The sequence below is a fragment of the Watersipora subatra genome, chromosome 5 (genome assembly GCF_963576615.1).
Source record: "Watersipora subatra chromosome 5, tzWatSuba1.1, whole genome shotgun sequence".
Classification (NCBI taxonomy): Eukaryota; Metazoa; Bryozoa; class Gymnolaemata; order Cheilostomatida; family Watersiporidae; genus Watersipora; species Watersipora subatra.
The window spans coordinates 38509701-38581789 of NC_088712.1; the positions used below are offsets into that span (position 1 = coordinate 38509701).

General features: G+C 35.3%; 1 protein-coding gene and 1 pseudogene across 1 annotated transcript; both read left to right on the forward strand.

Moving 5' to 3' along the window:
* Nucleotides 1-8147: 8147 nt before the first annotated feature.
* Nucleotides 8148-8748, forward strand: LOC137397346 (uncharacterized; annotated as a pseudogene).
* A 327-nt stretch (nt 8749-9075) lies between these two features.
* On the forward strand, nt 9076-39979 carry LOC137397347 (TNF receptor-associated factor 3-like). Its single transcript, XM_068083635.1, has 10 exons — nt 9076-9326; nt 15780-15963; nt 17138-17242; nt 18718-18873; nt 23128-23178; nt 24442-24622; nt 28457-28539; nt 28702-28851; nt 34561-34728; nt 39812-39979. The coding sequence occupies exons 1-10, from the start codon at nt 9076-9078 to the stop codon at nt 39977-39979; spliced, it is 1497 nt and encodes a 498-aa protein (XP_067939736.1).
* Nucleotides 39980-72089: the final 32110 nt, after the last annotated feature.

Sequence of the window (72089 nt, forward strand, 5' to 3'; positions counted from 1 at the left end):
TGAAAATATTTTTGCTTGTAAAAATTATATAATAAAATAATATTGTTGAAGATAATGCAAAACATGATTTGCAGAATATTGTAGTGAATCGGATATGGTATATGGGTGTCCGCAGAACTGGAGAATGTGAGTTCAAATCCAGTTTGCAGCAGACTTCTCATCCTTAAAACTCTATCCCTGTCTATATTCTTTTCAAAGAGGTGGCTTGCTAGTAGTAAGAAACTAGTAAGAAACTAGTACGTAGGCAATAGGTAATAGGCGACATAATGTGGGCGGGGCTTATGGGAGGCTGTATATCGTTTATATGGGTAGCTGCAGAACTGTGCTGATACAAAGACCGCGTTCTACATAAAGTGACTAGACAGAATTACCGTAGACCGGTAGAATTGGTAGTCGGTACCTAAATGTTTACACAACATTTGGAGAAAGTGAGTAGAACAAACTTTCAATTTTCGTTATTTGAGGCCTTTTAAACATTCATAATAATGCATCTGTAGCAGGATTTAAAATTTAATTCTAGCCAACACGAGCAAATACAAAATAAGATATATGCCAATAGAGCCGCGTAAGACTAGACTTTTATCGCAAATAGCCGATGTGAATACGAGAGATAGAGAGAGGTTGCCAAACGCGTGACATCATTTTTGGCGAGGCTGGGCACGTTTTTGTGGCCTGAGCGTTTTTACGGTGATCAGATTTTTTCGGTTTTAATCTTCAAATATCTTGGCAATGCGATCGCGTAACACAACAAACAACATATCAACTGATAGAGAAAAAAAAATGCTTTCTTTTAAGATCAACTTAAATTTTGACGCAACTACATCTTTAATAATCACTGTCAGTCACAGACTTGGAAACGGATTAGCTGTCAGTGTCGTGGCATTTCATTGCTGTTTACTTTAATTACCTGACAGTCTATAAATGCTAGGCCAAATGCTTCAAACCAAAACTAGTGAAGTTTCGTTTGATTCGTGTTGATTTATGGACAAATAATAAGTTAGTAAAGGTACGGCCACACGTAACACATTTTTTTCTTTGGTTCTGACCGAAATCACGAAATGAACGAAACACAGAATTATTCTGTGCTGCTAGAATCGTGCTAGCGAGCACGATTCTGGCAGCTTTTGCAATTATTATAGTCCAAGAGACGTAAAATGACACACAATAAAAGTATGAGTGCAATTTAACATAGTACACACGATGCAACTGCTTAGATTGAGCTATTGTATGTGTTTATTTTTTGGACACTATGGCTACAAATTGTATATTTTTTAATAATAAAAATTTCCTTTTTAGCTGCAAAAGTTTTGTGGTAGAAAATGTTGCCATCTTTGGCGCAATCAAGTCGATTGCATCGTATTTGCTATGGTGAATTGCTGTGATATTTGTCTTGCGTGTCGCATTATGTTCTCAGACTACATAAATTTTAAAATTTGCTAGATTCGTGCTCGCTAACCAACAATAGCCCAACATAAACAGTTACATCGTGTGTACCATGTTGAATTGCCTTCGTATGTTTATTGTGTGTCGCATTACGTGCCTTGGACTATACTAATTGCTAAAGCTGCTAGAGTCGTGCTCGCTAAGAATTTGTTTAGTTTAGAAAGCGTTTCGTCGACGAATTCGGTGAGCATGCACAGCTCAAATAATTCTGTGATTTTCGACCGAATAATTCTGTGCTTTCGGCTAGAACTCAGAACCAACGAAAAATTTGTTACGTGTAGCCGCACCTCTAGTAATCCTACTACTAGTAATCATCGTCACCTACATTGATAAATGGTCGTCTCGTCTGTCACTTTTCAAATATCCCTGTCGTCGGGTCGTCAGAATCGTCACAAAACATGGGAGGGCCCCCAGTTATTAATTATTTTAATGGGGTTACTTTCAAAGTTTTAAAGGTTGACTTGCAACAAGATTCACATTACAGTTATTTGGTATTAAAAGATTCACCATGTCTTACTCTGCTGTGTTGTAGGTGCAAAATATGGGGAAATATGATTACAAGCTCTTAAAAGCTCAAAAACGAACAATTAATCGCAGCCATCACGAAACCGCCGTATATCGGAATCAGTTTATTTTTCTGACGTAGTCATTAAATTTGGTTATTGTTTTGTCGCGTGATGTTCTCACGTAAATTGAAAGGCCAATGAAAGGCTCAATATAAAACTTCTCGTAGCACTAGTTTATGACAAACACTTCGAGTTTTACCGCAGACCCCGTATCAAATATAGATGCTCGCTACTTTACAGTTTTGTTTTAGCTTGGTCTAATTGTCTAGTCGTAATCTGATCATGTGACCCATACTTGACGAATAATTTTTTGCAGCACTTTTCGATTATCACAGATGACCAACAGGCTTGTCATGTTTATCAGACAATGCTATGTACTCCTTCGAGCTAAGGTTAGAAAGTTTAACGAATTTTTACGGTACGTTATAAGATATCAGTGCTAAAAGTGACAGCATTACAATGACGATAAAATAGATGCGTAAGAGCAATAGACATGGTTTTATTGAATGCGTGAAGTATATTTGTGAAAATACTTCGACGAATGAGGTTGCGTGAAAGTGTAAACAGAAGCCATCTTGTACAACTATGTCCCATTTGAGCCGTTTTAGAAAGAGTTTTCAATCTACGGCGGTTTTTTATGGCTGCGATTAACTGTTCGTTTTTGAGCTTTTAAGAGCTTGTAATCACATTTCCACATATTTTGCACATACAACACAACAGAGTAAGACATGGTGAATTTTTTGATACCAAATAACTGTAATGTGAATTTTGTTGCAAGCCAACCTTTAAGGAAAAAACGAAAGCTTTGGAGTTAGAAAACGGACACAAAGATTTTTAGTTTTCAAGCCATTTTGAACATTTTAAAGTTACAGTAAATTATAGCAATGGCTGCTATTATATTGTATGGGGTTCCTAAAGAGTATTCTCATCATTCATCCAAACACTAAAGTCTTCAGGCCAGACTGCAAACTACATTAATGGACATTTCTGAAGGCAATTGATGGGATTTAAACCTTAGTGACTTCAAATCAGAGTGTAGTTTTGATGATCGTGATGATCGATCTTATCAAGGACACAAGTCACTAAAAGCAACTATAACTAGTTGCTATAGTGGTTGCGACTAAAACTATGGTGATTGCTACAGAAACAACAAAAGAATTAATTGTTATAGATGTTACCAAGTCAATATCAGTATTATTTGCTGGACACCTTTCTACTGATCGTTTGCTATTATTGGTTCGTAAAGATTAAAGAAAGAGAAGTGGTGTTCAATGAATGGGTGGCGCCCTATTTTCAACCCTTTCTTTTAGTGGCGCTGTATTAGAGGTGAGCTTCAAATAAAGAGTGGTGCTGTATTATTCAACTCATCTCTTTTAGTGGCGTTCTATTAGATGGTTTCAAATGAAGGTTCTACGGTATATGCAAATATTTTTGAAACTCCAATCTGTAATTTTATCTGTTACTATTAACATAATACTATTTTGAGCTGTCAGTTAACATTTAAAATTACAATTTGATTCTCACAGCTGACTTGCTATTGTAAATTATATTTTAGAAAATTTGTTATGTTGCTGGCTTATAACTGTTGCCATATATAGACTATACACTTATACTTTTGACTATATTGCAATATATCTACTATATATACTATATATATCTACTATATTTACTATATATATACTATATATATCTACTATATTTACTATATATACTATATATATCTACTATATTTACTATATATATACTATATATATCTACTATATTTACTATATATATACTATATATATATACTATATATATATACTATAAATATATACTATATATAAAGACAAAACTATATATATCCTATATATAAAGCCTATATATATATCTTATATATAGCCTTTATATAGCCTTTATCTAGCCCATACAGAGATACAATACAAGCTAATTAATTTGTGATATTATTTCATTTTCATCATCAAAATAATAGGTATGATTTGTTGAGCACTAGATATTTCTGTTTGTTTCGTCTTTCATAAATCTAGAAATAACAAAATTTAATTCTAGAACAAACCTCAATTTTCCTTACAAAATTTGCTATTATTTTTTATCATTTTCATATTTGCAAATTTCTCTCATAATGTGCTGTCTATTGAAGGCCTAAAAATTGATGGAAGGGCTGGTGCAAGCAGAAGCAGCACCTGCTCTACTCATGGAGACAGAGACAAATGGCAGGTATGGTGCATTGACTTGGCTTACAGGGGAACTCCATGCCTAAGCTCTCTAGCAATCAAATAGTCATAAAATTTTTGTGTTCCAAAAATTGCTCATATAGCATCCTTTGATGCATTGAAGTATTTCAAACTACGGAGATTTGATCATCCAAAGGAATCCATCTTTGCAATATTTTATCTTTCGAATAATAGCGGCGATCAAAGATCTTTCAAGAATGAAAATTTTGATCTAGCTTAATCCAAAAAATGAGTAACAACAATTTGCTACTATTATTAATTTCAATCTGAAACCTGAACTGTTTTACTGCTAAGCTTTTGATTTAAATAACCATAAAAAAGTCAGTGAAGCTATGTCATAAATGGTCACTAATTATGTTTATAGATATGTAACACATTTGCTATCTCCACAGCAAAACATTAAAGATAAAATTACACAAAGTTGTTGTAGATTTCATCAGAAAGTATCGGTATTTTTCTATCATTTATTATTGTTTTTGATATTGGAGGTAATCTGAATGCCAGGATGTTCCTAGATTAAAATCAATAAAACTTCATTGCGACTATAATGCTCGGAAAAAAAATACTTGCAAAATGATGTCACTAGTTGTTATCGTTGCTATAGTGGATATCAGCTATTGCGTTCAAATTACAGCGTTACACGTCTCTATTCTGTCACTCTCTTTGTAACTATAGACATCATAATCACACTTTCACATGATCTGAGTGTTTAATCGCAATGAAGTTTTGTTGATTTTAATATTGAAACATCCTGGTGGTCAGATTATCTCAAACATCAATACAGTCCAAAATGCAGGAAAAATACGGATAATTTGTGATGAAATCTACTAAGATTTTCTGTAAGTTCAGTTTTAATAGGAGAGAGTCGGGTTCATTGCAACGCTTGGCATGTTGAAACACTATTCAATTTTCTAGCTTATTTACCTCATTTTGAATTCTTACCTCACTAACTAAAGAGCTTTCTAGGTCATCTTATGAGATATCTTGAGATATATAAAAAATAGCCTTTCAGGTGAGACATGATTTTGTAAAATTTATGGGTAATTTTTTGCCCTTTTCCCACGACCAAACGAGCAGAGCGAAGTTTGAGAGTTTTTATGATGAATGCATGTGCACTCAACTTACAAAAGTTATTTATCAACAATGAGACGAACCCTTGTTTTGAAATATCATCAACAAATTTAACCATCGTTTTGTAGAGTCGTTAAAGTATAATAACGATACAAAACACATTTAAGCCTATTTAAATATGTTATCAAGTCTTTGTAAACCGTCGGCATTATCTTAAAACTTACCCATCTGATCGGATTATATACAAATAGACAGATTAATTTGGACGAAAATCGCCACAAAACGCTTGAAAAGCTTGGTTTAATAAAAGTTAAGACCGGCCTCCGATACGCCAATGAAGCCGTGCGACAGATAGTAGAACTATTTAGCAGTGCGCATTTCACGAGAAAACCGTGCTCATTTCAACAGTCTATGGCATTGTTTACTTGTAGTCGAATTTATTCGAAGGTTTCTGTAATAAATGTAGACCGTTTGAGGCGTAGACCGAATTACAAGCACGAAATTGTAGTACACAGTTTTTCAGCCTATGTTTTTTTTGTCCAATCACCGAAGGTTTCATTATTTAAAACGTTAGCCGAGTTTCTTTACAACTCATGTACAAGCTAGGGCGGAACTACAACGCCCCTTTATGACGAGAACATTTTGTATTTTGCTGCAGTTTCAGACGCGTGAATGCTCGTACTTGCTTTCTGTTAAAGATCGTTATAAAAACCATTCTACATTCAATGCAGCCAACTTTCAAACTGTGTATAGTACACAGTAGCTTGCCATTTTACTTCTAATTTTGAATTTCAGAGTTATAATAAACATATTTCCTTATTGTTGTTGAATTACATGTACATCCATTACAGTAGATTAGGCCTACAGTTTTATAACACTTTTATAACAGCTTTTATTTTGCTGAAGTTTGCAGAAATCTTCCAGACGCGTGAACCCTCGTACTTGCTTTCTGTTAAAGATCGCTATCAATACCATTCTACATTCAACACAACCAACTTTCAAACTGTATATTACACATTAGCTTGCCATTTTACATCTACTTTTGCATTTCAGAGTATAATAAACATATTTCCTTATTGTTGTTAAAATACATACATTACAGTAGGTTAGGCCTACAGCTTAAATTAATTTTTTTATCGTTGTAAAACAGGTTTGAGATAGTAGTAGATTAGGTGTGATTTTGTGTGTGATTAGGTGTGATTTATTATTGTATTAAACCAAGCTTTTCAAGCTATTTCTAGAACATTTATATATCAATTTCTATTTCAAACAAGTCTCATTTAAACTATACTCTGTCAATTCCTGCTGAGAACTACTTTTTCAACAATCAACAGTACCCTTTCTTTTTTCCATTATCACTTTGGTCGTGGGCTGTATGACAGTGGAATTTCTAGTCTTTTAATATCCAAATTTAGAGAATTGCATATCTTCTTTGTACATCATTCCATGTTAACAAGAGTCAGTGGAAACGGTTATAGACATGTTCATTTCATAATGTACCTATACTAACCTAAGGATGTTACATCACTATGAGTTACAACATCATGAACACATTAGTTACTCAGAGTAATTTAGGGCATGTTGAAACGCAAAGGGTATGGGGCAACATGCTTTAATGTTAAAAATAGAGGGTCAAGTTGCAACATGTCTCAACTTGCCCCTCTATTCTTATCTCAGAAATTGCATTATAGGCGGAGTCCCAGATTTTTTTTCAATTATCACATGATAAAACACTGAATGGTAAAGCGTAAAGTTTTGTGTGCTAATTTATTGTTTGCTTGGACAACAATGGTTCGAAACTATAAAAGAAAGACCGAAAAAGGCCTTACTCAAATAATCTAAAATCAGCGCTAGAGTTGGTGAAGCAGGGACAGACAATATGAGGTGCTCCGAAATCTTGTAATGTCAACTTCAGCACTCTCTCGTGCTATTAAGAGAGATTCGTTTTCTCTCTCAGGATACTCAACTCATGTTAAGGTAGGCCAAAATCTATAATATTTGATACGATCTATTGAAAGACATAATATCAGAGTGCTCCTGATTTTAGCTTGTTTATCAGTTTTGTGTCTGTCTGTAGACATGGATCTCACCTTATTTCAGTACAGAGTTTTTATACAAAATTATAGTGCTAAAAAATTAATCTTTCTATTTCATGACTTACCTACTAAGCTTCTAAACGCTTTGGAAACTGCGTTTGTCTCCCCATCCCATTACAAATCTGTTTTGATATATAAGTGATTTACTTGCATCCATAATGTTTCCAATATTTGTGGTAAAAAAACATACATGTTTTATTTTACATTCAGGTGATCACTGATGCCTTTGAAAAAGAACTTTTGGAGTACTTGCTGACTTGCTCAAGAATGAATCGTGGATTGACGACTATGCAACTCAGGAAGTTAGCCTACGAGTTTTCTGTTTCAACTCAGTTGAAAATACCGACTAACTGGATTAAAATGTGCCAAGCTGTTAAGGACTGGATGTTAACATTCTTGAAGCGCCACCTGAGGCTTTCAGTTAAGAAGCCTGAGGCTACCAGTTTGGCAAGAGCTACAAGTTTCAACAAACAGACCGTGTCCGAATTCTTCAGCAGCTACAATAAAGTACTAATCAAGCATAAATTCTCAGCATCTAAAATTTATAACATGGATGAGACGGCAGTGCTTGTTCTACCAAAGGCTATCTCGGCAAAGAATGTTAAACAAGTCGCTCAGGTTACTTCTGCTGAAAAAGATATAATTGTGACGGGAATATGTTGTGTTAGTGCATCTGGTAATAGCATCCCCCTACTTATGTCTGGCCAAGGAAAACGAACAGACAGACATCCGCTTACATGAGAGGAACTCTTCATGTTCATGATTCCTTGGGGCTGAATCAATATTCTGGCTAGATGACCAATGATAATTTCAGTGCTTGGATGGAACATTTCATAGCACATACAAAACCAACGCCTGCTGATCCCGTGCTCCTTTTTGACAACCACTAAAGCCAGCTAGCTGTTAAAGCTATCAATAGAGCCAAGGAATGGGGGGATACTGCCCACATTTCCCCCACATACTACTAATAAGCTACAGCCCCTGGATGTCTCAATATAGGGGCCTCTCAAAATGTACTATAATACAGCTAGTAATTATTGGCAGGTCACCAACCCAGGGAGGACCATTTTCGGCCTCTATATCATGGGTGAGCTCTCTACCAAGGCTAAGATTAGAGCTGTAACATCAGAAAACATATCTGGTTATCGAAAAACAGGTATCTACCCTATGGATGCCGGTATATTCAAAATTGCTGACTTTCTACCTGCTTATGTGACTGATAGACCAGCAGTTGACAACGATGGGCAACCATCTACATTTGCAGCCGGTGATTACTCTCCCTTCCAACAACTCTCATCAGAAGGGATTAATATGATGAAGTTACGATTCCAACTATGAGCTCTGTTGAAATTGCTAAAAAAGTGTCTCTCGCTGTGACATCAGGCCTAACCCTGAAGCTCCTTTTCGCCAGCAAACATCAAAGAGAAGAAAACACTCTGTCAAGTGTGAGAAGTCACCAGTCTCAACAGCAACACCAGTCAAACAGTAAATTGAGAGCGAGGCCGCAGCACGGAAATCCAAGCAAAAAAGAACAAATGCAAACTTATTGAAGTCGAATCAAAAACAGAAGACGAGGAAGAACCTGAACTTCTTTCAGACTCTGAATACCCTGATGAAGCTGATCTGGAAGGTGAAAATAGATTAAGGTGAAATTGGAAGGTGAAAATGGAAAAAGTTGAAGCAGGTACCTTCGTTATGGTCAGATTTGCAAAAAAGAACCGTCATCTCTTCTATGTTGCGCATGTAGAGAATGTCGGTGACGATATTATTGATGTAAGCTTCTACAAAAGAAGTGGAGATGGGTTCATACTCCCAGATAATGTGGACAGCGACAGTGTTGACAGATTCAATATTGATCGGGTACTACCTCAACCAAGAAGTAAAAGAGAAACCGCTCGAGTAGCGTTGAAGCTGCGGTTTGATACAAACCTCGATGACATAGCTAAAGGTTAATCATCACGATGAACCCCTACATTTCTGGACAATGTTGATATCATGCATGCAAATGCTAACATGGAAAGAGAAACTTGATCCTTAGATCAGCATGTATATATGTTTTGTTGTACTGTGGAAGTTTGTTTGTGGTGATTGTTGTGCACAGTGTTTTGGAGTTCATAGCGAAGTTCTTTTTGCTCAAATAATTTGTGGGAATTTGAATTGTTTGGCTGAAAATAAATTCAAGAAAAAAATTACAAAACCAAAATTTACTATGAAAACCAAAGGCGTTTCAATGCGCCACATATGGTGTTTCGACGTAACCCCTATCGGAACACGTTGACACACCAATTAAGCACTTAGTACTTTTGTGCTATGTTCCAAAGTATACAACCAACAGAATTGGCATTTAGCAGACATATGTAAAATATTTTTCTTCATTCATCCTTTATGATTGTCTACATTATATTTCAATATTTTTGGAAAAAATTATAGCCAAAAATACATTTTTGTTGCAACGTGCCCCACCCTCTCCATGATATTTCCTTCTCTACTTTTATAGGTTGACTTGCAATAAAATTCACTTAACAGTTATTTGGTATCAAAAGATTCACCATGTCTTACTCTGTTGTAGGTGCCAAATATGTGAAAATGTGATTACAAGCTCTTAAAAGCTCAAAAACGAAAAGCCGCTGTAGATTGGAATCTCTTTATTTCGATGATCTAGCCATGAAATTTGGTTATTGTTTTGTCGCTTGATGTTCTCACTTGAATTGAAAGGCCAATAAAAAGCTCAATATAAAACTTATCATAGCACTAGTTTAAGGCAAACACTTCGGGTTTTACCGAAGACCCCGTATCAAATATAGATGCTCGCTACTTTACATTTTTGTTTCGGTTTGGTCTAATCGGCAAGTCGTAATCTGATAATGAGACCCAATACTTCGCAAATAGTTTCTGCAGCACTTTTCAATTATCACAAGTGACCAACAGGCTCGTCATGATTATCAGACAATGATATGTACTCCTTCAAGCCAAGGCTAAAAAATTAAATGAATTTTTACGGTAAGTTATAAGATATCACTGCTAAAAGTGACAGCATTACGATGACGATAAAACAGACGCGTAAGAACAATAGACATGGTTTTATTGAATGCGTGAAGTATATTTGTGAAAATATTTCGACGAATAAGGTTGCATGAAAGTGTAAACAGAAACCATCTCTCACATCTACGTCACATTTGAGCCATTTTGCAAAGAGAATCCAAACTACGGTGGTCTCGTGTGGCTGCGATTTTCTGTTCGTTTTCGAGCTTTTAAGAGCTTGTAATCACCTTTCCACATATTTTGCACCTACAACACAACAGAGTAAGACATGGTGAATTTTTTCATATCAAATAACTGTAATGTGAATTTTGTTGCAAGTCAACCTTTAAGTTATCTCATTCAATAGTTACCAATCGTAAACTGGTTGTCAAATTGGAAAAAAATGAATATAACTGGTTCAGATAAACAATGCAAAGCCCAATTAGTAGTGAGCCTACATGTATTTCCATGTGGTATTAGACAAATTTATGTATTTAGCTTTTATATGCGTTATACATATAGTTCTTAGACCTACACCTAATATTATCACAGTATATAATGACCAATAAAAATATATCATAGAACTGCAAAAGCAGGAATCTTATTTGTTCAGAACAAAAACTTGTCATTTGAGCCGATTCCCTGACACTTTGATACCTTGTTGCTTTGGTTAAAATTTGATAAACCAAAGATGCTATAAGAAGTGCAAATGCATCTTAATGCTTCAGTTATGGGTGAGACTGTTCAGATGATGTTAACAGCTTTAAGATAGAAACCACAAACTCAGAATACATGCCTTGACCATGTTTGAAATGTATTTCAAGGTCGTTGCTGACAATTGCCGATACTCATCACAATACTGTCTTTAGTGTACTTCTCATTGGTTGACATAAGACACAGATCAAATGAAAGCCTCTTCCAAAAGTCACGTATGATAAACTCGTTTCATCTCCTCTTCAATGTGCTGTTTGCAGGGTGACATCATCAGTAGACGATTTTTCTGTTCGTCCCCAGTTTACTAGAAGAGAATGTCTACTCAATCTCTACCCGTGCTGCCTCTGTCATGATATACTAGTTCAACCTCAACAGACTGCATGCGGCAGCAGGTAATGTTCACAACTTGGTAGAACATTAATCAGTGGCTTAGCGTAGTAACATCTAATCAGTGAAATTATGAAACAAAAATATAATTTTTTAGTTTACTAGTTTCCTGTTTATATAATTCATTTATAATTTATAATAATGTATAATTCACCATGGTGATTAGAAACCAATAATGACTAAGAGGGAACAAATTGTGCAATAAAATCTCCTCTTTAATTTTTTACTGGAGATGACATGCCGTTTGTGAATTATGTACCAGTTTGTGTGAAAAATATGGCCACCAATTGAAATATTTGGTTCATCATGTTGCTTACCCAATGTAGTAGTCTAAAAGACTTGCTATTTTATCTCTTTGAAGCCGGGTAAAATGCTGCTATAAAATGCTTTTGAAACCATACTTTTACAGTTGTACCATTTGAAAAACGAAAGCTATTTCGTCAGTGTTTGTTTCCAGAAGTTAGGTTTTAATTCAAAAAGCTCGTAGAGTCATAGCTTGCCTCTTTAATTGTTCAGACCATTGTCGGATTTACATTGACCCCTTTATCACCTTTCATGTCACGTATGATAGGTGATAGAAGTGGTAGTAGTTGAAGTGGTAGAAGGTGAGGAATGTAGTAACGAGAGAACCCTGTATAGGCTAAACATATCGATTACCGTAAATCCTTGTGTATAGGCCACACCATAAACTTTTATGGTTGTTTTTTGAGTTACCAGCGTTACTCAAAAAGACATTACTAGTTCATTCTGGTGTTGAAATTTTAAGAAGAGGTATGGAGGGGTATAGACACGCCATAGTAGTTATCTAGTACAAATGCCTCCTGGTCAAAGCATCAAATATTTAAATACGTACTGTACATATTAAAAATTAGTAACAAAATAGTATAGTAACTATAGTTACCAATGCAGTTGTTATGATCTGCAATAAAATGTTACATTACTATGTATGGAGTTCCTATCTTCAAGACAGATGTAGGATAGGGATTTGACAGTAACTTGTTCAGTGCACTAACTTTTGTGACGCTACATAACATAGCATAAAATTTAAATTTACTTTAAACGAATTTAAACACGCATATTAAGCTAAGTTTTGATAGTTCAATAAACTTAATTTTAGTTTTATCATTGTCATAATCTTTTATCACTTATTTTTCTCCGGCTTGGCGCCTTTTGCTTCGTTTTCACTATAACTTTAGTCGGCCTCATTTAAACCTTTTTAAAACTAATTTGACAAGAACGACAAAGTCATGCTGATCAAATTTGAATTTCAGTGATACATCTTTGTTGATGTCGTATGATGGGGAAAAATGCTGTACCGAGGAAAGGTGAAAACTTTGTGTTCCACTCATGAGGCGAAAAAACCGTAAGGCATTGGCGCCGTAACCCGGGGGTCCACTGTAATCAACAAAAAAAGGTTTTTGTTGATAATTTACTTTAGTGAAATATGAACAGGAGTGGAGGCTCGGCAATGCTTAGATTTTGTGTTAGATCAAATGGTAGAACTACATTTCGTACTTTATGATAACTTAACTATATGTGTCATGATCACAGAAACCATGGTTAAGTCGGGATTATAAGATTTAAAGTTATCTGCACGAGCAGAAGGAGAAATTTCTCACAGCTATTTTGCAAATTTTTTTTTGATTCTAGCTTAATTATAGCAGATTCTATGGTCAAATAACTGATTGCACGTTTACCGTTAGTGCGAAAACATAGTTCCGAGAAAACTGGCGTTAAAGTTTGAGAAATGAAAACCAATGCACAATTTTGTTTACATTTCAAAACGTCATAGCAACAAATATCAAGAAGTTGTGATATTTATCTAGATTTCTGTATTTATATTCAAAAAATTATGCTGAATTTAAAAATCTAAACAGATTTTATCTGGTTGTCATAGAAATAGCTTTATATTTATAAAAAATACGTATTACCGACTTTTGCAGATATTAAAAACGGCTTGGCAGTATCGCGATATTGGGCACAGCCAAATCATCAACAAAATCTTTAGAAAAATAACAACAGTAAAATAATGCACACCATCGATCACTATATACTTCGATCTTGTAAACTCGAATGATTGTTCTTAAAATTAAATCTGAAAACAATCTTATAAAATCGAATAATTATTCTTACAATTAACTATTGTAATAAGCTTGTAAGAATTGTTAGGAAGATATCATCGTATTTCCCTTTACTTTCACTGCTTTTGACATCAGTTGGAACACCAAAGTACTCACTATAAGTGTCCAAAATGTCAAAGTTATCTTTAAAATCGGCAAAAAAGAAATGATTATATTTATCGGACGCCATTTTTCAGTACTTCCTGTTTAGTATGGCAACGGTTTTTAAAGGTTTTTTTTTCTCCAAGGTTTAAAGACTTCTATTGGCTAAACTGACTTCAGATTCAGAAAGATCATTCTTTGATTGGTCCAGATGCATGTGTTACAAAAATCGTTACCAATATTATAAATTCAGTTAGTGCAACTTCAGAGTCGGATAACTCAACTTCGTGATTTGCGACTTAACCATGGTTTCTTTGACCGCGACCCATTATTGCACATTATTTTAATTTTTTCTAGCTACTCATAAAAACTAGTGTTTCGAGAATTTTTGAATGTCGTATGTTAGAAAATGCTTTATATATATATATTGACAAAAATATTTGCTCAAATTTTCTGTGGGAGGTCAAAAAATTAGCATGAGTATGTAATCGTCAAGGTTTGACTGTAAACTACCCCCTTGGCATGAAATTCTTTTAAAGAAATAGCAGATTTTTTCATAAGGAATTTACCTCTGGTTAAAAATGAAGTTGTCCATTCTTTATGTTTCGTAACTACTATTTTCAGTCTTAATTTTTATATGACACATTTTTGTATGTTTTGATACCACCTCTTCCATGCATTGTTGGATTGGGTGATTACTTTTGATAAGGGCAAATTTGGAAGCAAATCATAAAACTTTTATGAAAATTGTATCAAAATTTGCTTAATGTCCAAATCCTGTCAAATCAGTATTGTGATGTTTGCAGCTAGGCTTACGGTATGTGCACTCAACCATTGCAGCATTGACCTAGCTGCATGATTATATATGCCTCTCCAATTTTGCTCATGCTGTATTCAAATCTTATGATTATAATCATTATACACTAATCATGGTTTAATCTCTTAGACATAGTAATTTTCTCAGAGCTGTGTATTATTTTGAATTTGCATGCAGAGCTGATACATATAAGTATACAACATTGCAGTAGCTATAGTTGTATATTAGCTATAAACACAATTAACTGAATACAGGACATTGCACTGGTATTAAAAACAGCTTAAAGACAGTGGCGGGTAATGCAGTCGCCACTGGCTAAGTTTCTTTATCCAATGAATTTGAGTAACTTAAGCTAGTAACTTAAGGTTTTTTAGCTTTCAAAAGCCTGTAATCACATTTCCATATATTTTGCACCTACAACACAGCAGAGTAAGACATAGTGAATCTTTTGATACCAAATTACTGTAATGTGAATTTTGTTGCAAGTCAACCTTTAAGCTAGTCTAAAATATATAATTCTCAAAGTTTGTCTGTTGTATGTCAAGTTTATAGCGATTGCTTCAAGTACGCATGCTTGCTGCGCTTGAACTACTAAAAGCAAACTACTGGAAGCATGATCGAACTATTAGAAGAAAAATAAGTGCCCTGACTTCTCCAAAAACCATGCTTCTGAAAGGATGTGCTACTTGCCCATACCTTCATTGCATTTTTTGTGAAAAGCACGGACATACAACTCTTGCTAAATATTATGTGCTCTTGTATTAACAGTCGGTGTATTCCAACACTTCATACTAAGATATACCATAGGGTGCTAAGATGTTACCAATAAGCAGGTTATGAGTGAGAGCAATGAATAAGCATGGTTATCTTATCTCCTACTAACATCCAGGAACCAAAAACTCGGTTTATTTAGGACGGGCTTGAAGCTGCACCTAATGCCTAGGCTGGAGTAGTCTGTCCATCGTCGCGCTGTCTTTTTTCTTTGAGTTGCCGTGATTTTTTATCCATGTGAGTCACATCCTGCTAACTGCCTGCCAATTGGGCTCTGCACCTCCATTAGCCAAGCTATTGTGCACGTGGAGCCTTCACCAATGATTTTTATGGTGCATTTTTTAGCAATCATCTGACTGCATGGAAAAATAAAATTCAAATTCAAATCACTACCTTACAAGCAAAACAGTGATGCTGTTTGCTATTGGTAATTGTAGGGTCTGTAAAGTCTGCATAGACATGAAGTTTGGTTCTCGTGATGTCATCCCGTGTCCCATGCCCCATGAGGATGAGCTACCCGATGAACCATGTCAAGAAACAGGTCTTCGTAGAGATCAGGTCATACCGGACACGGGGGTTCAGCGAGATCTGCTCAGGGAGAGATGCTACTGCCCTCATCAAGTACATGGATGTTCTGACACGCCCACATGGAGGAAGTTACATGTTTGTATTGTTGGGTTTCTATTAGATTGGCTAAACACAAGTTGACCATGTGGACATACAGTAGCCAAATATCAAATAAGATATTAAGTGCAGTGGTTGACAACGATTTCTAGCTGATGCTGTTTCAGTCATTGAAAGCATGACCAAGTTTCCAACGCTCAAAAGGCGTTACAAACTTTAAAAAGTTGAGAAACTAATAGTAATCAATAAATAGATTGTTTTTATTATTGCTTTGAGATGGAAAACAACAGTGAAAAGTTTGACTTTTCACCCCGGGCTAGGAGTTAAAGAATTTTGGTCTGACTCATTTCAACTCATTCGAAATATAAATTAATTTAATTTATACTTGTTTGTTATTCTCATATTTTTTACGCTTCATTTTATCTTGTCATCTTTTTCATTTTTCCTTATAGAACTGCCATGATTTGAGAAAATTCCCAAGTTTTATGTTGGAATTACATGTACTGTAAAACATATATTTTTTACAAAGCTCCTTAGAATTTGGGGAAAGTAAGAAATCTGCTAACTTACATCCGACTTGTCATAGATCTCTAAATAAATATGGATTGGGGAATGGAAAAAGAACTCTACCAGTTGATATCTATTGCTTGCAATTAACCTGCGATTATATTATAGTCTGTCCTCTCCTTTGCAATTTGTTGAAGCTTTTAATTTTTTATTTCATTCTAAAATTTAAGGTGCATTTTATTCTATGTTTATATTTAAAAATGCTGCATAAAAACTCATTGCATTCGTTGATGTGTTTGCTACAGTTTGCAGCAAAAACTGGCCTTTTATGTGCAGTAGAAAAGGAGTTATGGGCGTTGATCCATTTAAGCCATGTTAAGATAACTTTAAAATTGCTATCAAATAGTATGCTATAATTCTGCCAATTTGTAAGTCAAATAATAATAAGCTATCAAATGCTACAAATATATATTTAAGAACAAGTACCATAAACAACTCATGTTTGTAATAACTCATCGTCCCTCTTGCATCGTCCATCTTGCGTCGTCCTGCTGCATTTTCTTTCTGCATCGCAGAACAAACTAAATTCTCAACCAAAATAAAACTGTTTTAATAAATTAAGTTTTGCATATTTACTTCACTAATTTGGTAATAAATTTTGCAGAAGCATACAACTGCCTGCCGCTCTTCTCTTGATAGCCTACCCACTACATCATCTTCAGCAAATCGCTCTTTTGGACCACAGATTGACACAGTTTCTACTACTATGGTAAGAAGAATAGAGCTGTACTTGTTCACTTTCTTGTGTATGAATCTCTGTGGTACGCCATTCCTGCTATAATTATGTACTGCTTAACAATGTCAAGGTGTGTAAATCACTATGTTTCCATGATGCGCAGTGCTTCGGAGTTGCGCTATCTCCGAATCATGGAAACGGCGTCTTCGCACTGAAATCACTGCGCACTGATCAGTGCGAAGCCAGTGCAAATTCGCAGCAAGGAAACAGCGACTGCGCAGTGGCTGCGCATAGCTCTCATGCCGTGGAGACAGATTTTACGATGGCCATAAACTAGTACAAAGGTTGTCCTGCTAATCTTGTTTTTTTTCACTATTCTTCCGATCTTCTTTCACATAAATTTAATTATAGTCTGCATTCACGAGGATGATGAGGTGATTACTTTCCTGGACTTTGTTATCGATGCCAACACTTCGAAAAATAGGTGGCAAGTCCAAAATTAACGTTTAAATAATATATTACTTAAAAATACTTATTAAAAATATATTACTATGTAAAAAGTGTGTTAAGGTTTGTAAAACCTTGTGAATGTGTATTGTAAATAAAAGTATAATGACGACATAATAATAAAAAAAGACTGTTTATGACGTTTGGTATCCGTGATCGATTCTATTTCTCCATCAGGCGATTCGATTTATACAATTTCTCTTCTCTGGCTAATTTGCGGTATTTGCTGAAAACCACTGCGCAGCATGGAAACGTACAATCCCCTCGACTTCGGAGGGGGCTGCTTCGCAGTACTGCGCACCACGGAAACATAGTGATTCACAGTGGCGCTACTTCAGTAACTGAGCCTAAGAGTTTCACTAATGTCAATGAAGGGCTGTAAAAATAATTTAATCTTGAGTAATATTTGTGTGAAGTATTGTCGTTGTGTTACCTATCATGGCTAAGTAAGAGACTTATACATCATCTTTCCGTTCTTATTTATCTGGAGTTTTGTAGAACTCCATTAGATTGATGACAGACATTAGAACGATTCTTTGTACAACTAATGAAAATAAGGAATGATTGTTAAAAATCCGCTTCAGCAAGAAATGTCATTGACCAATATATTTATATATATATTTATTTGTATTTACCGAGTTTGTATACCTACCTGTACATGTATCGAGTCTGTATACCTATTTGTATACTTACATCTGTAAACTGCGCATGTATGCCCACTAGAATACCCACCAATACACTCACATGTATTTTGAGTTTGTATACCACTAAAATAATGTACTTACATATATACGGTGTCTGTATACCACTAATATAATTACATCTATACTGTGTCTGTATATCACTAATATACTTACATCTATACTGTGTCTGTATACCACTAATATACTTACATCTATACGGTGTCTGTATATCACTAATATACTTACATATATACTGTCTCTGTATATCACTAATATACTTACATATATTACATCGATGAAATCCTTATCAATTTGTAGGATGATGTTACGATGTGTGCGCCTGTGCCCTGTGTCAATGCCGGGTGTCCAGAGAAATTTGATAAAGAAGCCCTCAATAGACATCTGGAACAATGTCAGTTCCAGGTTGTCGCCTGTCGCTTCTGCGGAGAGAGATACAAGCGTAATCAACTTGAGGTATGTAATGAATTAATGGAGAGCGGGCAGGTTGAACCACACATAGAATTTTAAAGAGCTAAATTATGCAATTTGCACCAAAGCTATACCTCATGCATGGAAAGTTTGAAAATTCATTTGCTAGTTTTCAAGTTTGGGCAATGCGGGCTTCATAACATTTTCAAAATGTTTCAACCAACCCAATGATTGGGGCATAAGGATAAAAATAAGGAATAAAAAAAGAAGATTGTTTTTGAAGGTATCTTGTTAATTAGAGTGTGGGATATAACAAATAACACACAGCTAAAACTATGATTCCAATAAATAACCTACTAATTGATTTAAACTGAGAGTTACTATATGCTTTATTAATATATTTTTATGTCATCCTGTTCTGTGTATTGTCCCAATTTAAACTAAAAAAACTTCTTCACTCTTGTACTCGTACATCTAGTTCAACCTGATAATTGTAAATTTGATAATTAAATTAATGCAATATCTTTCTGAACTGTATGGTTTACTGAGAAACATTATGAGAGACTGCTACTAAAATGTATGTGATTTATATTGCACCCGACATAATAAGTTTGACTTGCATATATGTCAAGGAAAGGACAAGGATATTTGATCATGTCTGATGTCTCCGGAGTAGGCCGCGGTGTTCATTGCAAGGCCTATGAGTGTTTCCTCTCATTTTGACTCCAGTAATTTTCAAAATTCAGGCACTAGTATAGCTGTAACCTAATCATCGTTGTATGCCTACCTTTGCCATGTCTGCTCCAAATTCAAACGCCAATCCTATCTGATCTAGCTGATAGCATAACTATGTTTTTTAATTTTTATTAAAGGCGCTGTAGGCATACTGGGGTTACAGATAGTATTGATTATTTGATCTTTCATAATGGAGACATTACGAAGGCATCAAATAATCAATACCAATATTCGATGTCTTTACTCTTGGCACCTTGCCATGATAGTCATGCGTCAGTCACTTCAAACAATGATCTTATAATTGTTACGTACACTGGAATAAGATGTCATATGCCGCACACTGGTTGTATAGTTAACGGGCTTAACAAATTAGTGTGAGCGCAAAGGATTTCAATGATATGGGGAAATTTTAATAATTTGATGACTAACGCAAAGTGGTAGTCATGAAGGGCGGTATCCAGTCAGAAGAAGATTACTCCATAGTATTGCTGCTAAAAGCTGTAATTCTCATGCTAGTAGGTTGAAGTGGGATGACAAGTTTGGTAAATACATGTACCTCTTCCTTTCCTAGACGCATTGACGAATAATATTCAGAGTTTTTCCCACCAACTTTCTGTTCATCGGAGGTTATGTTCTTTCAAACAAGTGCTTGTGAACATACTTCTTTTTGTTAATTGAAATCATGCGCTTCTTAATTTTCTTAAGTTCATGGTTCAAGTTTGTCTGGTCAGTGATTGCTGTCTTCTTTTAGTTAAGAGAATCAAATATTAACTATTTCACTGCCATTCATGTGCAAATTTGCTTTCGGCCTATTGCCAGCCATTTTACTGTAAATTGCAGATTTTGCTGTATGATATGTAAATACTTTTTTCAATTTCAAGCACTGTCTAGAAAATATTTGTAGTACATTTTATGGTACCAACATGTTAACCAAAAGAGCTATGCAAAAAATTCAATGTATCTATATTATGTGCATTGCTGAAGCCATATGAAACTACGATTGCTCCAAAGCTGTTACGATCCTTTAGAATGTTCTCTACTTTCACTAAACTATTACTTTCACCTCATCAGAGTCAGTGCTGTAACTTTTATTATCCGAGTATTTAGTTAAGTCTGAATCTGAATCAGCTAGAATGTCATCAACAAAAGCTATTATGCTTCGAACATGGAAGCTGCTTGCGGGAGCCATTTCACAAAAAATCAAAAGTTAGAATGGTGACCATGAACTGCAAGCTTCAGTAGAAACTTTCGATGTAATAGCTATTCAATGTTTCAATGTGTTGAGAAAGTACCTCTCAATTTTGTTCAATAACATGCATTTTAAGTAATTCTGATGTAATAAGGGCAAATAGTGGTTTGTTAGTGAGAGATGATTAAGCTGGTGATATTTCCACTGTCAAAGTATTAGAGTTCATTATAGTGTTTGATAGGGCGGGTTTCCTGTTACTTATGAGACATTTGTCATCGGAATCAACAAAATGTCCTTGAACTGATATTCTGTGAACAAGTTCTGATGCAATAAACCAAAAGTATTTCACAAATGCTTCATCGATTTTTAGGACGATGTAGCGTCCATGTGTAGATCATGTAGTATTCATGTATAGATCATGTAGCGTCCATGTATAGACAATGTAGTGTCCATGTATACACAATGTAGCGTCCATGTATAGACCATGTGGCGTCCATGTATAGATCACGTAGCGTCCACGTGTAGATCATGCATAAAAGACATCAAATATCTGAAGTCTCTTTCCGTGTCTCCGCTAAAATCGTGTCTCCCCTAAAACAAGGTTCCTATGAATATAATTTAATGGCAAAAAGACAATAATAGCTCAAGTATCAAAATATTTATTATGAAAAAATAGAAGTTTTGATATGAATTGGCAGAAAATCGCTTATGAACACTGCATCACAATTTTCAGTGTGGAAATAAAAATTGCATTCCATTGTTAGCTCCGAAAGGCCACAAACAATGTTTTAAGAATCCTTAAATATCTAGTCAACTCATGAAAGTTTAACTGAACTTTACGTTTTGAAAACGTGATTTGGTCATGACTAAACTATTAGATGAACCATTCTTTTCAAATTCAACCTTTGTAGTTTTAAATAAAAAACTCTCCTTGTATTTTTCACAGGCAGATGATATGCTCATGATAAACAGTTTCACTGGCAAAACTTTAATTGCAATGTACAGTGCTAGTTGTAATTACATCTGTCCACTTTATTCATAAATCACTTTACAGGATCATTATGGGGAGTGTGAAAGAGCAGACCCATGGCGTAATATTTGTGGTACCAAATTTAAAACGCCCGAACAGGTCAGTTGAAATTATTTTAACCTTTTAGAATCCTTGAAACGCGTATTTCACAGCGATTCCATGAAGAAAGTCATTTGTATAGTGTTATTCTCTATAGTGAGCCGTTTATAAACTGGCATGTTTGAGGCTAATAGTTACTATTCCTTAGAAAAGGTAAAATAAACTTTATGATGTCTCATGATCTCATAAAAAATAGAGTGAGAAACTTGATGAAATATGATGTTCTTGAGCTAAAACGACAACGAGCCCAATTTATTAACAGTTTTTCTAATAATTAAGTTCCTTGTGCAGATAGATATTCTTTTGTTTATTAAAACTTGACAATCAATATAATTGAAAGTAGGTTCAGCTCTCAGACGTACAACCTTAGCCATACCTTAACCTCTGGATATCCTATGTAGGCTTTTAAAACTGTCCACTTCTGAAAAAAGTTAAATCTTAAAGCTTACTGGCCATAGAATTCCTCTGTAAATTCTTTTATTAGTTGAGTTATTGAAAGTCCTGACGTCATACATGGAGTTGTCTGCTTTTTTATATTTGTTTGGAACAATGGAAGGTGATTATAAAACACTTGTCTGTGGCTTAATAAAACTTTGTCGATGAAAATGAGGTGATAGGAAAACAGTGTGTAAAATGTATTGAAGTGCAAAATCTTAAATTCTAGCTTGAGCCAAATTTTAAAAGTTACCACTGCAACATTAACACATCAAAAAGTAGTCTGGGGAGACAATTCCCAAAAAAGTGTAAATTCATTTAGCCTGTCAAGTTATTTATGGTAGTAATGTACAACTGAGTTGATTAGATGCACTAACAAATATTTAACTTGACCCCCATAACTCCAGAGTTTGTTTACTAATAACCCAGTGATTATGTGATTGGTAAATTATAAAAATATTGGACACACAATTTGGTTTATTTATTTCCTCACAAACTATTTTGAGGGGTAGTATTTACTTTAAAAAATTTATTGAATTACATTTTTTAGTTAAATTGGGTTAGATTATCCCATGTGCACTCCGGAAAAGCATAATTTTTGTTTATATTAAAGCTGAATTGCAGATGAGATTTTTTTAACCATATTTCTTCAGTCCATAATAGTGAGTATAAAAAAACTTCACAGATTAACATGACAGTGAAATTTCACCGGCTGTACTTGTCATTGTCAACTTTCATTGATTTTATGTGTATTGCCTACTGGCATAATTACCAACGGGATGATTGACTGATCAACGACTGTTTGTTTCAGAGCACTAACAACATCAAGAGGACTATTAATGCCAAGGTTAAGCCATTGGAGGTAAAAAATCTCAATTTTTTCTTTACTCATAGCAAGTTCATTACATTCAACGCTGCTAGTTCTCTTTTCTTTGAGATTGTCATTTCCGTTTGTCTCCTTTTTGATTCTTAGCTCCTTTGAAAAGTTAACTCATTCACGATTTTTGTTTCGGTTCAGTATTTTGATGTTGAGCTAATTTTTTAATGTCGTTGTCAATATTCATTGTGGCCGATATTTCCATATAACCTTATAAGCTGATGACTTCAAATTGACTGCTTTTAATTTATCTTCAATTTTTTGGTTCTATTTTCATGATTTTTATCAACTTAAAATATTGGTAAAACATTTTGATAAAGAAAAGATAATTTTGTTCCGTGTGACCCATGTTAGCGATCAGGGTCAGTGTCAAATAGTTGACGAATCTTATAATGCTGTAGGGATGATAACTCCAAATTTTATGTGTAAACAAGGTTTTAAATAGTAATTCTGTTGCGGATTATGTTTGTGTTGGGCTGTTTTCGTTCTTCAGCTTGCAGTATCGATTCAAACTTTGAAAGATATTGATTATGCCTGCTTGGAAGTTAAGTTAAAATTCCAAGTTTTTATTTAAGCTTATCAAGTTCCAAAACTTAAGTTATACTCAACAGGTTATCTTATGGCTCTGACTTATACGCTACAATGCAATTGGAGATTTTATGATTTTACATTAACATATCATTGCATCGCTTCATTATTAGATTAGCTGCATCTATTAATAGCAATATTCAATTCGCTCATTTTGGTTTCTCTTCTGAGATGGATGCTTTCCCTGTCTTCATACTTGTGAAGACTCTTATTCATGCTGGCTAGAATTGTCAAACTACTAGATTTCAGCGGTTTTATAAATTTTAGATTTTTAGATTTTAGTTTTATAGATTTTAGATTAGGTTTCTCGTTCTGGACACATTCCGAATTAATGTTTCAGATGGGTCTTTTGGTGTTAAAACCGTACAGGGTTTAAGGTCCACTTGGTTGGCAGTGTCGGTGTATCTTCTGTTCTTTCTATGATAATAATTCTACCAGGCATATTGTCTTCACTCACATAATTCTTTTTTAAATCTTCAATTGTTATAGCGAAAAACCTTTAATTTGTTAGGAATCAATAATAATTACAGTTATAATTACTCTGTGGTGGTTAACTAATTCATTGCCTATTATTTTAGACCTTTCTCACAAACAGGTATTATTGTTTTCCAAAAAGAAGTGAATGCATTTTTAACATATTTGTTATGTTCTGGTTTACAGAAAGTTGTAGCTGAAGTGGCTATGACAGTAAAGAAGCTCAGTAACGGCCAGGAAGCATCAGAGACAAATGGAGATCGCCTGGTGAATGCAATGAGGACTGTTGCACACAGCTCACAGCAGATCGAGCAAGTCTCCGGAAAAGTTGGAGTGATTGAGAGACAGATTAGAGATTCCGGACTCGGTAAAAAAAAAATCTGTAGATCTAAGTCAGTCTGCAAACCTACTAAACTTCCAATTACTGGTAGTTTGTTGAACAAAGACGACTAGTTATTTTCTCTTTTTGAGAAGACGACTCTAACATTATCAGAAATGGTGATTGTTTGCTCCTAGTGGATACACTCATTTGAATAGTAATATATGTCATGATAGCCACTACAAAAAAATTGTGTCCTCATCTAGGAGTGATTTTTATGTCTTGGATATTTTTCCAATGTTAGATTCACAGTCTGCCGTTACGCCTTATGTAATCTTACTTCTGTAGGACATGCCACTCTTCTTATGGAAGGGTGTCACAATGTGAAAAACACAAGTATTTTCATGTTTGGAAAAGGTTTCAGATTGGAATCTGTGCATCAGTGTTATTGCCGTCAGTTTTTGGGAAGATAAATTTAACCCGGTAACGGGTGAAGTGATGCTATTGTCACCTATATTTTGCACTGTCCTTAGGGAGAACTAACGCCAATGCCATCGGTCTCAGCATTTTTGCTAAATCGTTTTTCATATGCCGCAAATTCCGGTTTATAAGTAAAAAATTCGATACCAAATTTCAAACTTATAAATCTATCGTCAACTTATGGCGGCTAAGTTTTTCATGACACAAATTCTAGTAAAATTTAACTTCTAAAAACTATTGCAAATCAAAATTACATAATCTGACAAATAGCGATTTATTCATAAAACAGTATAATGCTAGTAATCCTACTCAACTTGAGATAGATCAATCACAAAGTCCAATTCTTCACCATTCAAATAGTTATTGCTAGGATAATCTTCTGGAATGAGATGTTGTTTATAATTAAATGATTTTTTCGTAGTATCTGCCCCAAAGCCCACACCTCAGTAATCCATATGACACATCCACTATCATCCATCTGTCCTTTTTCTTGTACATGAATCACAATTCCTGACAGTAATCTGTCTTGCATCACAGCTTTTCTGTTAAAAATGTACATATTATCCAAGGGGGCAGTTTCATTCTATAAGCAAGGTGGGCCAATACGATGGTAAAGTATTGTTTTTCATGGTTTGTGGTTTTCACTAGGACCATAGTCTGTTGTTTTTTTATCTGTTTTTTATTATACATTTTGCCGACGACACAATAAAAACATGGGTGCTTTTGCTGTTGGCAGCTTTTATTGTCATTTCCCCAGCTACGCATCGCTCGCCTCTGATGCCAACTGAACTATTAGCAATCAAATGAATTGAGCCAGAGAAGGGAGTCGACTTATACGGCAGGTACATGTCAAAAACAGAATTTTTAAACTAAACTTTGAACCTCGACTTATACGCCAGGTCGACTGGCACGCCGGAATTTAAGGTCTGTTAAAGTATCAGTGTGAGTTAAACAAGAAAATGCATTAAATAAAAATATTTGCTTGATACAGGTATTAATTATTTTGTTGGTGTCACTTTCAAAGTTTCAAAGAAAAACAACGTAAAGATTTGGAGTTAAAAAACAAACTTCGACACTCTACACATGCTATTCTAAACAATACGTATGTATGAACTGCGTACGCACATACTGTAGTGTCTACATACTGTAGTGTCTACATACTGTAGTGTTTACATACTGTAGTGTTTACATACTGTAGTGTCTACACACTGTAGTATCTACCTACTGTAGTATCTACATACTGTGGTGTCTACATACTGTAGTGTCTACATACTGTAACGACTATCTACTGTAGTGTCTACATACTGTAGTATCTACATACTGTAGTGTCTACACACTGTAGTATCTACATACTGTAGTGTCTACACACTGTAGTATCTACATACTGTAGTGTCTACATACTGTAGTATCTACATACTGTAGTGTCTACACACTGTAGTATCTACATACTGTAGTGTCTACGTACTGTAGAGTCTACACACTGTAGTGGCTACATACTGTAGTGTCTACATATTGCAGTGTCTACATACTGAAGTGAGTCAGAGTTTGTTAACATGAATCATTGCTGATTTATTTTGCTCAATCGTTGTAAACTCGAACATTTAACTTCTTGATGAAACAAATCATCGTCAAGAGTGAAATTACAAGTAAATACATTGTGTGTCTTTACATACAATGAGTGTTACTTAATCAAACACTCGCAAATATAAAATATAAACAGAGATAAAAATAAGAATTGCCGCCGTTGCGAATTTCAATTTGTTTTGTGTACACGTAATTAAATTATAAAGGAAATAAACATTTCCTAACATTATAAAAAAAAACATACCTATTAAGGTGTAAACACACTAGGCGATTTTATCGCGAGCGTCATGAGGAGGGCGGAGATATCGCTAGCGTGTGCATAAACACACTTGAGCGATTCACTAGCAAGCGATATAATGGGCACGCCCACAAACTGCCAATAAAATTCCGTATCATTAGTTTCTTCGGAGTTGTTAATAAATTTAGGTCAGTCAATATGGCGCCGTCTAGGCGACAACGTAAACAACTTACGCATTTGTTATTAAACCTATCTCACTTTGACGGATTGTACACTGCCTACACTACAAGGAGACATAAGAAAAACGATTATTGCATTTGTAACTGTAATATTTTTCACTATTTTTATACATATTTTATTTTGTAGTGGTTTTTTATATTTAGGCCGAATGTATTAAATATTTACCGTTCTCAAGATGGTCAACCTGTGCAACGATTGACTCCTAATGTTGGTTTTCAACTTGGATTTTTTGTAATTTTTGTTTGTTATGGTGCACATGACTGGGAGTGCTATTATTAAATTTATGAACAATTCAGTGCTCGTTCTGAAGATGTTTCAATGTTAACAAAATAGCAAATTGTCGCTGCTGTACGTTGGTGAACATCGATAAGAAATAATTACCTGCCATAAAATTGCATTCTGGTAAAATCCAACCAATCGAAATGCATCTCGCTAGCGATAAAGTTGTGCAGAGAAAGTCTAACTTTATCGCTCTGGAAGAGCACGCTGGGTGAATTCCAGCGCAGATTAGCGCCACGCAGCGCGATATCGCTCTAAATATCGCCTAGTGTGTTTATACCTTTAGCTTCTCACAAAAACTGATTCACTAATACTCACTATTTGTTATGTTATCATAAATAGTTCTTTATAGTCAGTCTTTTTGAATATTTTCTTACCCAGCAATAAAACCTACCATTAGGTTTTGGCTACTCAGTGTGTGCTAATTACCAACAATTGTACGATTGGATAAGGGTTTTTAGGTTCCAGTATGACTGAAAGCAAATGTTTATTGTCAAAAATAAATTAATTTTATGAAGCTGTTTCCTTACAACGATGACACGATAGGAAAAATTTTACGGTTTATCAGACCCTGCAACATCGTGATCTCATAGTAACAGTTCTACTATTACCATATAATTTTAGACACCTCACTAAATAAAAACACCTCACATTGAGGCGTTCAAATTTTGTTGGTGGCGAGCCTCACTTTAAACTAAAAGTACTTTGCTAATTGCTGACTCACGCAAGCTCCTGCAACTAGCTACTTTATTTGGGTTTTGAAAATTTTGCAACGTTTAAAAAGAAAGTTTGACAATTTCGGGGTTTATACGAGACCCCCATTGCAGCACGGGGTACAGTATACGAGACACCCATTGCAGCACGGGGTACAGTTGAGTAATAATAAATGTAAGAAGTGAATAACCGTTTCAAAGTCAACTTTTTTTCTGCTTTATGCCAGAAAAATTTGTTTGTGCATTATATATCACAGTATCACTAATTTTCTTTTAGCATTCCATAAAGCAACGGAACCAGCATTGATTACCTTTTCTTATCTTAAGTTCATGTTTTTGTTTTACCAGATCAAGTGAAAGTTATAGAGTCCCACTCGCAAAACATTCAACATCACAACGAGTTGCTGAATGACTTCGAGAAACGTATGAAGGTATGAAGCTTTGTTAAGAGCATGCTCAAATGTATCCATATATCCGCCAGTCGAAAGGAGGGCAATTATTTAATGAAATCCTATTTAGCTGTAGCTCAATTTTATCTGACTTTTCTCTTAGTATTTATTATTTCTATAAAGCCATTTTTTCTTTTTAATCAGAGTTCTGAATCTGTCTCTTATGAGGGACTGCTCATCTGGAGAATCAGGGATTACAAGAGAAAGAAATCTGATGCTATCAGAGGTCGGCAGATGTCGATCTACAGTGATCCTTTCTACAGCTCTAGATATGGCTACAAAATGTGTGCAAGGGTTAGTATTGACAACATCCCTGTTTTCTGTTTGCAATGGTTGCAGAAATTGATTGCATAGTTTTATTAAAAGTAGAAGTACAACCGCTGCACTAAACAGATACAGTGTACGGTTACACGATATCTAATGGTTTTGGTGAGACCTGTAATACAATGAACTAGACCAGGGGTCGGCAACCCGCGGCTCCCTTTGACTTTGGATTTTTTTTCCTTTTTGCTTTTCTAACCATACGCCAAGTAATTAATAAAAATATAGAAGTTTTATCACTAGACTTTGTAATATAGTTTAAAACATCGTAATCATGGTGATAAATCAAACATTGTCACTTGTTATGCGCCATTATTTATGTGCCAATAAAACCGCCAAAAATTATACCAGCCGGCCCGACACCTCTTGATTTTTTTACCCCAGGTAGGCAAACTATGCCGAATACTTTCTAAAGAAAGTGACCGAGGAAAATAGAACATTTAATCCTACGTGGGCTGATTTGTTTGCTTTCACTTTGCTTTCGCTTCGTTTGAAGCTGGTTCACCGGTTTGCTTAATATATAATATTATCTCATTATATAATATACAATGAGAAATGTACGCTTACTGACCGTATGCGCCAAATGACAACACACAGAAGAAATATAGCACATTTGCTGCAGTTAGATATTAAGTTCAGACTTTTGTTAAAAGAAAGACTGAATTAAGCATGAAGTTGCAATTTTTTCTTAAAAGTGACCTTATGAACAACGTAATATTTTCACGCCATGTTCAAGTTATTACTAGCTATTTTATTATTCTTTGCAGAAGTGTAATTTTGTTTTTTCAGCAGTTAAATTGGTATACATGCCACACCTTTTCCTTTTTTGGTGTAAACATGGTATAAAAGCATTAAAAGCTAAACAAAAATGTTACATGTAGTATTTAATCTTTTTAATTTAAAATATCAAAGGGGGTTTGTGGCTCCCATTGCGTTCTTTCTTGGGGAAAACGGGTCCAAATGGCTCTTTGAGTGGAAAAGGTTGCCCACCCCTGAACTAGACAATTTAGTTGATGAAACAATTTTATTTCTCTGGTCACCTGGATTAATTATGATCTTTTCTTGTATAAGAAAACATTCTAATTAAAAAAATCGTTCATTTTGTCTTTAAAGATGTGATTGCGTCAAATTTTAGTTGATGTCTAAAGAAAGCATTTTTTTGTCAATTAGCTGATATGTTGTTTGTTGTGTTAGGCGATCTCATTGGCAAGATATTTGCAGATTAAAATTGAAAAAACATGCCCAGACTTGCCCAAAATGATGTAAGAAATGGTACAACCTGTCTCTCTCTATCTCTCGTATTCACATCGTCTATTGCGATAAGTCTAGTCCTACGCGGCTCTATTGGCATATATTTTATTTAGTATTTGCTCATGTTGACTAGAATAAAATCTTTAATCCAGCTACAGATACATTATTATGAATGTCTCAAATGCCTCAAAAAAAGGGAAATTAAAAACTTGTCATATTAGTTTTCTCTAACTGCTGTGTAAACATCTGAGTACCGACTTCGATTTTGCCGGTCTACGTTAATTAGGTCGTCGAGTTGACTTATTTCATCGTGAGTTCTCAGTTGCTACCCACACTGGAAACTAGCTACTAAACAAAATAAGCCCGTGGCCATCTTTGAAAAGAATATGTTCGAATATATGGCGAAGCCAACTGCACGCCAAAAAGTCATGTATAGTCAACGTAATCTAGTCATTATCAGTATCAATTTGTAGAAAAAGTTTACCGGTCACATTCGATTAGTTAATTCAATTACAAAACAAATGGTTTTATGAATTGAACGAAATAGTGATGAGTGCAAAACAACATCAATTTTGTTGAAATCAATTAACCCACTGATTCTGGCAAATGATTTCTAAAGCTATTCTTGCACCTGGTTGGCGGATTGTGGACTCAGCTGTTTTCACTTAGTAGGGAGCAGCATGCAATTTTTTGAACTTAATATTTGGTCCGTTGGAATTGAGTCGAGCTATGCAGAAGTACCTGCCAATACAGCCCTGACTACACTTCATAAATCCATCTATCAGAGAAGATTTCAGCACAAATGGCAACATGGCTATGACGTATCCAATAGGTTCTGCAAAACATATTTTGCATTGTCTTCAACAATATTATCCCATGACCAAACACGAACGAAGCGATTTTTTGGGAGCTTTATAATCAATGCATATGTGCACACAACTCACGAAAATTATTCATCAACACCATCGCAAACCCTTGTACGGAAATTTCATCAACAAATTTAGCCAGTTCTCAATGGAGTCGTTTAATTATAATAACGATACAAAACACTTATAAACCTATTTAAATATGTTACCAAGTCTTTGAAATTTGTAGACAATATCCTAAACCTTACCCATCTGATCGGATAATACATACCTAGACAGATTAATTTGGCCTAAAATCGCTATTAAAACCTGACAAGCTTTTTTTAACCAAAATTAAAACCGGCTGACGAAACGCCGATAAAGCCGTGCGACCGAGAGTAAAACCATTAAGTCATGCATATTTCACGGGAAAAACATGCACATTTCACCAGTCTATGGCATTGTCCAATTGCCGAAGGTTTCTAATATTTTTCCGTTTTCAATATCTTGCAAAAATATTTAATTATAAGAATAATTATTTGATTTTATAAAATTATTATAAGGTTTAATTATAAGAATAATCATTCGAATTTATTTATCTGAAGGTTTCTGTAATAAACGTAGACTATTTGAAGCGTAGACCGATTTACAGGTACGAAAATGTGGTACACAGTTTATCAGCCTATTTTTATTTTTGCCCAATTACCGAAGGTTTTATTAAATTATTTAGAACCTTAGCTAAAATTCTTTACATCTTATGTACAAGCTAGGGCCGAACTACAATGCCCATTTATGACGAGAACATTTTTTTATTTTGCTCCAGTTTGCAGAAAACTTCCAGACGCGTGAATGCTGATGCTCGCTTTCTGTTACAGATCGCTATCAACACCATTCTACATTCAACAACCAACTTTCAAACTGTGTGTATTACACAACAGCTTGCCATTTTACTTCTAATATTGCAGGGAGAGATATAAAAATATAATCTTTTCCTTTCATTATTGCTGTTTGTTGTACATAATAACACCCAGTACATTACAGCTACCATTGCAGTTACCCTATTGCACTGCAGAGCCATTTGACTGCTAATATTGCATTTCTCAACCAGCAGTACCCTTTCTTTTTTCCAATATCCCTTTGGTCGTGGGCTGTATGACAGGAGAATTTCTAGTTTTATTATATAATTTTTACAAGCCAAAATATTTTCATCGCAGCATAAAGTTTTTATTAAAAGCATCCATCCAATACATGGCCATTCACACAGTTTCAGCTCACATAATAGGGTAAATTAATCTACTGCAGCAAACTCAAACAAACATTATAGTTTGTGCAGCACACATTCGTGTCTCTCTGTCCCATTAATGGCAGTTTCCAGACCGACACGACTGCTCCCTTAATGAACCACATAAACATCCTGTAACAATAAAACAAATGTAATAAATGTCATTCATATATATATATCGTTCTAACACGTATCTACTGAAAGCTTTCAATTTGAGAGTTAGATAGATTTCAAGTGTAATTTTCAAAATGAATAAGTGTTTAACAAAAGCATAAGTACGCAAAACCAACAATTCGAAGCTTTGTTTCTGAGAGTTAAAGATGAGCACTGATCAATCGATGTTCCTCACTTTCTACAAGGGAAAAATGAACATAAATTCTAATCATAAATCTAATTTACCAGCTAAAAATTCCAAAGAAAATTTTAAGCAAATGTTATAGCTAGGTGAAATGATAAAAAGTTGTGAAACGATTAAAATGTTATGAAACGATGATTCATGACAGCAAAAAGTTATAATTTTACTTATTAGTAGATGTATTCATGAGTACTAACAATATTACCATTACTTTAAATTATATGTAAAGGATACTCAAAGTTAAAAATAAATTTACCTCTATTCGTCTATCTTTCTCTGCAGCATAATGCTGTTGACGCCTGGCCTGTCAGCTCTAACCATAACCTGTCTGCCCCAATCTTTAATCACCTGACGCTCAGAAAACTTTGAGTCACCTTTGCCGGACTAAGCACTGTTACATATCTGTTGTCGGTCAATAAAATGTGTGGGTGCTGTGATTCTGTAAATTAACGATGTCAATTAAATCAGTAAATTAAATATCAACGTTGATGCACGTAGCTACTAGAATCTACTACTAGTTGATGCATGTAACTAACTAGCAATAGAGTAAAATTCCTAACAATGAGAGTCTTCGAAATGACAGACAAACCGTTTTACCAGCGATAACATTTAATATGACCTATATAAAAATTTCGTGCTGATGATTGGCTAATGAAGAGATCTTATATTTATCGCTCGTGGATTCTTTTCACATGTATCACTCGTTACGTCACGAATGAAACACCCACTCGAATCTGAGCTTTTTAAAACATGGCCTCATTCAAATGCATATATCTCTGGACAGGATTGGTCTACAGAGATCAAAATGACATCAAATTGTAGCTGATGTTTTAGCCTTTTATTGATCTTAATTTCATTAAATCGACACAACCACATCTTTAAAACCTATCTTCTGTGGTAGATACCAAAACTCAATCTTGAATTACAATTAATTTATTATCTAATTTAGTTGTGAATAAAGGTTATCTAGATAATATTCAGCTTATTTAGATAAGTTATTTACGGGATCATCTAGATGAGAACTCATCTTAACTACTGAACTATTCCCAGTTCTTCATTAAACTTCTATTGGTTTATTTAATCAAAGATAGTAAATAAAATGTTTCAATGATCTTGAAATATTTTTGAAGATTATGTTATCTTGTTGGTTTAGTTGACGACATTAGTGATGATTGTGCTATCTGTATCAAAATATGCTTAATTTTGACTGACAAATACTAAAAGTTCAACTAAGCATTTTCAATACACATTCTATCAAATGCCGTTAAACAGCTTACTGTTTAATATACACAGTAGATGCCCATTTATCATAAACTTCCTATTACAAAAATTTTACTGAAAGTACAGTAGATGCCCTATAAAAATTTCACAAAAAGCCTGGCTAAACATCTAGAAACGACATACTGGATGATAGGCTGCTTTCTTCAACCTGAAAGAATCTGCATTTACTATGAAATTATATTGATGCCGTTCCAAAACAGTTATTCTTAATATTCATCAGTCAATTTTAGACACAATGTTTTATGATCAATGGCTCATTTAATATCTATGATTAACTCTTTCTATACTGAGACCGATTAAGTCATGGTGAGAGATTTGTCTCAGCGTACAAAACTCGTGTCAGCCGTGTGCGCCTATTAGCGCACACTACATGCACGCAAGCAAACATCGCAGAAATAAAGCACACCATATGCCTGAACTGTAGAATGGTTTGACATAAAAGAAACATGCTCAATATTTAAATCCAAAGTAGAACTTCAAGCTCGTCACCCAGTTGAAACTAGGTCATGTTTCTGGTCAGCTCTCAGCTGCCAACATTCTTCATCAGGTACTGTTAGTGTCTGTCTGTGTATTTTCTCTATTGTTTTCTCTATATCTAAGGAAGGAGAATAAAATGAGTATAAAATTCTTGTGAAACCTTATCAGATTTTACTGGTTCAATACTACAGGCCTACCTGAATGGTGATGGACTCGGTAGAGGAAAATGTCTGAGTCTCTTCTTTGTTCTCATGAGAGGAGAATATGATGAACTTTTGGCCTTCCCTTTCAAGCAGAGGGTCACCTTCACCTTGCTTTGTCCAAGTAACCGACAACTTCACAAACATGAGACGCTTCTTGTGAGTATGAGAGGAGTATTTAGTAAGAATTACAGGAGTAGCCATGTTGAGTGAACTAACTACTACTCATATATGACATTATATTCTCTATACTGAACTAACTACTACTCATATATGACATCATAACCTCTATATTGAACTAACTACTACTCATATATGACATCATATCCTCTATACTGAACTAACTACTACTCATATATGACATCATATCCTCTATATTGAACTAACTACTACTCATATATGACATCATATCCTCTATATTGAACTTACTACTCATATATGGCATCATATTCTCTATATTGAACTAACCACTACTCATATATGACATCATATCCTCTATATTGAACTAACTACTACTCATATATGGCATCATATCCTCTATATTGAACTAACTACTATTCATATATGACATCATATACTCTATATTGAACTAGCTACTACTCATATATGACATCATATCCACTATATTGAACTAACTACTATTCATATATGACATCATATCCTCTGTATTGAACTAAGTACTACTCATATATGACATCATAATTATCCTCTGTATTGAACTAGCTATTACTCATATCTGACATCATATCCTCTATATTGATAACCTGTAGAAAATTACTAGTAGCTTAAGATTAGACTCTCATAGTCTTGTATTCGTTCAAACAGTTAACTACAGAGAGAACAGGAAACAGTGAAGTGAAAAAGGTTTGCACATATTAAGACAAGAGTGTTATAGGGAGTTCCCCCTTCTTTGATTAACATGAGGAAACAACTTCAAACCTTGGGCATGATAATATGATTTCCATAAAAACTAATAAACAATACTCCTACATACATAGTTTTTACAATTAGCAGAGGAAAATAATTATTACACGTAACCAACGAGTGAATTATTATTGTCAATGAACGAGAAGTTTACGGAGCTCTTCAAATCGGGGGCGAGCGAGCGGTTTTGTGAAAACGTCGGCTATGTTTTTCTCAGTCGGGCAATAAAAAGTTACTGTGACACTGTTTGTGATCGCTTCTCCACAGTAGTGATACTTTATGTCAATGTGCTTAGTTCGTTTCATGTTTGAACTTGGGTTTGCTATTGTGATAGTTGACTAGCTGTCAACATAGACATTAATTGCTGGAGTCAGGGGGTTGGTGACAGTGTCGTATCACTGATGAAGCCATGTGGCTTCCCTTGCAGCATCATACAGTGCTACATATTCTGCTTCGGTGGTAGATACGGCAACAATACTCTGCAATTTACTGAACCAGCTAACAGGTGTAAGGTCGTGCATGAATACTAATCCGGAGGTTGATTGTTGGTTATCACAATTGTCTGCCCAATTAGCATCTGTATACCCGAACAGTTCACTAATGTTATGTTTTTCAATGTGAAGACAGATATCTATACTGCCTTTGAGATATCGGAGTACTCGTTTTACATCTGTCATGTGCGTTTCGGTTGGTGATGAGTTGTACCTAGTTAACACTCCCACCGCATGAGATATATCAGAACAAGTAGCAGATGCCGCATACAAAAGACTACCTATCATTGATTGGTACACACATGCATTTGCTAGCTTACTACCATCGTCTTTCATAAACTTCACATCGGTAGCCATCGGGGTAGAAACTGAGTTAGCATTTTCCATTCCATATTTGCGTAGAACTTGCTCGATATAATGCTTGTGACTTAGTGTAATGGCGGTTTCATTTTGGCGGATGGAAATTCCCAGGCAGTAGTGCAAACTTCCAAGATCTTTCATCTGATACTCTGAGGCTAACGCTTGTTTAATCTTGCTCATCACACATTCAGTATCTGACATAATAATTAGGTCATCGGCGTATACAGCAATGATGGATTTCACTTCACATATGTTGCGTACATACACACAATGATCAACATTTGAATTACTGAAACCAAGAGATTTGAGAAAGTTATCTAACACAATGTTGCAACGCCTTGGCAACTACTTTAAATGTTCAATCATAATCGATGCCAGCCTTTTGCGCATACCCTTTCACTACAAGGCGAGCTTTGAAATGATCGACTTGACCATCGGCATTGCACTTCGCCTTAAATACCTACTGTATTTGCATCCAATTGATTTACATTGTGAAGGCAGCTCTACGAGTGTCTATGTTTCATTGCTCATGAGAGCATCATACTCATTCACAGCTGCAGCTAACCATTCATCTCGCTGCTCACACTCCTCTACTTCGATAAGGTTCAATGGTTCGACAATCTCACTAGCATGACAATCGGTGTCTATACCTAGGCGCTGGGGTGATTTGCGAGGGCGGTCAGATCGGCGAAGTTGAGTTTCGTCAGCACTGGAAATATTTACTGTTACAGTAGCTGGGTTGTCCACCCTTGGACTTGCGGCTAGGATACATGATGTGGCTGAGATACACGATACATCTGTGATACCCAACTGTTGTTCATTGAGCATAATATCCCTTCTCACAACCACAGAATTAGATTGATGGTCATACAAGCGATAGCCTTTCGACCTTACACTATAGCCCACAAATGTCATGGATTCAGCTTTGTCGTCAAGCTTTCTACGAATAGCGTTTGGAATGTGAGCATATGCCATGCTGCCAAATACTCGAAGGTGATCTATATCAGGTTTCTCACCATACCAAATCTTCTAAGGTGTTGTAGGCGCTTTGTGTGGGCGAGTCGGAATTCTGTTTCTTAAATAAACAGCAGTGGAAACGGCCTCAGCCCATAGAGATTTGGGTTTATGGTCATAGCACAAGCAGATTCACATACCATTCTGTTATGACGTTCGGCCACATAATTTTGCTCTGGGGTATGTCTAACAGTCAGTTCATGACGGATACCTTGGAATTTTAGATGGTTTGCAAATTCTGTAGAGATATACTCGCCGCCTGATTGATTTTCCAGTTTGGTTGGTTACTAAAGCTGCAAACTCGCAGAATCTAGAAAATACATCAGACTTATCTCGTATAACATATGTATGAGTGTATCTACTGAAATCATCGATAAAAGTAACAAAGTATTTACTACCTCCTATGGATTGTGTTTGCATCGGACCACACACATCTGAGTGTACAAGTTCAAGGACGCGCGTGGACTTGATGTCGCTATTGGGCTTGAAGGGTTTTCTCAACATTTTTCCTTTTACACATGATCACACAAACCTAGTTTTACACCAGAGAGATTAGCGCCACTCACCAGTTGTTCCCTGTCCATACGATGTATAGCGGCTTCATGAACATGACCAAGGCATTGATGCCATAGTTCACCGCTGTGAGAAGTGATGTGCGCACTGTCGTTTGAAGTTTCTATATCCAGGTAATACAATTTATCTATGAGTGTTCCTCGATCACACACTTGTTTACGTTGGTTTTTAATCCAACATCGCCTATGTCCAAATTGAAAAATCAAGCCCTTAGAGGCTACAGGGCAAACAGAGAACAGGTTTGTGCTTAAGTCAGGTATGTACAGAATGTCACATAACGTAGCTTTGCGATTTACTCTACGACCTAACTGCTTTGATACTTCAATGTTACCTATCCCAATGGCGTCTACAGAGTTTCCATCAGCTACTTCTACTTTATGAGGTTGGTCAAATTGAGTGAACTTGCTGAACAAACTTTTATAAGGAGTCATGTGCTTTGTAGCGCCTGAATCTGTCAGCCAGCGTTGATTAATTTTATCAGTAGAGTCACTACCCATACCAGCCAAAAAGGCTGACTCACCCGTGCCAGGATAGTTATCTGCTGAATGCTTAGCTTGGTGTGGAACTTCTTTGGGTTCTACATCTTTTCTTTCTCCGTTTCTCTCTCTACAGAAATGTTGAACATGGCCAATTTTATTACAGTACCAGCAGGTAACCTGGCGTCTCATTTGCGGTCTGGTAGTCGAGAGAACCGCATCAGGGTTGGCGACAGCATTTCTTTCACTAGAAGCTGATACAAAGCTATATTCTTTTCGTTTCTGTTCTTCATTTAGAAGAGTTTGTTGAACAAATTATAGCGATGGCGCATCTTTCTGCATTTCGAAAGCAGTAACTACAGTTGAATAACTCTCCGGAAGGGAGCCTAGAAGGGTTACAACTTGGTCCTCATCAGCAATAGGTGATTTGATAGCAGCTATCCGATTCGTGAGATCTTTTATATTCTTTAGATGTCCTTCAATTGATGTGCTCTCAGACAATTACTGAGCGAAAGTAGCGCTTCTTCAAGAACAGTTTATTAGCTAGAGTGTCTCTCTCAAAATGTTTACATAGTTTGTCCCACGCCTCCTTGGCCGTTTCACATTCAGTTATAAGGTAGATCAACTCATCGCCAACCGCAAGCACAATATGAGATAGTGCGTTGCTCAAGTTTTTATTATAGGCAGCTTTCACAGCCCCATCAGCTGTGCTTGCCGGAGCAACTGTAGTTTCATCAATATATCTAAATAGCTCCTTAGCAATCAGCAGATGTTTAATCTTAAACTTCTATGTAGTATAGTTGCTGCTAGAAAGTTTGTCTACACTCCATTTATTGTCCATAATGATCACAAATGACTAATCTAACAAGTTACACAGTACATATAACGTTCCTGGGCCCATAACCTGTAGAAATTTACTAATTAATTAAGATTATTCTCTCATAGCCTTGTATTCGTTCAAACAGTTAAATACAGAGAGAACAGGAAACAGTAAAGTGAAAAAGGTTTGCACAGATTAAAACAAGAGTATTATAGGGAGTTGCCCCTCCTTTGATTGACATGAGGAAACAACTTCAAACTGTGTGCATGATCTTATGATTTCCATGAAAACTACATTAACAATAATCATATCCTCTATATTTAACTAACTACTACTCATATATGACATCATATCCTTTATATTAAACTAAATACTACTCATATATGACATCATATCCTCTATATTGAACTAACTTCTACTCATATATGACATCATTTCCTCTATATTGAACTAACTACCACTCATATATGATATCATATCCTCTATATTGAACTAACTACTACTCATATATGACATCATATCCTTTATATTAAACTAAATACTACTCATATATGACATCACATCTTTATTTGCATATTTTCCAGCCTGACCCTGACAGCTTATCCTTCAGAAAACCACAGAATGAAATGAGCATCCCTTCAGGCTGGTTACAGTTTGCTCTCCACAGTGAAGTGGAGTCTAGTAATTTTCTTGTTTCTGACAGCATTTATATCAGAGTCAAGGTGGAGCCTAGTGGTGATTTAATCGCTTAAAAAGAAGAAGGGAGCCCCCACCTCTATGCATTGTCCTCCCTTACTTATGCTGGTACCTTGTCGTGGTGTAGGGGCTTAACGACATCCATAGATGCGAAAGTCATATTTTGTTGTATTTCGTCCCTATGGATGTCGAACTAAAGCCAGCATAAGGCTTTGTATTGGAGATGGTGGGCTCCCGACTCCGTAGCTGATTAATGGGCTCATGGTCTTTACACGGGTAATAATTTTTCTTGGTAAGGGTCAGCTTAATCTACATGAACTTAGAGAGATTTTAGATCTTGCATATATAAAATATATTACATGTATTAAATATATTACATGTATTACATATATTACATGTATTAAATGAATTACATCTATTAAATATATTACATATGTTTAATACCTCACCTATGTTAAATATATTACATGTATTAAATATATTACACGTATTAAATATATTACACGTATTTAATATATTACATGTATTAAATGAATTACATCTATTAAATATATTACATATATAAATAGGATGATGAGCAAACCCTAATTGAGAGCACCGGGACAGTTTTCTTCATATTTACTCCGCATTTAGACTGTCATATTCGCTCTAGGTATGATATTTTATTGTTGCTACGATTAACAACAATTAATATTAATTGACATTAAATATAACCAACAATTTTTTGCTAAAGCTTTAATCCATGCTAATATCTATACGCAGCAGGCTTTACTAAACTATATGGATTTCACGGCGTGTGGCTTTGTCAGAAAGATAAGACGTTACGCTTTACACTCTTCAATTCATCTTGCTTTCGATTTTTTAAATACCAAAACAATTTCATTTCTAGGTTGTATATTTCCTTGTATGAAGTTACACTTTGGTACTTTGTCTAAAGTGGCTAGTTATACTATTAGTTTATTATTTGCATTTTACTAGAGTTGTATTCTCTCTAAGAACACTGGTTTTTGTAGTTGTTACCCTTACCAAGTAGATTATTGCCCTGGTTGTTTCTATCTTGGAGTGGTCAATGAATGTTGTCGTTTCGTAACGAGGGGTGGTGGCAAACCTCCAATCTAAACGACAAATAGCTTATGTTATGGCTGAGTGAGATAGAAACAAACAAAAGTGTGGTTTATCAGCCCATCTTTCACGTTACATTCTTCTTGTGCTTAGGGATTTTTCATCGACTACTCCAACTTGATTGCTGCTGCTAGATTATTTACTCTTTATATAGATGTTTATTTTTGTCAATCACCCAATAAATGTATTTTTGTTCTAATCGGGAATCATAGTAACGCATAACTTCAAATCCAACAGCTGTCTTGACTCAACCCTGACTTCTTTAGCCTAACCTGTTATTGTAACTTTTGTTGCTCATTTTTTGTTTTGACTGCGTTCCCAGCAGTAGCATCCTTTGCCAACACTTCGACTAGAGAGTTTTACAATTTCCAGTTTTGTTTTTATAAGATTTGAAGTTATGATTATTTATATATTTCATCATGCCGATTATAACCTTTTTACATCGCTTGTTGGTGTATGAAAATATATAACAAAACTATAAATTGCTTCTGACTGGATGTCATTTAAACCTGTTCAAATTACTGATGTAAAAAATACCTGTGAGTAATCCCTCGAAGGTCGAGCTTGATATCTACTTAGCTTACTGCAAGCAGAGGCTGTGTGTGTTCTTACGAGTATTGTTGTACAAGCAGAAGGTCTGTGATCTTTGCTGAACATATCTGAACCTAGTGATGAGCAAACCTCAAGGACTGGAGACATGTCTAGTAGTGGAGAGAAATGCCATTAGATGCGAGGTTGGATGCCATTTTGGCTACCATGGCTCATTTTGGGTATTGCATGTCAGATGTTCTAGTGACGTAATGATACACAAACTTACATGCTTATTACTTCAAGTATAATACGCATAATGATGTGTGACATGCAATGCAGCATGAGCTGGCTTTACATTCTTCTTGGCTCACTGCTTTTATTATACATGTAGTAAGTCCAGCAATATAAGAAAGCTTAAGTTTCTAACATCCAATTTGCTAATTAAATCAATTAGCCAACTTAGCCAATGGCAACTGCATTACCTGCTTTTGTTTATAAACTGGTATTTATTACCTTGGCAACACCAAGCATTGATCTACACGTAGTAGATACATGGTAATACATATATATGTATAGGCATTTACATATGTATTAACCTCCACCTTGGTCACAATTTCGAACCGGCCTGCAGTGAGTGAAAACGTGATTATGAACTGTCCGAACCTAATTGAACATGCCCTAAGCTTAGAACAGGTGTCAAGAAAAGCATCGAGGTACATGTAGATGACCATCAGGGAGCTGCCTCTGTTCTGCAAAGACTGATCGCTCCAGAAAAATTGAGCACAGACCAAAGATTTAGGCTCACACGAATAAAATGTTTGACACGACTCGACAGAACTGAATGTAGCTCGGACAGGCCGAACAGTTAGCAAGCTTGTTGACCGAATACCAAGGCTTTTTTAGCAGAAAGTTTGAACGAAAGCCAGACTTCCAAACTAGATTACTCTATTTCATTGAAGAAAGGCAACCGGCCCATATGATAACCCCCCACCGGCTGGTGACGAAAAAGTAGATGGCAGCAGATTGGCATGTTTAAAACCTTCTAAAAAAGAATTGATAGAATCAGCTTGAAGCAATTGAAGCTGCCCTGTATTATTGGGCTAAAAGAAGGCAAGATTTAGAGTTTCTGAGTAGACTATCGACGCCTAAACACAGTAAGCGAAAAAACTGCTTACGATCGGATTGATGCAATCTAGATGTAGATCAACTGCGGCCTTTACATCTTGTTTGGTAGCCGGTTTTTCAGTACAATAGACCACATCAGCAGCGCTTACCAGGTACCTTTGGTTGTTGATGCACAAGAAAAGTCAGCTTTTGCCACCCATACTGGCATTTCAAACTGGTAGGTCCTATCCTTTGATTTGACCTTGGCCCCGGCTACTTTCCGAAAACGGATAAAGTACACCCTGGAACCACCTATAACCACAACTAAATTTATAGCTCGCTACAAATTCTGGAAGATATTATTTTACAAATCTGTTTAGATGAAGTGGGGAAGTTGAAAATGACCTCCTTCGCATGCTGCATTATGGCTAGTGGACTTTTAGGGATTTTGCTATCGAGTTAAACGCGAATACAAATTTGTTTGCATGCATGGTGGTCACTTGATGCACGAGCTTATCAAATACAAATTTTGCTTGTTGTCCTAGTCTTACCACTTTTGAGATTTGTCCCACCTTATTCTTCATACTGACAAGAAGACAACTTCATACCAATGATTGTCATACTTTGCATCTGATTTTCTATAAATTTACTCTGTCCAATTTTAAAAGTATAAAATGACAGTTCTCCCATACCATGTTTGGGCTAATGAGTATGTTTTTGGGAGTTTTGGTGAGAATTATTTGAATGTGTATGTGCGAAAGACATATTATGTTGTATATCACATGATACCTTTTGCTATATAAGTTCCGCTACGCAGAAGCATGTCACTCCATCTGAGAAATAATGTTTCTCAGAAAGCATATTTGGTTTCGGTTACAAAAATTTTAGACAATACATTAGCTCACTCAGAAAAATTTAACGAATGCTAAATATTTTGGAACATTATTATATCAGCTTGACTATCTTGCGAGGTGAAACTAACTTTTACAGCTGCTTATATCCAAAATGTTTATCTACTACATACTGACGGTAAGTCTTAAGTATTTTTCATAAATTCAAGAAGATCATTTACGGCTCATAGAGTTAACTCAACAGCTGCTATTATGATGATACTTATGCATAGACATGTGATGAAAATGCCACAAATCCTTGAAAAGCTTGAGCGCCAAAAATAAAACGTCTTTAAAAACAATGATGGAGAGGAAGATTTATTAGCACTAGTAGGTGATTTATGCTTGGTGGGTATTCAATTTTTGTGTTTCTTAAAAGCTTGTCAAGTTTCATTTGAATTTTATTTTAAGCAATAGGTGATTGCTGGATCGCAGTGTTATACGGTAATTTTTAAAAACGAATGATAACTTAAAAGCTCATAGAAAATGATAATGGAATAAGTTGAACATCAAATATGAGTACAGTGAAACCTAAAGTTACGAAAAACTTTACGTATGAAATACCAAAGTTACGAATTGTTTTACGAAAAGAGAAGTTGACTCTGAGGCAGCCGATGACATGAGCAGATCGAGCCCTGACTCGGCCGACAATGTGGCTCCTAATAACACTTCTGATCAACCGAGGGTCGGCTGCCGAGTCGAACATGCTATCAACAAGCAAAGCTAAGCAACCAGCAGGAGATGCAAACGATAGCTCATGGAAATTTCACCCTATGCGGTTAGTTATGTCTGTTGCATATTCACCTGTACCAATATATATTTGCTAAGAACTATGTATATATGTTTATTATTTTGCACTAGTGTGATTTGTTTTCTGGTGGAGTAAGTAGACAAACTTGGCTGGCTCCTTTACAGTGGTTGCAGCAGAGAGATCGACGATCTCGACTCCACAGGAAGCAACAAACTTCTTAATGCTCTGAGGCTATCCTAGAGATAATAAAGAAAGAGCTCTAGAGAAAATAAGTGCTTGAAGGAAAGATGACCACCTGATCACAAAGATCCTTAGCTGCCCAAAGGTCAGCCTACCTCTGCGGGTCTGAGAGGCACTATCATAAGTGTTGGCTGTAGGATGGCTACTAGACGTGCTCAGAGCGCAAACAGAAGCACAGATCATCTCGTTGAAGTGCTGGAGTGGATGATAATGGGTTTGCCAAAACTGCCTGCAAGGCAGTCAGTCACATGAGTCTGTCGCTGCCATCATGACAGAAGAAGGAGGGTTGACTCAAGACCAACCAAGGACTCTGAGACATGGCTCGGGTAGAAGCTCAAAGTGATGCTGAAAGGGGCTGGCTTGAATGCAGACAATGCCCGCAGACCAGTGGCGAAGATATAAGCTACCAAGCTATTGCGCAAGCAAAGGAACTGACTAAGGATCAGTCAGAGCCAAGAGACCAGAAACTTTGACATCTGCACAGGATCTAACCCTTCCTTCAAGTATGACTCGACTGGGTGTTGGAGGCCCGAACATCCCCTCACGGCTAGCCACAGTGGTGAATCCTGAAACCAATGACTACTATGCTTTATGTTAACTGTATGTACATGTACAGTATATGAGTGTGTCAAATATGTTCATATATCCACGTCCTTTTGTTATGAGCATTAAAGGCAGCATGTGGCAGCAGACTATGACTAAGGAATAGGAGAATCTCAATGCAGCTTTTGTTACAATAGGTAAACCAGATGTTCAATAACTACTTACACAAAGTAACTTTAAGTTTACCTTAAAGTTACTACAATAGGAATTGCTATTTGCTCTAGCACCTAACAAAACAAATCAACATTTGAACATTTACATCAGCCATTATAGCTATTGCAATATCCAATTAAACATAATAAAAGTGACTGCCAAGTTATTAAGTAGCTTTTGAAATTCTGATTATATAATTATATTATACTCAGATTGAATAATCCAACACTAAAGCACTACCTGAGTTTTATTCTGTGTAAAACTAATAAACGAAAAATGCTGACTAAATAAATTGGTCTACTTCAAGCTGTTGGTGTCCATGTGAGCTGATAAAGAAATACTGGAAAACATTACAAGGAAAATTCAGCTGACCAAAACCACTCACGTATGAATCATTAGATTTCCCTGACACTGATGGTGCTATTTGGAATTGTGAGCATGTTGAGTTACCATGTGCTAGGTGGTTTAACGAACATTCCCATGTTGTGGATTGACTACATTGATGCATTGTTAGAAAAGGTAAGCAATTCTATTCTAGAGGTCATAATGATGCACCTCGGTCTAACTTAACAGCACATTTTTGAAATACAAATGCCTGAAGTGTGAAAAATAGCTAGTGAGATTATTTCTTGCTCTTCATTTGCATCAGTTTCATCTTTTTGCAGACATGAAACGCTTCATAAAAATTTACGAGTGACAGAACTCGTGGGTTTTTGCCCTTTTAATCTTACGGATGATGCAAACGTATGAATTAACCGCGTCATGGGAACATAGTGAATATGCTAACAACCATCTAGTTCATACCACATTGGGTGAACTGTAAGTGGCTGGCAGCTAATTGTAAACATAGAAGATGTTGCAAGCAGTTTCTTACATATTGATATAATAATATCATTATTAATATAATAATAGCATATCATATAAAACAATTAATATAATAATATTAAAATCATATCATATAAAAAATTGTTGGCATGCATGCTTTGTGATATAAAGTTTACCTTAAAGTTACTTTGTGTAAGTTGTGTATTTTTATGTAGTATTTATTTGTAGACCTTTGCATATATCTATTTATTTTTAATCATTGTGAAGTGTTCTGTAATTTTGGAGGATCACTTTCTTATGTCTACTAAACTTAATATAGAGTAAATTCAACAAATATTTTACTCCAAAGCCAAATTATGTCTATTTTACGCAGAGGATGTCATGCTTTTGAATAGCTTGAGTTTGTCTAATATTAGCGTTGTTCTCACTAGCCTGAACTCCCAAACTTACAAGCCAAGCCAGTCAACAACAAAAATACTTTCAGTTTTCACGTAACAAGTAACTTCAAATTCTTTTTCACTGCAATATATTTACGCATTTACATTTACTGTGTATAACTGCATCTACATGTTACAAAACTTTGATGTACATCCATGTACTTCAAAGTTTTGGCATAGGAGTCATCTTTTCATGCAAACTTAGCTTAAAAGGGAAAGACAACTTCTACACAATTTGCACCAATTGATTGATCAAGCTAAACAAAAGTGTCAAACATTGAAGATATTAGAAGTATGGTATGTTATCACGAATGGTAGTCAAAAGAATGATACATGTATCTTTAAATGACAGTGAGCAGTTATAGCTGGGTCAATTCTACCAGAGCCTTATTACTCTAGTTTTCAATCATTTCGTAGCTTTTAGGCCTGTTTGCGATTGGACAGAGACAAAATGCCCTAACACTGTTAATGGAATTATGTTAGCTCTACTAATAGTACTTTTATCAAAGCAACAATAAAAGCTGCCAAAAAAACCAAAAATATTCAGCCATAACAAAAGATATTTGCATAACAGCAGAAATCTTTAAAATTCTTCAATAAATCAGAATGTTTTAGGACTTTTAAACACAAGTGAACCAGCTTTTAAAAAATCTGTTTAAGCTCTTTGTATTGTCTGATTATTGCTAGAAACTGTTTTTCTTAACAAAAGAAAATTTTGCTAGTGTGTTCTTAGTTTGTCCTTGACATTAGTTGAGTAATTAATGGTGCAATTAGTTGTTCTGAGTTACCACAGTTTAAATTTGAAAACTTGCCACACAACTCCAAAAGTTTTCTATTATTATAGTTATTTATTCTTTTCTACTAACTATAGTAGCATGGTTGTTTGCAAAATGTTTCACGTCTTCCATGATGCATTTGGAAAATACTAGTAGTTTCCAGACCAAGCGGAAAATAACCAGTAGTTTCCACTGCATGACCAAAATGAATTTGTAATTTCCAACAGCTCCGCACTTGTAGTTCTTAGCCTACAGTTCTTAGCCGAACTACATGTACGTGTTTGTTAAATGATCTGTGACAAGCACTCACCTCAATCACTATCAATTGGCATATGCTTTGCCATGCATAGTAGCTGGGCTTATAAAGATTATTGCTACTATATTATATCCTATTCTATTATGAAATGCATTGTCAGTAAGGGATGTATAGAACAACTCTTCACTAATATCTAACCCCTCTTCACTAAATAGGGGTTGTCAGAAAGAGGTTGTCCAAAAGGGGTTGTCAGAAAGGGGTTGTCAGAATGGATGCATAGAATAAGTTTTTTGGGGTTGTCAGAAGAAAGGGTGGACAGAGAAACTTTTTAATAATAGTTAACTCAAGCGGTTGTCAGAAGAAGAGGTAGACAGAGAAGCTTTTTACTAATAGTTAACTAAAGGGGTTGTCATAAAGTGGTGGATAGAACAAATCTTAGAAATAAAAGATCACTAAAGGGTTTGTCGGAGAAAGTGGTAAACAGAGCAACACTTTACTATTAGCTCCGACTTTGAATACATTATTGACAGCATCGAATATTACAAATAGGGATTTTAACAAAGAAGTTTCATAATTTTGACTAAATTGCAAAAACTTATAAAAATATTGGAGATGGTAGTCTTTTAGAATATAGCTTAAAACCCACAATCTTCATAAAACATGGACCAGGAATCCACCATACATTGTTTGCTTTTAATAATGTTTTTCGATTTGCACGTTGTTCCTCCATCTGTTCTAAATCATATCCCTTCAACTAAACTCAAGTGATTAGCAGAGACGGTCTTCTGTATAAAGAAAACAAGAGGAAGACAAAAGAAAACAAATTCCTAATGTCTAATTTTAAAATCCTTTTAATTAAACTGCTTTTTTGCAACTGAATGTCCAGGATTTCAGGCGTGGTTATGAACAAAAACACATGTCAGTGTCAATAACTGCCCATAGAGTATAGAGTACAGGTACAGAACGCTGTTATTTTATTTGTTTTTGTTTAACAAGTTATAGATATGACATGTTAATATGTGCTGACACATTTAAAGTTAAGTATCGCTTAGTTACCAGGAAACGTTATTGGCTAGTAGTAGATATACCTCTACTTACACTCTCTCGGAGTACAGAAGTTAAGTCTGTCACGTTGCCAATATCCTTGAGTGAGTTGGCTTCGATTTACAAACTTCTACAAATAAGTTGGCTTCAACCCACAAGTGTCAGCAACTAAAATGATTTGAATTTACAACTGCATAGCTACTATTTAAAGATGGATTCATATCAATAGCGTCTCCAACTAGAATGGCTTTAACACACAACAGAGTATTGCTAAAATGACTTGATCTTACAACGGTCTACAGATAAAATGGCTTCATTTTGCAACTGTATACTACATGTATTTAAAGATGAGTTCTACTCACAAACGTATGCAACTAAAATGGCTATACTATAATAGCTTCATCTTACAACGGTATACTATTAGAATGGTTTCAACACACAATTGTATATTCAGTTACAGGTTACTTGATCTTATACCGGTTCAGGTACATGTACCTGAACCGGTAATTAAAAATCTCATAAAATGTAGTCAAGTCACTGATAGTTTGAGAGTTAACGCTATAAATGGCATGGAGTTATTCCTACCATAAAAGTTATCGCAATAGAAAACAAGCTAAACTATTTCTCCTGCTGTTGGTGGTTTCATCAATGTATTATGGTTGAGGCTTCATCACTGACTTTATCATTGATTTGTGCTATTTCTATAAAACTACGTGCAAACTCTAGAAACAAACAAATTCAGTTATAGAACAAACTTCAATTTACACAAGTTTTAATTATTTTTTATCATTTTCATATTTGCAAAGTTCTATCATAATGTGCTGTCTATTGAAGAGCTAAGAAAATGATAGAAGAGCCAGGTGCAAGCCGAAGCACCTGCTCTATATATTAAAATTCATATAAAATGTATTAATAACTGTAAACTTTAAAAACTGTTTACTACTTAAAGTTTCATGGTTGCTACCATTTATCAGGTAAAACTGAAATGATGAAAATATTAAAAAGATTTACATTAAAATCTATATAATGTATATAAATATCAAATCAATGTCAAATCTTTATATAGACTATGCTATATATGAATCTCAGGGTTTCGTATGTTTGTATGTTTCCAGTTATAGCGATAAAGTTTTAGAAATGAAAAATCCGCTTCACACTTTACCTTGGATACTCTAGCCCTGCAGGAAGATGTTCTATTTACTAGGTGAATTAGCTAAACTGCTATATAATGGAATAATTGTGGTCATATTTATTACATCAGTTAAAGTATGCACAGCTTGACACTTGCAAAAATACTATTGGTTATTACTAGCACGTTTAAGAACAGAATTGCAAGAGAAATCATGAATCATCATAACATGAATCGTAATGTCAAATGTAACACTAACCGTAACGACTACAAGCTGGTTTCACGGCTCTTATTAACATAAAGATTTAGGCAAGCTTAAAGTACATTAATTACATAATTGTTTTATCATATATTTTAATACATTAGAGTCTTGGCTTTCAAATGAGCCTATATTCAATACACAAAGAATAATAGAACTATGAAAAACAGGGTGTCAAAACTATGTCCTGCAAAAAAAGCACTTGGTTGTGGTTCTCATAATGTGACGTTATAGTTATCATTTAGCCTTAGGTCGTCGATCCCTTTCGCTGCCATTGAGGCTGCGCTTTTTTGTGGCAATCGGTGCTCTTAAACCCAGAGAGCGCTAATAATAAACTAGCATTTTAGATAATCAACAATGCCCGGGGATTTTGCTAACGCTCGACCAATACAAACACATGTTCAGGGTTAATAGATTTCGGGTGATTGTTAGAGTTTACTTTTTCAATCTTTTATTCATTTTAAACATTTATAGTAATTATTATCACATCATTTTATATGATGGAATTGTTTGTCTCATACAAAAATGATGAATAATTTGATTAATAACTATTTAGTAATTGAATATCAAAAAAATATATATAAAAGTTAAAATATGAATGCCGGATGATATTCAAATAAGTTACAGTATATGAAAAATAGAAAACAGGTGTATTGCACAGTTAAATTACTCACTTTGTGTATGCTACTAACTTATAGACGGATTAGGTTATTTACAATAGGCTTCTCTATTTTGAACAATCCCGGAGTGCAGTGAGTCAACCCCAAACCCCAAACCCCAAACCCCAACGATGGATTTAATTCAATTGATTTCTTCAACGAAATTAAACAAAAACAGAAATTATTGCTAACAACATACCTGGTTGCTAACCATCCATGGTGGTAAAAGTAATGAAATCACATCAATTAAATTGTGACCTGCAGTCGCGTGGCCTTAGGACTATATGTAGATTGCACACTTGCAAGGTGAAATTTATAAACAATCTATTTTGGCATAAGTGAAGCTTAGACCACCTATTGTTAAACAGTCGTGTTTTGAGCTTGTTACTGGTGGTAGGTGATTCCAATATGATTTTCTGATTTAATTACTCTTCATCCCTTTGGTGTTGTGAAATAAAAAAGGGTCAGAAAAGATAATATAATTGAAACAATGAAAAGCGGTGTTGATTTTTGTATCAAGTAATACTAAAATGCAATATCATAAATTAAATGTTTGATCATGTTTACTGATTAATCCACATATTATTATTATATATTATGTTATCGTATTATTGACTAGAAATTCCCATGTCATACAGGCCACGACCAGCGATATTGGAAAAAAGAAAGGGTTCTGCTGGTTGAGAAATGCAATATTAGCAGTCAAAGGGCACTGCAGTGCAATAGGATAACTGCAATGGTAGCTGTAATGTACTGGGTATGGGTGTTACTATATACAACAAACAGCAATAATGAAAGGTAAAAACTATATGTTTATATCACACCCCCGCAATAGGAGAAATGCAATATTAGAAGTAAACGGCACAGATATTATTAGAATAACTAATATTATTAATATATTAATACAGTAATAATAGAAAACCTATGCGCAATTTTGTTTACATTTCAAAACGTCATAGCTAACAATATCAAGAAGTTGTGATATTTACATAGATTTTTAGAAAATCTATTTAACAAAGCTATTTAGAAAAAATAATAACAGTAACATGTTGCCCAACATCGGTCACTATATACTTCAATCTTGTAAAATCGAATGCTTATTCTTATAATTAAATCTTATAAAATTGAATAATTATTCTTATAATGGAATATTGTAACAATCTCATAATAATTGTTAGAAGAAATATCATCGTCATTTCCTTTACTTTCACTGCTTTGGACATCAGTCGGAATACCAAAGTACTCACAAGTGTCCAAAATGTCAGTTACTTTGAAATCGGCAAAAAAGAAATAGACTTTTCAGTACTTTTACGTTAATTACAGAAACCTTCGGCAATTCGACCATGCTATAGACTGGTGAAATGTGCACGTTTTTTTGTGTGAAATGTGCACGACTTAATGGTTCTATTCTCTGTTGCTCAGCGTTTCGTTTGCCGGTCTTAATTTTGATAAAAATAAAGCTTGTCAAGTTTTAACAACAATTTTAGGCCGAATTAATCTGTCTATTTATGTTTAATCTGATCAGATGGGTAAGGTTTAGGAAATTTTCTACAAATAATAAAGACTTGGTGACATATTTAAATAGGTTTATATGTGTTTTGTATCGTTATTATACTTAAATGACTCCATTGATAAATGTTTAAATTGTTGATGAGATTTCGGTACAAGGGTTTGCGACGGCCGTTGATGAATAATTTTCTTGAGTTGTGTGCACATATGCATTAATTATAATTCTCCCAAACAATTGCTTCCCTCGTGTTTGGTCGTGGGATTATCAGTTGTAACAGTGATGTCAGAATTTTGGCGCCACAGCTTATGAGATCAGGTCGTTTGTTGTTAAGATAACAAATGACATTGACTTGATTAAGTTGCGGTGATCTGAAATTGGCTGCGAAATTGATAACGCCCTGTGATTGGCGGCTCAAATAGATTGTTTATAAATTTCACCCTATGGTGAGATTACGCAATGCTTGAAATTAATTACCCTCAGTTGTACCCCTCAACATCACAATCAAAAGAGAGGGCTAGTGCATAATATCATCGGGAAAATATAGTTTGGTGTTTGGAATCTCAGTTATTTATCATAAGAATAATCTGTACATGGAGAGCTAATGACACTGATTTCTTTTTCATCCTAATTGGTTCTCTGGAGTTGTCCTACTTTTGCCTGCCTTTAGCGTCATTATCGTAGTTGATAATTAAGCGATAAGAGTGCACAACACCGAATATGCAAATTGTGACATCACAATTTCCGAGCCTATACCAATGAACATTTTTGCGGTAGAACTCTGGGGAAATCCTATAAACACCAACCAATGTCTGTCTCACTGTGTCAAACAGTGGCTCATTCGAAAGCCAAGGCTCTGATGGATTGAAATATATGATAAAACTTTTTTTGTAATTTGTGTGTTTTAAGTTACTAGCTTAAATTACTAGTTTAAGTTACTCAAATTAGCCAATTTGCTAACTTTTTCCATTGGCTAGTTAATCAGCTTATCCAATGGCAAGTACATTACCTGCCACTGTTTATCATCTGTTTTTATTATCTGAGCAACAGCGGGTATTAACTACATAGTTTTCCTATAGTTATAAGGAATTGGAATTTATGCTCCTGATGTGTTCTCAATCATCTGCCCTTATGAGTAAGAAACTCGACAGCCTTCTCAGTGAAAAAAAGTTTTAAATTGTTGACAGAGCGAGTTACAAAATAATATAAGTTGCTTGTTTCAACGTCACTTATCAGAGATAAGCTTGAACAAGAATTGGTATGATCAATATTTGACTCGGATATTATTTCATTTTATTCCCCATGCCTTATCAAATGATCTGCTGCAGGGATCTGGGAATTGTGAGTGCAAATATTCACATGTATAAGAAAACATCAAATTGCTACATTAATGCCAACTAAAATTACCATTGTGACAGGGAACCTTATGGTGTTCTAGCTCAGTGCTTATGAATGAACAAGCCAGATGATAAGAAATATTTCTAAACCTCACTTGATATCTGACATAACAACGGAATCACATGCCGCTTGTTTTTAATGAGAACATAAGAAATGTGAGTAGTCGTTGACAACAGACACTACTTAACTCACATGTTACATACCCTTGTGTACCCGAACCAAAGTGAACTTGTGTACCCGAACCAAAGTGAACTTCTGTACCCAAACCAAAGTGGACTTGTGTACCCAAACCAAAGCATGTATTCCTGTAATTCTCTTTGATTTCTGAGGATTAAGATGAACTTACACAAAATTTTAGAAGGTTTCATCAAAAATTTTCAGTAGTTTTATATTATTTGCGATTGTTTTTGTTGTTTGCATTGATTTGACTGCCAGGATGTTTCAAGATAAAAGTCGACAAAACTTGACCTCAGTTAAATTGTTCAGATGAAAAATATGTGTGAAATGACGTCATTAGTTGCCATCGATGCTATAGTTGATATCAGCTATTGTACTCAGGTTGGAGCCTAAAAGTTTATATTCTGCCATTTTTCAGTTTTCATCTTGAAACATTCTTACAATCAAATAACCTCAAACATCAAAAACAATTGCAAATGATAGAAAAAAATGTTACTTTCTGACAAAACCTATTAAGGTTGGCGTAAGTTCGTTTTCAAGTAATATCTTTTAAGAGCAAAACTAAAAAAGCACCTCATAACGTATAATAGCTATATAACAAATCCTGAAACTAATGACTGCTATGCTTTATGTTAACTGTATATACATGTACAGTACATGCGTGTGTCAATTCTATTCATATATCCGTGTCCTTTTAATATGAGCATTAGAGGGAGCGTGTAGCAGCAGACTATGGTTAAGGAAGAGGAGAATCTCAATAGAGCTTTTGTGACAATAGGTAAACCAGATGTTCAATCCTTGTTTACACAAATCATTTTAGTATATCTTTATGGTATCACTTGCTTTTGAAATCTCGTATTACTGATTTGTCCCGAGCTTTTTTATAGCTTTTGAATATTATCATTGTAGAAGATTGTCCAGCCTGAAGTTACTACAATAGGAATTGCTATTTGTTCTAGCACCTAACAAAGCAAATCAACATCTGAACATCTACATCAGCCATACATATTGCAATTCCCATTTAAGCATAACAGAAGTGACTGCCCAGCTTTTGGAATTCTGATTATACATATACTTATACTCAGAATTACAAAAGAATTACATAATCAGAATGACTGCCGAGCTTTTGTAATTTGATTAATTCAGATTGAATAATCCAACACTGAAGTGCCACCTGAGTTTTATTTTGTGTAAAATTAATAAAAGAAAAATGCTGGCTAAATAAATTGGTCTACTTCAAGCTGTTGGTGTCCATGTGAGCTGATAAATAAAGACTAAAAACATTACAAGGAAAATGCAGCTGGCCAAAACTATTCATACATGAATCATTAGATTTCCATGACACGGAGTTGTGCGCATGTCAAGTTACTGTGTGGTAGGTGGTTAAACGGACATTTGCATGTTGTGGATTACTACCTTCATGCATTGTTGGAAAAGGTAAGAAATTCTATTCTAGAGGTTGTAACGAAACACTACTGTCTCACTTCGCAGCACGCTTTTGAAATAGGAATGACTCAAGTGTGAAAAACTGCTAGCCAGGTATTTTCTTGCTCATCATTTGCATCAGTTTCATTTTTCGCAAACAAAACATTTCATAAAAATTTGTTAGTAACAAAACTTGAGAGTTCTTGCCCTTACAATCTTGCAGATGATGCAAACTTACCAACTAACAACTAACACATGGAAACGGTGAATATTCTAATAGCCATAGTTGCCATCTAGTTCATACCATATTAAATGAACTGTAAGTGGCTGGCAGCTGATATAAACATAAAAGATGTTGCAAACGGTGTTCTCCCATATTATTTATACAGTAATACCAACCTTCGTGAAAAAAACCTTGGTATGCATGCTTTGGTATATAAATGTTAGAGTAATGCCTTGATTCAGACCATTATTTTTTAATAAATCAATCATCATCATAAGATCACCAGGATAATGCTCTTGTAGAGTACCCCAGGATTTACAGTCATTTGCAAAAGTTCCAAAGGCCGGGCTACACGTATCGTGTTACCCGTGTGGGCCACACGGGTTAAATCGTTATCTTTTTTAGATCTGACCAAACATGCGCAAAAGAAAACGGCCTTCAACATTCTACTAACCTTTTCAACCGACCAATCAAACAACGAGTCATAGGAATTTCAGACGTTTCGTCCAATTCAGGATTCGTTCATCGTGCGCAACCAACGATGGACGAATTCGTCCACATTTCAATTCTTACGAATCGTTTCGTCCAAATTTCGCCGATTTCGTGAGAATTTTGTCTCGTGTGGCCCTACCTTAAGACCACTTAGTAAATTTGAAGAACTTTTCTATCAAAGGATGTTACTAGCTTCTGGCTTCAGTTAATCTCTTCAGTTGTTCTTGTAACTCTATCAGTCGCTCCTTAAGTCGGTTCATTATTGCCAAGCATAAAGATTAATGCTTTACTTAATTTTTGGCTCAGTTTTGTGGCAAATATTAGTTTAAACAACATGGTGAAAATGGGTAAAAACAGGCATTGGCACCGACTGCTAGAGCCAAAATATTTGTAACCAAGTGGTATAGCTACTGGACCATTCAAGACTGGTCAAACGTGTTATTCTAAGATAAGTCTAATTTGTTGTAGTTTAAGTTACGCAAGAGACACGTCTGTAGACCAGTAGTAACTCGCTTTGATGACAGATAAAGCTGTCATAAGAATAAAACATTCACCTAGTCATATGGCATGGAAGACGATGTTCGTCAAAGAGACTGCAGACTGGTACTTTTTAGATAAAAAACATCACTATGAATGGTGAGAAGGAAAAAAAACTTTTTGAACACAATATAGTAGCTTTATATATGAAGTACGTGAATGCATTGTCTTTATGCATGATCGAGCACCTCGCCACAGATTGAATAGATTGGTGACAGATTATCTGAAAAGATGAAAGTCGAAGTTCTTGCTTGGCCAGGTAACAGCCCAGATCTCAACCTAATTGAGAATCTGTGATGCAAAGTCAAGGAAAAATAAGAGTAGTATATAGAGAGCAGATCTACACACAAAAGTGACGGATCCAGCGGGGGGATAGAAAAAGGGGGTTGTGAATTAAATTGGCTAGGGGTGTAGATTGAATCGTGTGGAGTTGAATGAGATGTTGGGGTTTGGGGGGAAATTGTGGTGTAGAGTAGGGGGTTGAATTCGAGGGGTTACGGATCCGCTCCTGGCGTAATCGGCGGATTATCTGTGGATGAGTCATCCGATTAGCGGGGGATGAGTCATCCGATTAAACGCGGATTATCGCGGGATTAGTCGGGGGAATCGTCGCGGATTAGTCGGGCGAATCGTCGCCGATTATCGGTGGAATAGTGGGGGTGAATATCTGGGACATCGAGGGCTGGATGGTTTTTCGGAGTGGATCTCGCGGATTATCGAGGAGAGCGAGAGATTACCTACCGGATGAGTGAGGGGGTTAATATCTGGGACACCGAGGGGTTGATTTTCCGGAGATTGTTATATATTTGAAACATGGAATATATATGAGAAAGTGTTTATGTGCAAAGTGGAGAATGTTATATATTTGAGAACGTTGAATATATATGAGAAAGTGTTTATGTACAAAGTTATTTTTTTTGAAGATTTGATGTTTTTGTAATGTTGAAGCTCTTGAATGGTTAAGAATTTTAAGGATTTTTATTTTCGGTTTTTTTATATATGTTGAATGAAAGATCAGTTTTATTACAAAATTATTCACTTTAAAAGATATATTTATATGTATTATTCATTATTTCCATCATCATTTCGTTTCAATAAAAATAAAATAGTTTATGTTTAACTTGAAATATATGAAATGTACAAGTAGATAAGTCACAATAAAGATAATATAGTATAAATGAAACATTGAATATATATAAGAAAATGTTCATGTACATTCTTTAAAACGAAGTGTACAAGTAGATAAATCAGAATAAAGATAATATAGTATAAATGAAACATTGAATATATATAAGAAAATGTTCATGTACATTATTTAAAACGAAGTTTGTATCGAGTTGTTCATCAATCACTCATCGTCATCGGAAATAAGAGAGATAGCAGGATCCTTTTTGCATTGTACCGAACTCTCGTAAAATCTGCTTGCTTCTTCATGTCCCATGACTACTACATCGTAGTATTCGCGAGTATTGTGAGATGTTACTAGCCCCTTGTATATAATGATACCCGGATAATTTTCTTTCAACGAAAGGGCACATCTCGAAGGCATCGTTAAAGTTCCTTGAACTTCCTCTCCATCAACTTTGGTTGAAAATGCTACAGTTGGTACCACATCCACATTGCCTTCACCATCTTTGTATTCACTTGCTCCAACATTGTGATAGTGGAAAATAGATGGTGCTTTGAACTCCTTGAGATGACGAATCTCGAAATGTTGTATAAGTTTTTCAAGTCTCTTCGATCTCAGATTGGCTAGAGTACGTTTCATGTCCGAGGGAGTTGAGGTTCCTTCTGTTACTTTTCTTAAGTCATGGTAACTTCCCTGTCCATTACTCTTAGGTTTTAATCCAAGATATACCATAATACTTGGATAAGACAGCGATCCATCCAAAAATCGTTGTGGAGCAAATACAGCAGTAGATTTACTAATCCCATTTTCCACATAGTTGAAGTGAATAATACAGCACGCTCCATGGATCGAATGAGCTTCTTCCGTTTTTGTCACCTCCATAATCAATCCTATTGAAAGATCTGACATTCTCTGCAGTGATTTTGCTTCCATTAAAGTAGCCTTACTTAATGTTCTTAACTTGTCTGCCACATCTTTTACCCTTTGCTCTAAATTCGTTTCGATTTGGTTGGATTTCTTCTTCTTCGTAGGAGGAGTCGTGTTAGAAAGAGTTACAGGTGACATTTTCTTTTTCGACATCTTCACTGAACTATTCGATCCAGGTTTTATCACTCCAGATTGAGTATTATCCTCCATAGTTGTGTAGTGTGTTAATTCTCCGAGTTTGAATGAACAACTGATATCGTTTTAGTAAAATTCTGCTGGTTATATACAATTCTCCTCATCAAATGATTAATGAGTTTTGATATTTTTAGTTGCATCATCCATAATATCAGAAGACTTTTCGCGAAATTGAAAATCGCGAGATTCAATTTCGCGAAAGTTGACTATATAATATAAATAATGTGTAATTTCGCGAAATCCAATTTCGCGAAATTCAATTTCGCGAAAGATGACTATATAATATATATAATGTGTAATTTCGCGAAATTGAATTTCGCGAAATTCAATTTCGCGAAAGTTGACTATATAATATATATATAATGTGTAATTTCACGAAATGGAATTTCGCGAAATTCACTTTCGCGAAATTCAATTTCGCGAAAGTTGACTATATAATATATATAATGTATAATTTCGCGAAATCCAATTTCGCGAAATTCACTTTCGCGAAATTCAATTTCGCGAAAGTTGACTATATAATATATATAATGTGTAATTTCGCGAAATGGAATTTCGCGAAATTCACTTTCGCGAAATTCAATTTCGCGAAAGTTGACTATATAATATATATAATGTGTAATTTCGCGAAATGGAATTTCGCGAAATTCACTTTCGCGAAATTCAATTTCGCGAAAGTTGACTATATAATATATATAATGTGTAATTTCGCGAAATCCAATTTCGCGAAATTCACTTTCGCGAAATCCAATTTCGCGAAAGTTGAGTGAGACAAGTTGGATTAGAAGTGATTTATAGCTTTTGTGCAGGTTCCACCTCCTTGAACTTGACTAGTATAAATACAGCCAAGTTTGATGGACTCACCATTATCGAGAGTTTTTTTCGAACTATTTCTATACCTAACTGGATTATATATCTCACAAAAGTTTGGATTAAATCTACAATTTGGATATCTACGTATAATCTTCTCTCAGAATTTTGGATTATCTCTGTTTCACTGGATTATATTTCTCCGAACTAACTGGATTATATTTCTCACAAAAGTTTGGATTAATTCTACAATTTGGATATCTATGTATAATCTTCTCTCAGAACTTTGGATTATCTCTGTTTCACTGGATTATATATCTCCGAAATTTGATTACATCGAGGAAATGTATCTGGCAACTCCCCATTCAGAAGGAGAGTGGAGCAAATCTGATGAGGTAAGTTGATTTACAATAATTGGTGGAAAAAATTTTTAATGAATGAATAAATGTAGAGAGAATAGTAAAATGAGTTTTTTAAATCTTGACAGTTGGAATTCTTCCTCAAAGATGTTCAAGCTGTCACGAGAGCATAATTTAATTTCTTCGGAAAATTCTACTCCTTCCACTTCAATTGATAATAGAGAAAGAAGTAGAAGTAGGGAAAGAAGTGCATCATCCGTTTCAGCTAATAAATATATCTGCTTAGAATGTTCGACTTCATTTAACAAAAAATCAATCCTCAAAAGACATGTCAAGCACATTCATCTCCAATCGAATGAAAGTTCAGAATCGTTTACATCATCAACTAATGATTCTTCGGAACAATATCGCAAATATGATGATGATGATGATAGCTCAATTATTATACAAGTTTCCGATCACCCTTTCATTTTCAAAAAAGTAAAGAATGATTCTCATCATTCTTCATTTCGTTCTGCTTCAACTCAAATTGGAAGAGGAGATCCTACTCGATCTAAGATAACAGTAACTCCTATTACTCGTAATCTTGCTGATGATGAAACCGATGAATCAGATGTATCAGAAGAAGAAAATACAAATGAAATCGAAGAAAATAGTTATTTATCTGATCAACCTACAAATCAAATCGAAAGAAATGAAAATGAAGTGGACGCTGATGATGACAATTTAGTTGGAATAATGATAGAGTCGAGCCCATCGTTCCTATCGAAAATGAAAGAGAACAAGATAATCAGGATATCATTCCTGTTAATGATGATGAGGAATGGGATGAGTTAATAAGAAGATATTGGAATGCTATGAAAACAAAAAGACGACGAGGAAGAGTTGTTGAAACGTTAAACGTAAATTTATGGAATGGAAATATTCCTCAAGCAGAACTTCCAACTCCAAACCATTCGGAAAGAATATGGAACGAGATGTTGACAACTTGGAATGGGTTACAAACAAGAGCTAAGTTAAATTGTAGTGTGGGATGCATTCTTGAACATAAAACTTCAGGAGAATTAAGATATTTTCATGCTTCATCGAATAATGCTACAATTTTCAAAAAAGCAAAACTGATTACAACAATACAGGAACTACAGAATTTCTTTGAAGAATTGACAAGACAAGATCTTGCTGCTATAGCGATTCGAGAACGCCCGAATACAGCTTGGAAATTGAATGTAATTACCAATATTTCATTCTATTTCTATAAATTGATTGGAATGGGGCAAATAGGATTGGCTTCAGATCTTCCGACTCACATTTTTAACAATCGACATGTAATCACTATGCATAACATTCCTCGTAGCTGCACTCCTTACACAGACAATCTCTGTTTCTTCAGATGTTTAGCATTGAAGGTAATGTGTAAGTGTTCAAACCGATGTAGTTGCACCAGACAAAGACCAAAACAGCAACTTGTGAAGGTGCTATTTCAAAAGTACTCGAATCACATTTCTTCTTCCTCATCCTACAAAGATCTGATGAATAATTTTCCTGGAATTGAGTTAGGAGACTTAATTTCTCTTGAGAAATGTTTTGACCTCCGTATAACCGTATTTTCTCTGAATGCTGATGAAACCTCAACAGTCATCTGGACATCGTCCCAAAAAGAGGGAAAGGAACTTTTCCTCGATTTGCAGAACTCTCATTTCAGTTTCATCAAGGATGTTAATGCTTATACTAAAGGGTTTAGTTGTCCTTCCTGTGAAGTGAGCTTTACAAAAAGAGGAAATTTCAATAGACATAAATGTAGTCAAGAAGTAGTAACAAACTTCATCTTCGAAGGAGGAAAGTTTAAGGCAACACCTACAATTTTCGAACAACTGAAACGAGAGATAGGAATATCCGTGACTGAGGAAGATACTTATTATCCCTTTTTAATCACCTATGATATTGAGTGTTATCTTCCAAAATCCGACCTTTCACCAAATTCCAATTCGGTTACATTCACATCGAGACACGAATTGATGAGTATATCAGTTTGTTCAAATGTACCCGGATTTAAGGATCCAAAGTGTTTTGTAAGTGAGGGAGATACTGATTCTTGTATATCTTCTTTTGTTCAGTATATTTTCCAAATTGCTGATGAAGCCCGGGATATCCTTGAAAAAAAACTTTACTACATTAGACAGTTGATGAAGGCAAAAGCTGAAAAGCAAGGAAAAGTTGAAGAAAGATTTAAATCCTGCAAATTTTCCAATCCTCGAGTATACCATTCAAGAGAGGAATTTTGTCATTTATTTAATCGTTTCGACAAATTCATCTCATGTATTCCGATTCTAGGATTTAATTCACAAAACTACGACCTGAATGTGATGAAAGGACCTCTACTTCGATGTCTTCAAGACACAGAAGACGAAGATTTTGATTTTGTAGTGAAAAGAACAAACAAGATGAGCTGTATTCAATCAAGAAGATTCAAATTCTTGGATATTTCCAACTTCATTGCTCCAGGATTTTCCTATGCAAAGTATCTCAAAGCTTTCAAATGCTCTCAACAAAAAGGATTCTATCCTTATGAATATATGGATGATCTTGAGAAGTTGAAACAACCATTTCTACCAGCTAAAGAATGCTTTTACAGTTCTTTGAGAGATGAACATATTTCGGATGCTGATTATGAAATCTGTTTAAACATTTGGAAACAAGAGAAGATGAAAACGTTAAAAGATTTTCTAGTATGGTACAACAATCTCGATGTAGTACCATTTGTTGAAGCTGTAGAAAAACAAAAAGAAGTTTACAGAACCATGGGAATCGATATGTTGAAAGATGCCATTTCACTTCCTGGATTGGCAGTAAAATGGATGTTGAAACTTTCAGATTCGCCTCCTCATCCTATGAGTTCTCATCATCAGACAATCTCATCACATCATTTCAAAGCTTGTCAACCTGTCTGTCTGATCAAGGAAAGTGATAAAGATATTTACTTTACTATCAAGGACAATATCGTAGGTGGACCTAGCATTGTTTTTCACAGACTTCATGAGTCGAAGAAAACACTGATTCGAGAAAGAAAGTTTGGAAAGGAATCCAAACTTTGTGAACTTATTCTAGGAGTTGATGCAAATGCATTATATTTGTGGAGTATGATGCAAGAAATGCCTACTGGAAACCCTAGAATAAGACGATTCGAAAATGGATTTGCATACACTCATTCTCGAAAAAATAGCATGGCTGCTCATGGATGGTTACAATTTTTGACTTGGAAGGATAATATTCAAATCTTACATGAAAACAACGATAAAGAATTTAGAATTGGACAACATAATCTTCCTGTTGATGGATATTGTAAAGAATCGAATACAGTGTTTCAATTTCATGGATGTTTCTGGCATGGACATAACTGTAACAAGACCAAAGGAATAAGTATACATCCATATAAGAATTGACCCATGAGTGAAGTTCTGGAGGAAACGATAAAGAAGGAAGAATATGTTAAAGAACTTGGATATCGTTTAGTAAGAATCTGGGAGTGTGAATGGAACAAGATGATTGAGGATAACACCGAGATTAAGAACTTTATTAGTATCTTCAACGAAGAGTTTTATCCTTCCAATTCCTTTGCCACCGAGGATGAGATTATTCAGCAGATTATAAAAGGGGAGATATATAGATTCATTGAATGCGATATATCTGTTCCTGAAAACTTATACGAAAAGTTTTCAGAAATGAGCCCCATTTTCAAGAATACATCTTTGAATAGAAATCATCTTAGTGAAAGTATGAAATAATTTGCTGAAAAGGAAGGAATGCTACCTCAAGAACAACGAACTTTGGTGGGGAGTATGTTTGGAAAAAAAATTTTACTACTCACCACTTTAGCAAAATGGTATCATAATCATGGATTGATTATAACCAAAATATATCAAGTCATAGAATACACCCCTAGAAGAGTTTTCCAGTCATTTGGAGAATCTGTCTCAAATGCTAGAAGAGCTGGTGACAAAGATCCTGACTAAGAGTTGATAGCCACAACCAATAAACTCATTGGAAATTCATCGTACGGGAAAACAATCACTGAGAAATTAAAACATCGAAATGTCAAGTATATTCAAGGAGATTATGAAGCATCCTTGAGAATACGATCACACAGATTTGAATCTTTGGAGGAAATCGTTGATAGCTTCTATGAGTTGACTCAACACAAGACTTTGGTTAGTAGTATATATTTATTATCTTATTGATATAATTAAATCATAATGAAAAATTTACTTGAACTAATATATGTAAAGGAATCTAATAGGACTGTATATATATTTATTCAGATGAAAATGGATATACCTGTACATATCGGATTCTCCATATTACAACTGGCTAAACTTCGGATGTTGGAGTTCTACTATGACTTCATGGATAGGTAAGTAATCTCATTTGTATCTTTTAGAAAAAATATGTATAATGGTAAACATTTGAATGATAATTTTTGAAATGGGAGTATTATAATACTAAGATAACAAGAATTAAGGATTGAAATTTTTTATTTTAGATACTTCGACAGAAAGGACTTCCAGTATGTGGCGATGGATACAGATAGTGCCTACATGGCTCTTTCAGCACCTATGGATAATATCGTTAGAAAAGAGATCGCTGATATATACTACAAAGAATATGGAAAATGGTTTCCTAGGATGTATTGCGATCGACACGCGGATGATTTCCAACTCTGTAAATCTGTTCCTACAAAGTTGTGGGAATTACAAAATTGTTGCAAAGAAGTATATCAATATGATATAAGGACTCCTGGTTTATTCAAAGTAGAATTTTCAGGTCATGGAATAGTAGCCTTAAATTCTAAGACTTACTTTTGCTGGAATGATGAAACTCATTCTACAAAGCATAGCAGTAAAGGATTAAGTAAAACTACGAATAGTTTTACAAAAGACACTTTTTTAAAAGTATTACATTCAAGATCTCCTAAGGAAGGGGTAAACAAAGGTTTTGTAAAAAAAGACAATAGAGTGTTCTCATACACTCAACTTAGAACTGGATTAACATATTTTTATTCAAAAAGAAGAGTATGTAACGATGGAGTGAGCACAGAATATATTTTAGCATAATTTTTAGAAGTGAATTTGTTGTTAAGTATATATGATAGTAGAGTTTTGCCCCTCGATGTATTATTACTATAAAATTTTATTTTCTTCATTGGCTCTTCTTTTCGTATATACAATATCAATAATATATAACTAAGCTCATATAAATTCAATATACTATCCAATGTAAAATCATTTCGAATGTAGACTTTCTCATAGTAACATGACTCAAAACATTCTGATTAAAGATTTTGTTCCATTCGAGGTTGCAGAAATAATCCCGGATAACATCTTGGTTCATCTTGACAAAAATGAACAAATTCGTACACATCTTACCGAGGAATGTTTATACTACATTCTAGGAACAGCTGCTTTTAGAAAAGTTGTGTCATTGAAAAGATTAAAGTCCAACTGTGTCTGCAGTGCGTTGGAATGCAGGGAATGTTTGGAATCAACATTATGTGTAAAAGAAATATCGATAACACCCTCAGATTTGAAGATAACCTTTGAATGGGTTGATCTTGAAGCTACCATTCGAGAAGGTAAAATTGGAAAAGAGGTTGATTTAGAATGGATTAACAGATTTATCGCGACCGATTTTAAAACGATGGAAGAAACGATTTTTGAAACCGTGTTTTGGAATAGAATTCGGCACTACATGACTCATCCTACTCAACGTGATGAAACGAAACAACTGCTCTTCAGAAGACTCATTCATATAGCACAATTTCCATTAATCGGAGAAAGAGTGGAAGAGGAAATCGAGCATGAAATTGATGATGTAATTATAGATGAAAAATCTGTTGGATGAAAATAAAAAAAAAAGATTCGGAATGATATTAAGTCTACTCCTCTAGATTTCTCCACCATTCTTCAATTTAGCTCTGTTGATGAAGGAACAAAAAAAAAAACCGAAGAAAACAGAAACAATGTCGGTTATATTTCTAGAGGAGTTTATTCCAGCTCATCTTAAGGATGGACAATTATCAAGAGTGGTTGTAAAGAAAAACACAAAAAAATTCATCAGAAGAGTTACTGAAGAAACTTTTTGCTATGTTATCGGATTCTATATCTATAAACGTTTCGTAACATATTTAGAAAGTCAGTGTGGATGCTTCGAGGGAGCTCGAGGATGTCAATATTGTATTAGAATAATGCAAATACGATATGGAAATGAAGGATTGACTCGACAAGAACTTCATGAGACTTTTGCCGAACTCGATATTGGAACGTGTTTGGAATCTGCTCAAATCGGACCAAGGAGTGACAAAGTCCAACTATCATTATTATCCTCACTTGATTGGAACACACCTTCAAACATAATATTAACCGAAACAAGACTTTATCCATATTTGAAAGGAGAAGCCAATGATCAACATGCTACAAATCGTTACTTCAGTGAACTCCTACATATCAATGGGAAGAATTGATAATCATCACAGTTAGACTTTGCATAATTCTTTATATTTAATCACTTTATATCCAAGAAGGATTGACTCATCAAATAGAATTGAATAATTTTTTTTGTATAGTATTTCAAGATAATTTTGAAGAATGAACTATATATATCATATTGACATACTTTTTTATGCATTTTCTTTGCCTACTTCAGTCAAGAGAGTAGTATTTTAAAAAGACACTATGACTATAATGAATTTGCACATTATAATATTTCTCATTTTACGCTTTACGGGAATAATAAATGGAAATCAAAGAATTCAATATGTTACCGATGCGAATAACTGCTTAAGCAGAACACTCAATGAATTTGAAGTTTCATTACTACTTCCATTCGAAGAAACTACTTTATATCACAAGAATAATGAAACATGCGGAAGAATATTTCCATTGGACTACTTTCATTGTGGTTATCCATTACCAGGCAATCACAGATTTGCGTGTAAAGAACTACTAAATGAAGATGAAACAGATGGAAAAAACCTATACCTTAATCCTATAGTGTCAGCTTCATCGGAGCAAGTTCTAACATATTCTGAATGTGAATATTCAGTTCAAAATTCCACAATCGATATTCTAATTGATTTCAAATTATTCTACAGAGGAGAATTATGTGGATATAACTCTACTCTTTCAATGTTGCAATGTCCTCCAGGATCGAATTTTCAAGATATTGACTTTATCTGTAATCTTCAACCTATTTCAAATTCTACTACACCTAAAGATACCTTCATATATGATAATATTGGAAATAATGAAGGATTAGATTTGTTACTTCCTGTTCAGTTTCTCAATTCTTTGGGAAAATAATCTCTTATTTTAGTTCTTCGATGTGACACAGAAATTGATGAAAGATGTATTCCAAAACTTTCCTTTTTAAAACGAATGACAGAATGATTTTGAATTTTTTGTAACATTTATAGTTTATATTTTATAATAAAAACTTATCTCTCATTCAACCAAATATATAACAATCTCCGGAAAATCAACCCCTCGGTGTCCCAGATATTAACCCCCTCACTCATCCGGTAGGTAATCTCTCGCTCTCCTCGATAATCCGCGAGATCCACTCCGGAAAACCATCCAGCCCTCGATGTCCCAGATATTCACCCTCACTATTCCACCGATAATCGGCGACGATTCGCCCGACTAATCCGCGACGATTCCCCCCGACTAATCCCGCGATAATCCGCGTTTAATCGGATGACTCATCCCCCGCTAATCGGATGACTCATCCACAGATAATCCGCCGATTACGCCAGGAGCGGATCCGTAACCCCTCGAATTCAACCCCCTACTCTACACCACAATTTCCCCCCAAACCCCAACATCTCATTCAACTCCACACGATTCAATCTATACCCCTAGCCAATTTAATTCACAACCCCCTTTTTCTATCCCCCCGCTGGATCCGTCACTTTTGTGTGTAGATCTGCTCTCTATATACTACTAATAAGCAAAAGAGCAGCCCCAAATGCTTAAGCTGTATATGAAGCAATTACGACAGTTTGATAACTGAGATCACCGATGACTATTGTAAAGAACTTATTGAGAGCACACCAAGGAGACTTAAAACTGTAATAGAAAACGAGGGACGACATTCACAATATTGACATTAGCAGCATTTTTAGTAACTGTTGCACAGTATAGACTATGTATTCTTTAACTTGAATCATAGCGTAAACAAACATGAAAAAAATTGGTGTAATACCAAAAATCTTAACTTTTCGGAAAAATCAAGGGTGGTCTTAAACTTTTGCAAATGACTGTAGTTTCATCATCCCGTGGTTTCATAGCTATTTGTTTGCGGTTTCATAGCTATTCGTTTCCCATCAATCACGCGCCGCGCACGTTTATAAGATTGCATAATGGGGCGAAGCACCTGACATGCCATACATACACTTGCTAGTAATGAAAAATATCACTCTGTTAAATATTGATTACCCTGTGTATTGTGTCCTCGTTTTTTGTGTACGTCACAGGGCTGCTATGCATTGTGATCCAGAAGTTTTCATTTTAACTTGTTTAAGGCTTAAGCTCCGTGTAATAGCAGCAAATGAGTTGTTTGAATTGGGCTTTGTAAAAATGTTGTTACGAAAAGTGTCCTGCTAGTAATTATTTTGTTTCCTGTATCATGTACTTTTGTATTTGTACAGCTGTCTTAGTCGTATCAAAGCAACGTTTCAGTAATGACATTGGTTGGAATCAGGCATAATGCCATTTGCTAATGATCAATAGCTTGAAATACTCGCATGTCTCTGTAACTTCTGAAACTAGACCAGGCAAGTAGATGTACTAGTAAATACTCTTTCAAAGCTGACAGCAGACTCTATTACGTAAACAAACTTATCATAATTATCATTGTGGTGAGAATTATTGATACACTGATTGTCTTCTGAGTCACACTAACTGTTATTACCAGTTAACTCCGCTAGTTTCATCATCATCATCATCATCATCATTGAGTGGTTCCCTTCTTCAAACTTTTGACCTGTAGTCAGGGCTTTTACTGCATATCAGCAATCTTCACTATCTTCTATTCTGTGACGCCGTTTTAGGTGTCCATGGGTAGTTTTCAATGTCATGCTTGATGTTTTACCCCATGTGATCCTACAGACTCCTCGTGACATTTCCAATGGTCAGTCGTACTAGCTCATTGCTTGTGGTCTTGTGATCTTACAGGCTCCTATAGCATATATTAAAATCAGCTTACAGTAAGTTTGCTTCCATGCAACAAGTAAATAAAGAAGTTTTCTTTCATGTAAAAAGTAAGTAAGCTTGCACCCACACAGGGAGTGAGTAAGTTTGTTTCCACACAGAAAGTGAGTAAGTTTGCACTCACGCAGCAGCAAGTCTAGAATATAACTACACTCAGTATATGCCCGCATAGCTCGAAGAAGTTAAAATCAAGACCAGTTGTATTTATAAAGGTATTATCTCTTTTGTTATAAGTTAACAGTATTAAGGATCCTGACTCAGCAGTTTCTTTGTCCATATTCACAACATTTGATACAGTAGCTTATTCTATTACTGCTCTTTGTTAAGATTCATGCACTATGTCTCCATGACACACAAGTTTGAGTCAGTTCGCAAAAGATCCGCATCATGGAAACAACAAAAATGCGCAAGGTAAGCGAGTTTTGCTCTTCGCAAATCTTCATCAAACGTTTCATGCTTGCGCTTAATGCTCATTAAAATACCGCACAGGCTATTACATTTTAAACATTTTAACATTTCAGTCATTTTTATTTTGATGTGAGCAGTTCTTTAATGCTGCTAAGCGTAACAAGACTGTGTCACTAACTATTTACCTATGGGAGTCAATAGTTAGTGGTGCAGTCCAGTCTTTTACTAAATCTCTGGTGTTAAATGCGCATCATGCAAATGTCCATAGAAACACTTAACACGCTAACACGATTGCACGCTAACTCAACTTGTGCATGTCTCCAAATGAGCATAATGCCTCGTGGAAACATAGTGATGGTCGATTTAGTGCTTTGCTATTCAAATTTCATAAGCTCTGCTGTCAATGAATTGCCAATTGATTTCACAAAAGCGGTTTTGACAAGTAAATTGTTTAATTAGAATTGGCCTCTGTCATGTGAATACCGTGTCCTTGCTGTATTAAGGTACGACCGCACGTGCCTTTTTTTGTTAGTTTTGACTGAAATCATGAATTGAATAAAAGCTACAAAATTATTCGGCCAAAATTCACAGAACTGTCAGAGCTGTGCATGCATACCGAAATCGTCGACGAAATGTTTTAAGTGGCCTAATTATTTTAATTAGTAATAATTACTAACTAAAATAATCAAGCCAGTAATTATAAATCGCTCTCGGTAATAATTAATATAATTATTAGAGGGCGCGATTTTAGCAGCTTTAGCAATTGGTTTAGTCTAAGACATGTATTACAACTCACAATAAAAGTATCAGTGCAATTCAACATAGTACATATGATGCAACCGCCTAGATTGCATCGTATGTACAGAATCCGGCACATGTGGCCATCCTTTTATGCAGTAGATTCAATGAAGCATTAATAAATCCAAGTTTTGAGGTTTTTTGAACTTCAACAGAGCATTCTCTTGCTTACCTACTTGTTAACTTTATTTTGTAATCAAATCCGCAATACCTGCATCACCTAGTGACATTTTATCTAAACAAAACCCTGCAGTTTCTTGATGGTCCTGATAAGCTGATCAGGTTAGAGACCTCCACGAGGACCTAATCAGATATGTTACAGTGATACTAGCAAAATAAGTTATTCCTCACATCTAGTTAAATCTAGAATATAACAATTGCTATTGTTCATTACACTGATTAGGTTGAGCAAAGGCTGATTCATCAGAGAATCCATAAAACTACCATGAATAAACATAGTCCAGTCAAAGTCGATAGTTATTGAATATAGTGACTGCAAAACAAATTTGATGAATAATCCTGTAAAATAGACACAAGACACAATAACCTCTTTTTGAAGCTCTCGAGAAATACTGAAAGTTCTAAAAGGTTAAAGCAAGTTTGATTCAGTTCAAACAATAAGTGACAACCATAGATGGCTAAAGGCAACGTAACAATGAATAACTTTACAAAGTTTCTCAAATGATGCCATGTGATGGTTGGTAAGCTAAATAAGGTCTGTTTTTTTTTAAATATGAGGTCAAACTGTGGTGGAATGAATGGCAGAGAACCTGAAACCCTGCACAACATGCGGACTTTTCTCAGGATCTAGCCAAAAAGGGTGCTGGAATTTTGAGGGGCTCCTCAAAGCTATTCAAAGTATTATGCAGTGTGCCCGTCAGTCCTATGAGAGTTCGCCATATATCAAACACACAACTTAGCTCACTCTAGAATAAAAAGGACAATGGACCAACTCCAACTTAAGTGAAACTGGCTTTGACTGACGGTACATGTTAGGAGGCTAGTCAAAAGTTGTGAGGTTGGCTAAGCTGCTAAGCTTGATGGAATCAGGATGACTGGCGGAAAGCAAGGACTGTAAGCTGGCTACCTCTGGCAAGAAGTAGCCCTCGACTTAGTCGCTCCTTTTCCCACCACCCCAAGGAGCTACCAGTGGGCATTAGTATTCACGAACTATTTCATTGGGGTAAGATGCTCTGCCCCAGCCGGAAGCCATGGCATGAGTGACGGCCAACAAAAAGGTGTTCTGCTACTTAGCATTACCAGAGCTTATACACTTGGACTAGCAGACTCAGTTCGAGAGCCAATTGGTGGCCTAACTCTTCCAGCTCTAGCAAGTCCACAAAGACACACATCACTCCATATCACCCTCAAGTAAATGGGAGGGTGGAAAGGAACGACTGAGGGCTAAGAGACTCACTGAGGACTTTTCTGCAAAAAAGGGGCAACTCTAGAGAAAAAAGAGAGAACCAAAAAGCTGAGAAAACCTAAGTAGTTGAAGCCAGATAACTAGTTGAAAAAAAACGCAACTAGCTGACCCAGTGCTCATCTAGTACAGTCAAAGGCTCGCAAGACCTACATGGAAGCTGGATCAGCACAGAAAATGGGCATGTAAGGAGAACACAATAATAAACACGGCTAGCAATTCATCCATTGGAGTACGCACGGGGCGGGCCCTGCAGCACCGAGCAAGGGCACTGCTGGTCCTCCCATCAAAGAGGGGGTAAGATGCTCTGCTGCTGCTG

What these genes read in the sequence shown, in the direction of transcription:
- LOC137397347 (XM_068083635.1), top strand. Translation starts at nt 9,076, where the DNA reads ATGGAAAAAGTTGAAGCAGGTACCTTCGTTATGGTCAGATTTGCAAAA. An exon ending in CCAAGGTTAAGCCATTGGAG is followed by an intron (nt 23,179 to 24,441) that starts GTAAAAAATCTC and finishes TCTGGTTTACAG; the next exon opens with AAAGTTGTAGCTGAAGTGGC. An exon ending in GATTAGAGATTCCGGACTCG is followed by an intron (nt 24,623 to 28,456) that starts GTAAAAAAAAAA and finishes TTGTTTTACCAG; the next exon opens with ATCAAGTGAAAGTTATAGAG.